Below are 65,465 nucleotides of genomic sequence, written 5' to 3'. Positions count from 1 at the left end.
TTAATTTTCCATATTCCTATCCTATGTTCAGATAACTGTAGGCTAAACTGTTGCCAACAGTAGTAAAGGATGCCTACAACATCCTTTACCAGCAACTGTGAGGCCATTCATCTTGTAAATCCTCATAGCGTGCTCTAATTTCGTTGCCACATTGCTGAGTTCTCTGCAGTTTTTTGCCATTTCCTACATTTTTACACCAAACCTATCTTCTCCTTGACTATAATCTGTTGTGGTACATTGGTAAATGACGCTTGACGTAAACAGTGTAGTGTCTGTGGTGAGACTCCTCTCAGTGCGTGCTTCCTTAACTGAAGGGAAGGAGGATGTGGAAACCCCCATACTGCACCTGCGAACCAACAACTTCCTCTCCTCTGTTCTTTGTCGTGTTCTCTCCATCTCAGACTTCCTGCTGAAGTGAGACTGCCACGTGGTACACAGGGTACTGTACATCCTCTCCGCGTTTCACCAAACTCGGCTTTTAAAGGTTCTGGTACACCTAATGACCTATGACCTACAGTTGTCTGAAACTTCTGTCTTATCCGGAGTGAAACCAAACAGGACTTTAATCTCAGAACAACAAAGTGACACAGTAAGTAGTGTTACTTATGATATTAACAGTTTATAGTTGTATTTCTCTTTAATGATCGCCCAAAAGGAAAATGTCTTTAAGATTAAGATGAGTGCATGACAGTAATTTGAAAAATCACTGTACGTCTGTGCGCTTAATCTGAAGCTAAAGCTGACAGCTCATTAGCTTAGTTTTACATAAATTGAACATAGCTGCCCGTAAAACCACAGTTACTTATTTGTCAGATTCAGTTTTTGTGCGGATTATACAAATGAGAAACAAAGCGTTAATCTGTGAACTTGAGAGGTGTGCATTTGTAAATTATGTCAGCTTTGGGGAGATTCAGGTTGCCTGTTTCCCCCTGAGTCCAATTTTTATGCAAAGCTAAGCTAACCAGCTGCAGGCCCCTGTTTCACATTTAGTGTGCAGACATGAGAGTGGAATTGATTTGCTTGAACTCGTGCAATATTTCCAAAAATGTCAAACTACTGTCAAACTCAAGGTGTGTATATGGATAATTTTTTGCCTTTGGAGAGACATTTCAACAACTGAAATCTAAAGCAGGATCAGCAAAGTCTGTCAGTATTTTTTCCTGTCTCCGCCCCGCCTACTTGCAGCATTTGCCGCGTGTCCAGAGACAAAAACAACACTTCAAAGATGACACAGCGTACCTTTGTGTTAGCCAGCAGCTGTGCTTTTCACTGCCACAATCGGAGACGTATCCGATTCTTTGATTGACCCTCGCTATGTTGCCACAGTTATCTAACAGATAGCTCAGTTTTTCTGCTGTAACATTCATCCTTGATAATTAGCATTTCACACAACTCTGCTGTAACGAATGCGGGAGAACGCCTTCAAAACATTACATCAACAGGGACTTTCTATTTCTCTTCTGTGACAGCAATTACAATAAACGGCCTTTCAGTAACTATCTTCATGCTTATCTAGTCACATCGCAGCTGACTAAAAATACTTACATTCAACTTACAGCCTGAAGCACGTTTCTGTGACTGCAGCAACATGCTGCACAAGGAATTTAAAAGAAGATTAGAAAAATTACAGTTGTCAGATGGCCATAAAACCAATGATTGGGTTATCATTACAAATCAAGACTTGATAGTTAAACAATGGCATCTATTGAATCGTGACCTTAGCATCAAAAGTCAAACTGAGGATACAGGTATGTTCAGCCTCCTTAAGACTTCTCAATTGTGTCCTTTGTGTGTTTTATGGCCCAGTGAATCAGTAACATTTCGAAAAGAAGATGGATTGATTTTTCTCTAGCACAAGACCAGCCGTAATAGTTCCCCATCACACCGTCTTCTGACCCAAGTCACATTGTGCTGTGTGACTGTTGTTTTACAAGCATGGTAACGTATTCAAAGGGCGCTGACCGTGGAGGGAAGACAATGGGCTTAATGACTGCATAGACAACTGTAACATACAGGACAGGATTATGTGTGGGAGGGGGGGGGGGGGGGCACACCAAAACACACACAATGCAAAAGTGTAGACAACAAGAAGAGGATTAGGAGTTTAATGCAGAACAATAAGCTGACTGTAAATACAGGTCAGAGAGCTGACAAACAGTGAGGGATCATGCTGCTGAGGCCTCATTGTCTGCGGGTGACCCCTTAAATATGACAGTATATGAAGCCCACTGACACACAGATTAGTAGGGCATTAGAGAACTGGGCCACAGCCCTAATTGACTATTATGTATCATAATGGGAGAGACCTAAAATAACTCAGCATGTAAATAAACAATTAGAGTTTGTGCTGAAAGTATGATGTCAGTGGAGGAGCAGATCGGCCAACAACTATCGTCTCTTTTTAATTTAGGGACTGTAAATTCAATAAAAGATGTGTAAAAAATTTTAGGGACTGTAGGGAAATTATTAGGAGTAACAAAAGTAGTAGTAACAAAACTATACTTTGAGTGCTTTAGACTGGGGTCAGCCCAACAACTGTACACCGGATAAAGGATTTATCTAAGAAGTTCTGAAAGTTTGTTGGGTTCAATACATTAAATTTGACACCATGAGATACTTTTATTCACAAGGACACCTCTTTTTTGAAGACTAGTGCTCAAATTAGAAAGACCTTCACATTTATTGTCCAGATGAAGCCAGATAAACCAGGAATTTGTGCTAAAAAGTGTCAGTCCTTCTAACATGACACCCCCCACCCCACCTCTCCTGTCCCAAATTACACTTTTTCTCATCTGGTCGGCCTACTTTTGAGAAACCAAAGATGTTACTCTAAATATATAGATTGAACATTATCTTCTCAAAGAGTGCACAATTTTGCCAATGGTTACTTTTCAGTTAAAACACTTGTTTTGTTTTTGCCAGTTACCAATTCTGCCCCTGATGTGCGACTTGGGCCGTACTAAAATCATTATTCCAGTAATGAGACTGTTTTACAAGAAAAACAACACCATCAGTCATTTCAGAAAATGCTGCGGTAACAGTGACGGAGGCAAAGGAAGGTGATTTTATTAACAAAACATCTGACTTAAGCATGAGAGACCGCTGTTTGTTTCCTGTTTCCTACCAACAGTCAATGTTCAGTCAATGCAGTCATGCCCTGACCTTAACCAAGTGTTTATTACTTTCCCAACCTTAGAGAAAAAAATAACTTTAACCCAAACCATGATGTTTCCCCAAACCTAACAAAGTCATTTTTGACTAAATCTAACCAAAATGTAAAGGACCAGTTTGCAGTATTTACTGGCATCTCGTGGTGAAGTTGCAGATCATAACCAACAGAATACTCACACTCACCCTCCATGTCCCAGCGCGTGGCAGCTAAACTCGCATCAAGAGCTGGTTGGTTGTCCGTTCTCGGCAGCTGTAGGAACACGGCGGAGCAACATGGTGGCCTCTGTGGAACAGGACCTGCACCATCTGTAGATAGATTATGAATATTATATTCAATTCCAGTCATATTTTGCCAATAAATCCATGCAAATCTTACAGACTGGACTTTTAACCACAGTTTTGTCACGTCATACAACAAATTCACTTTCCAGTCAGTGGTTATAAAGTACAGGCAAACGGTGCTGTCCTCAGATCAGTTCTGTGCTGCTCTGGAGGGCAAATGATGCATTTAAAAATATAAGTTGAAATATTGATAACATTGTTGATGGACTTCCTTGTGAAAAAGTCAAAACACAACATTCAACCCCCCTCCATATCCCAACAATTTACAAACAGTCCCTTACCATTCAGAAACTCAGTAAATAAAGTCCAAGGTCGATATTTCTGGATCTGTGTGAGCGTCATAAACACACTTGGATGCATTTGGGAAACTGTTTACTTCAAGTCTCGTGCTGAACTGCCTTGAACTTTTGCAAAGCTCCCCCATGTGAAAATAGCTTTTTTTCAAACCAAGAAACATTCCACAGTGGTGACATAATTACTTCCAAGCCGTCGCTGTCACACACACACAGTTCCCACAAACAATGACCGCACCACTGCTACCTGCTTGGCCATTATTAAAGCAGAGCATCTCATCAACTGCTTGTAGAAAATGTTGCCTGAATTTCCAGTGTCTGAGCGGGGAAAACGTGACCCGCATGAGGCAGTTCAGAACACACACTCACTGATGTGTAAAAATAGCAAGTGTGTGTGTGTGTGTGTAAAACCTGGAATAACCCCTGGTTGAGAGGCGTTGGTCGGCTCACAGGCCTCTCAAATGACTTCCACAGTGTGTCACTGACAAGCTATGCAACAATAAGGCTGCTGTAACACACTTGTAACAGAGACCCTGTGTAATAATGACAAGGAGGAGGATATATTTGTCAATAACAAGAGGAAAGAAGAGCCTACAGTGAAACTTCACAATGGCTTAAGAAAGAAATGTGTCATAAAAGGTGAAGGAAGGGTTATGGGATGCAAACATGATGTAATAAGGAAGAGTTACTGAGCAGTCATTCAGGAATCGGAAACAAAGATATCACAAAACAATGTGAACTGAGAAATAAACTATTTGTTTAAACTTAAAAGAAGTATCCAACCTCCCTTAAAATTTTAAGTTGACTGAATTTGAGAATGCAAGTTGAGGTAAATTTTACAATAATTCAAAACTAATTAACTTTTATCATCAAATAAACTTAATGTCGATATTAATTCAGATGAGAACACGTGTTCAATAAACTTAACATAATAAGTTGAACCAATAACTCTTCAGCCACACTGACCAACATGACAAACTAATTTTATTTCCTTTTATATTTTCTCAGTTCAAAAAGTCAGAAAAACAGAAACACTCGGCAAGTTTTCATCATGTTATCTTCAAACTATAATAAAAGAACAGTCTCAGGAGAGTTTTAACTCTCAAACGATGCATGCTGGGAGGTCTGCTAATATGCTGCACGTTTCCTTAGAAACTATATTTGATGAGTTGATTGAACTCTGTACAGTACATTCATTCAGCTCATCATTTCAAGTCAAAAGACTAAGTTAGAAGAACGCATGTTTAGAATTTATGAAAATAATTACTAGAAATTTTAAGATTAATTAACTTGAACAAATAAAACGTGTGTATTTATTTTAAGTTAATGAGAAAATATTTGTTGATTCCACTACATTCCTGTATGATTTATTGACAGTGAGGGAGGAATAAAGTGAAAAATTGTAATGAATGAACAATGAATGATCAATAATTGCTTTTCACACATGGGGAAAAATAAATATCTCCTTTTTACTTTAAATGTTAAAGCTGAATAAATTGATTAATCAATCTGCTAATTACTCTTAATCATGGACAAATCAGTAGAAAATGGCAATCACCAGTTCAGAGAACCCAAATTAACATTTTCACATGCTTTGTTTTGCCTGATAGAGTCCCAAACCCAAAGATTTTCAGTTTATTGTTAGAAAAGACAGATAAAACCAGCAAATATTCACATTTAAGAGGCTGAAATGTTAGTTTTGGCATTTTTGCTTAAAAACTTATCTTAGTTTTGTCAATTCATTATTTGTTTCAGCCCTACTAATTTTAGTTAAACATTAGACCAGCTCTCTTATTTGTGGACATTTAAAAAGAAAACAAAAAAGTCTTAAATGTGTGCTTGTTGATTGTTTCATTCAAAGGCTGTTCCAGTAATTAAGAGAAATTCTCATGTGCCTTTGATCAAGTTAAGTCTTTTCATTTGAGCAGTTGAAGCTAATTTAATTTTTCACATAACTTCATTTTATTTTGATTTATCTTTACAAGACACGAGTCAATCAAAAGGTCAAGAAGTCAAACTTCAGTTCTAAAGAGAGACAGTGTTTCCTCTTCACTTCTTCTCTCAGTCAGTACCTTAGGCACATGATCGTGACATTCACACGCGTTTCAGGGCTTTTCCCTAATTCGTGGACCTATATGTTCATATAAATACAAATAGGGATGTGGTAAATCAGCGGCAGAAGTCAAAAATGGAGCGGCCTGCTCCAGTCGGAGTCACGTTGCACTTCAACGTGACTGGAGGCAGCGGGCTCGGGGCCAAAATAAAACGTGATGCAAGCACTACACGAGAATGTGTGTCACATTTGCTGCAGGAGGGGAAATGGCCGCCATTGCCAAGATATTTGACCTACTTCTCGCGGCTCTGAAGGAGAAGTGAGGCACAAGGGCGCAGCAGAGTGCAGCAGCAGCAGCAGCAGCAACAGGTTTAGAGCAGCGGCGCACAGACAGAATCTGAGGATTTTTAGCATCCTGAAAACAGGGTAAGAAACCGTTTTATCACCGCTTTTGACACATTTATAAATATGCAATAAAACAGCATTAAATTGATTAGAAAAATCTTTTCCCCTTTCATGCTTTTTGGATGTTTTTCTAAGCACTTGTGCAGCAGTGCAACTGCAGCTTGCTTTATGATGCGTTTAACTGTCGTAAGAATTTATTATACTGATGTTTACCTCCTGGCTGCGCTCCAACAATGACTGTTTTGATGAAACCACGTGACTGCTCTAATAGGACGTCCCCTCCTCCTCCTCCTCCTCCTGTCTCCTATGAATTCTTTACAAACAAGTCGCAGATAAGGGGATAAGAAGGACCCTCCCGTGGGCAGTGTCCAAAACTTTTCAACGTGACACTGTTTGTGTGTACGGGGCTGTCAGGGACAAACCTTTCAGTCCTCTTGTCTGGGTGAATTGTGCGCAGTTTGCGGACGAAAACTCTTAACTTTTGAAAACTTTTGACACATTGACGCTGATGGTAAGAGTGATTTTTTTTTTAATTTTATTGTCGTTCTTGCTTTTCTGACGTTTGTTTTTACGAGTTCTTGTTAAGTCGCTTGATTGGGTTTATTTTAGCTTTGCTCTGAATAAATTGAAGCAGTTTTAGATAATTTTCACCGCTTTGTCAGTCATTCAAACGCAGGTAAAATAATTAATGCATGTGTGAAATGTTAAATAATTCTCCTTTGATGCTGTAGATAATATTCAAATGAGTATGAAGTGGCTGTTGTATGTGTAATTTAGCCTAAATGTTGAATGAGCTACAGCGGATGCGGTTTTAGCCGGTTTTCACTGTTTTTCCAAGTCATTAAAACGCATTTAAAAGACTAAGTATCAGTGAAATGTCATTGAAAGCGTTAATATGTGTCTAAATGTTAATTTTTTATTACATTTTGTTGCTGTTCGTAATTTTCAAATGAGTTTTAAGTGGCTGTTCTGTGTTTAATACGGGCTGAAGTTGGTGCAGTTTTAGATGGTTTTCACCGCATTGCCAGTGGTTAAAACGCATTTAAAATAGTTAATATAATTTTAAAATGTCAACTAATACTGTTTTGCTGTTGTTGGTGATATTCAAATGAGTGTAAAGTGGGTGTTTGAATGTGTAATGTGAGTGCGAAGTGCCTGTGACAAGCTGCGGGCTGTTTCTGTGTCGCATCTCATTAACCCACATCCGCACTGTGAATCTGACTGCGTCACCAGGTTTTTCCCCAGAGTTTGGTCGTTTTTCAAAGCCTATAAATTGGATTTTTGGGTGTGTTTTTTTAATTCAGCGTTGCACGGCGGTTTGTTGCGGTTGCAGATGCACTTGTTGCATTTATAATTGTGGTCATTTTTTTTAAGGAAAGTTGAGTGTAAGATACGGAGGGGCTTCTCGGTGTTTTTCTGCAGGAGGAGACTGCGAGCAGAATGGAAATCTGATCTGCATAACACCGCGCCCACTTCATTCTCGACACAAACAACTTTCACTCGCAGCCTTGTTGGTGAAATAGAGCAATTATGGCTTTGGCTGTGTTGTTGTTCTATCATCAAGTGTTTTGATATTTATCCAACTCTGGATAACCACTGAGCCGACCATTGGCCGTCATTAGAGGAAATACGCACTTAAGAAAATGTTTAAATCTGTCGCCTTTGTGGTTACAAACACATGGGTTTTAACTGTTTATACGAGTTGACAGACATCGCAAAATTAGAGGCTATTCGACTGGAGAAAGTGCTCTTACTAGCTATTTATTCTGTAAGTGTCAAACAGTTGCGCAACGCTCTGCTCCCCCTCCTCAGGCCCCTCTGGGGTGTTCCATTTTTTTTTTTTCAAGCCGGCCTCTTATTTCTTAAGTGTTCAGACTGATCTGATGGCATGTAGGTGTTTAAGAAAGCTCCTCTGTAAATTGATAGTTGCAGTGTTTTAATCATGACAGGTGACTCAACTTTTTGCAGTTCAGTTATGTAAATGTAATGAATGCTTTAAAGCCTTAAAAACACCAATAAAACTCGTGCTAAAAGATCTTATTTTTCTCAGGAAGATGCGTATTTTAATGTCAAGGTATTTGCAAATTAAAAGTTGACTTTAAAAAAGGATAAAGTCTGAAATACTTGGAAGTTGGAACAAGTTTAATAAAGGTGCTCTTTGATGGGGGTAAAAAAAAAAAAAAAGAAAAAGAAAGGCTGATTTGACTTTATTTTGATTCATTAAGCCTTAACTGAAACCGGAATGGGACAATATTTTGGGTTTCGCTATTGACATTTTTGTCCAATTGCTTTCTAAAGTAGAGGGTTGGGGCAGGGCCGGATTAACCCACTATGGGGCCCCTATTCAGCTCCCCACGCCCCTTGTTCCAAAGGTATTTTGTGATCATTGGATTGCATGCAGATGTATAGGTATATGCTACAGCTGCAGCGATAAGTTGATTAATCAATTGAAAGAAAATTGATTGCCAATTATTTTGATAATTGATTAATCATTTGAGTTATTTTTCAAGCAAAAATGTGAAACATCTGCTGGTTCCAGCTTCTTAAATACAAGAATTTGCTGCTTTTCCTCCTCATTTATGACAATAAATGAAGATTCTTGGGTTTATGAGTGTTGGTTGGACAAGAGAAGCAATTCAAAGTCACTTTGGGCTCTGACATGATAAGCATTTTTTACTTTTTTTTTTTTTTTTTTTTACATTTTATCGTGAAACTTATCTTCAGATTACTCAATAATGAAACTAATCATTAGTAGCAGCCATAGGTGTAACTACTGATTTTGTCCAACTGTTTTCTAAAGTAGTGTGTTGGGGCAGGGCTGGATTAGCCCACTATGGGGCCCCTTTTCAGTTTGCAACGCCCCTTGTCCCAGAGTTACTTTGTTGTTATTTGGTCACATGCCAGTGTGTTTAGGTATAGATATATTAAGTATAAGCAGGGTCTGTTTGTACAAAACAGGTCATCAAGAACAAAAGAAGTGTTTTTAGTTCATAAAGTTGTGCCTGTCTGCAGCATTTAAGAGCAGGACAGTACAACATGTTAGACCTTATACAGTGTAGTATTACTGCCAGTAGCAGGACCATATATCTCTCAGCTCTATAGTAGTTGCTGCCCATCCCAGAAAACACATATCATCATCTTTTACTGCAGACACTCAGCTGATAAAGCACTGAGTAGTCAGTGTAGTGGAAGTCAAACAGAGGTTTACAGAGTCAGACAGGGATGTGGTCATTATTAACCACTAATGTGTAAAATGTTACCCCCCTCTCTGTAGAGATAGCGCAGATGAAGCTGGGAATGCAAGGTAGAATATCAGTGTCAGAATTCAGCAGTGCTGCTCTAATGAAATGTGTCAGGAGGCAGCTGGGGTATGTGGGAAACATTCCTCACAAGGATCCTTCGCAGTCCTTTTCTCTACATGACCTACTGACCTCTACGGTCGACCTTTGACTGGCAGACACCAGAGCAGGTGGAGAATCAGGTTCACATTGACACGGCAGGGCAGTGAATTTAGTTGGAGATTTATTTGGTGTTGGTTCTGTTACCTGTTGCTGCAGTAATTACTCAGCGGGTTAGGCCACACGTGTGTTTGATCACATAAAACACAAAGGCACCCAAGAGGGCAGATACTGCTGGTGTGTGGTGGTGAGGGTTGAACATTTAATGGCACGTATGTTTGTATGTAATCCATGTCAGTAAAAAACCCATATCACACCTCATTGAAGCTCTGCAGGCCTAACAGAGCCAGCACTCCACCTCTGGACTTTCTCTAACATGCTGTGTGCCCGCATGTGTTTGTTCTCTGACAGGGAAATGGAGATGGCCTCTCCATCAACATCAACAGCAGGACCAATGATGGCATCTGACTCGGAGCTCTCACGCCTGGGGGGCATCGAGGCCTTGAAACTGAAGGTGGGGCCGGTGCGGAGGAACCTCTTTGGGCCCGTGGACCACAAGCAGCTGCAGCAGGACTTTGAGCGGCTGCTCTGCATGAGTGTGGAGGTGGCCAACAAGCGCTGGAACTTCGATTTCCACAGCGGAATCCCGGGAAAGGGCTCCAACATTGAGTGGGAGGAGCTCAGGTGCCAGGATGTGCCGGTGTTTTATCGCAGCTGCACGGTTAGGCCAGTGGCGCCACCACAGGTCAAGAGGCGGAAGTCATTTTCGTCAGGCGAGGGTTCCCCGGGGTCCAGCAGCTCGTCTGGGTCTGGGGATGAATATCTGGAGGTGACCACAAGGGGGTGCTACCGGCTCAAATGGCAAGGAAAACGCAAACAGTCTGCCATCACAGGTCAGTGCACCAAATATCATTAGTAAAGCAATAATGCAACATTAAGTTCATTTACTTTCTTGCCGAAAATTAGTTGATCTTGTCTGTGTGGTAAACATAATGCTACTGCTAACAGATGATTAGCTTAGCTTAGCATTACACAAACCAAAGAGCAATTATTTCCCAAATGTCAAACTTCTGCTTTAACACTGCTTCTATTTCTTGACCAAAATCGTGATTCCAGTTTATTTTAGTTATCAGAAAGTCTGGAAGTATTTTTCCTGATTTTTCATTGTTTTCTTTCTCTCTCCAGATTTCTTCAAGGTGAAAAAGAGGAAGCTTCTGGAGTACAAAGCCTCCTCTCGGCAGTAGAAAAACACCCAAATGGAGGATCACTTAGTGCTCCCCCTACACATCACCTCACATTCACATATATGTGTCATATCATATGTATATACTGTATGTAGCAACTTGTAACTGACTGTCAACAAGCTCAAACAGCATGGGCTTAAAAACTCCTCTGACACCACATAACTTTCATCTTCAGCACAAGGAAGCTACCATTTTCCTACTTCATCAAGCTCAAAAATAGAAACAGTTTTTGTTGTAAATTACAAATTCTCTATATACTGTTTTCCTCACCTTTTAACTATACTGTGAAATAATTTTGTATGCACTCATTTATAACAGAAAACAGGCTCTAGTTTGAAGAGGTTAAATTTCTTCTGAAAGGGCCTTGGATAGTATTTGACCTCAGTCCTCGACCTTTTTTTCCTCCCTCTTGCTAAAAGTCATAAGAGGTTTTGATTAGATCAGTGACTATTCCTGGCCTTGTGTCACACTTAGACTTTAGTCTCCCCCCACAGCTCCCAAAGCACAAGTGAAGCCAGAGGTCAAAACCTCACCCAGGGCTCAAAATTTGGCAGCGCGACTGTGATTAGCTCCAGGTTAAAGGTCAACGGTGGAGGTTCAGCGATGAGGTAATGTGTACCTGTACGATAGTGACTTCAATTCTGAACAGTAGTAATAATATTTCAAATGTGACTATTTATTTATTATTCACGATGCTAGATCATCAAAATAAAATAAAAATAAAAAAATAGACAAGAAATGCATTAAACGAGGTAAGATAAGATAAAAACCTGTGCCATTGCCCCCTAATTATGCGTTAGACTATAAGTCATTATGGCTCATATACACTCCACCGTTGCCACATAAAAATATTGGCCATAAGTATTTTTCACCATCACAACATAGCAAAAAATATACAAACTACAGTATATTCCCTTTTTGCTTTGTACTACTTGCATAATGGGGTTGTAAAAATCTATATATCTCTTTGGCAACAGACTAGAACATACCCTGTGTAGTTGTATGTTTTTGTAGCTTTATGCTTGTAACAATGTAGCATTTTCACTCTTTGTCTTCATGCGATTTCCACCTAGTAGGTTTTAAATTTGCCTCTTTTCTCCATGAAGGAAATGTAGCGTTTTATCACTGTGTTGCAGCTCAGTGAGATCACACTTTGGATCCACTTTTGATAATTTTTCTTTTCTTTTCTTTTTTTTTTTTTAATACGAAGAGTTGAGCTGCTTCACATTTTCTGTCGCTGTGCTGTTGTTTATAAGTGCATTATGTAAATATGCGTGTAAGTGTTTGTGTATGGATGTGTTGGTTTGGTGTTTATCTCGAGTTCTTTCGAGTTGTTAAAGTTGTGGCAGCTGAGGCAGTTGAACCAAAGAGGAATGCCATTAAATTAGAAACACATCATTGATACAAGTGGCTCACTGTTTAAGTGACTTAGGGGTCACATAAGTATGGAAGCATGTTGCTACCATGTTAGAAAAATAAAATGCATCAGTATCACATTATAATGTGAAATTTTATTGTCATAACAAAAGGTTTTTCAGATTATAACTATTTTCATGATTTGATGTTTTCATGTTATTATAACATGCAAGTTATAACAAGAAACATTTTTGTTAAAACAAACTATTTATCTTGTTATTACATGAAATGTTTATGTATGACAAGATAAACTGTAAAATATGAAAAAAGCTTTGTGTTATGTTATAATAACATGAAAATGTCTTATGGTAACACAGCATCTGTTTATAAGATGAAAATCTCTTGTTAAAGCATTAAAAACACCTTGTTATAGTGTGAAAATCAAACTTCGCATGTTATAATGTGATCCTGATCTGTTTTTCTTTTTTTAAGCGGGCAACAATAAGCTGCCGTACAGAAGTTCTCAACCATGTCGAGATCTTCAGATATATTGTGTAAACACACCGTAACTGCCTAACTTAACAGTCTTGGCGACTCAAATAGGACCTGCCTTCTTCTTTTTCCCTACTTACAGTGATTCTAATTTGTGTGGATAAAAAGCCATAATCTCTTACTACCTCATCAAGTGATTCATTAAGCAAAAACAAGTTAAATACAGAAACTAAAATATAAAAAACAAAACAAAACCAGTGTAGCTGAGTTTGTTTGCGTCTACAGACAAAAGAGAGAGAGACAGACTGGGGGGGGGGATCTTGTTATTCTGTTGTGGTAAAAGCTGTCGAGGTTCAGCGCTCCGTGTAGAGTTTCACATCAGGTAAAAGAGTCAGTGTGTCAGAGCGGGGCCCAGCTCCTTGCAGAGGAAACTCCGCTCCCTCGAAGGGGGGAGGAGGGGTAACGCGGCTTTTGTTGTCTCTCTCTGCCTCGCTCTGCTTTGACAGCTCTCCCAGAGACAGACAGAGCGGAGGAATGGTAGCGGGGGGAAGGAGGACGAGGAAAAAGGGACTAACTTTAATAGGAAACGAGAAAACGTCTCTCAGACCCCGTCTGGATCAAAGGATTTCTGTGGCCAGACAAGTGGCCCTCGATTCAGACACGCTTTTGTCTGCCCTCCCTTTAAAAGTCTCTCAGTCTCTCTTTTATGAACCAGCCGCCTCAGCCTCTGCGAATAATCAGCATGAAAGCAGTTGTTCATAATCATGTTATTCTTTCATGGCTCAACAAGGCGATATTTCACACGTCTAAAAATAGCAAATACGGCTATTTAAAATTGTTTTGAATCTGTCAGGATTACTTGTTTTGTTTGTCAACTTATCTATGTGTGTTTCTCTGTGTGTGTGTGTGTGCCTACTCTCTTCTCAGTGCATTTAAGTGGAAACTTTCAAAGTCTATTAACTTATTTTGAGTTTGTATCATTTGTTAAGTGGGGAAATAATTCCAAATTCCCTTTTTTTTGCCCTAACTAACTACTTGTGTTATTTTCTGAAACTATATCTTTGCACTACCTTAAACAATGTTGACAAGAGAACTATTTTTTTATGGTAATCTTTAAAAAACCCAAACAAATACTCATGGAGAAAGTGAGGCACAGATTAGAACTTTCTTGACATTTCTTATAATTATTATATAATTAAATATATTTTTTCCTCCAATCAGGCTTGTCATTTGTTCATTCCTTCAGATTTCTTTGATAGTCTTCCTCAAGTCTGTTGGGAGGAAATAAAAGATTAAAAAAAATAAAATAAAGGAAAACTAAAACTATAAATGTCAAGATTTAACTGTTAGTGTCTCACTGTCTGTGCCCAAGCAAACTTCGCTTTCCTAATTCACCTGTCGCAGCTATATTAAAGTGTAGCGTTTTTTTTATTTTAAATTTTGTATATGCATGAATGTATGATAATCTTTGTACACCATTTGTAATAATTTTATTGTAATTTAATACTGGTTTAAGTATCCTTGCAACATGTAAGAAGTGTATTTGTATGGGAACAGAAAAAATCATATCCGTTTTTGTTAAGATTTGTACAGAAAATATTATATTGTTGGGTTGTTGGTGCACTGTTGCCTCTCATATTGTTGATTTCATAGTGTGTTCAAAATAATAAAATGTTGTTGAGATTGATATAAACCACAAAATGCTCGTCTGAAGTTTTTCTTTCTCGTGTTGCGAATATGGAGGAGAAAAAGATTGACACATCTTGATGTAAGAGCACCCCCTGGTGGTATTTATATAACATCGCGCACACAGGCTGTGGTCCAAGTAGACTGTTCTCATATTTGGCAATAATCTGACTTAATACAACTCAAAAGCTGTAATACAAATCCCAATTCCAAACAAATTAGGGTGTTGTGTGAAACAGATAAAAGCAGAATGATCTGCAAATCATTGTTCACCTCAGTGTATATTTACAAAACACAATTTTAAACAGTTTGAACATTAAATATCTCGTCTTCGTAGTGTGCTCAACTAGATATAGGTCGAAAAGGATTTGTAAATAATCACATTCTGTTTTTTATTTGCTTTTAAACACTGTCCCAACTTTTTTGGCATTGGGATTTGTAAAATAAAGATCAGAAAGGACACACTAATTCCAAGACCATACTAGTTATACAGTTTTCCACCTATACCATTACTCTCAGCTGAAATATTCTGTATGCATGTACAAAATACCTCACAATTTGCAAAATGCAATCTGCATTTATTTAAAATGAAAATGTGCATTTACATCAGTTAAAAGTTGAAAAGAACACATAAATAATAGTATAACAAAAAAATACAACACAGATAGTGTTACACAGTCCGCATACATTTCAATTTACATTCTATTACATTTTACTGCAGAGACACCACAGATGCAAGTCTCATTTTAAGCTCCACTGCTCTGTGTGTTGCATGAGGAACCCAAAAGCACTTTACGTGGTGATTCATGTATCTGCATGCAACAGAGCAAAGCACCCGCTGTGTCTATTGGCCAAACTGGCTGAAAAATCACGAATTCTCGTCCCTTTTTTACTGATTTTTAATCAGAGCGATCCAAACTGATGGCTGGTTACTGACGAAAATGTCTAGTAAAGTAGACAACCTGTACAAATATTACCTAGCATAGGGCTGGTGTATGATCATTTTCCGACCTCAATCATGAGCGATTTCAGTTTAAATAAAAGTTTGAATTCAGTTTACTTCACCTTTACTGGCCTTAAAACAAAATAACAAACAACGTTCAGACAGATTCACAGTCTCAAACAAACAAATGTGCAGATTCTGTTGCAAACAGGCAAAACATTTCTCTTCTTCAATGTCAGGATAATGTTTAATGTGTACGTGCATGCTGCACTGTAAACTAAATGTGTGAAAAGACAGTGGAAGATTTTTCTAATTGTGTTACAGTCAGTGTGTGTGTGGTCAAGGCGTAAACATTCAGATGAACAGGAGGTGGAAAAGCAAAAATATGAAGTCAGTGACACACAGACAGGATTGAGAGGGCCAGTCCCCGTAATGAAAAGACTTTACAGTAAAGGTTCTTCCCCTGATTACTAAAAACTGGAGAAATCAAGTGGCTGTGAGGGGAACATTTCCCAAAACTCAGCTAAGATCTCAGTGGTTTTACTAAAATTACTGTAAGAATACTACAGTGCAATATTTCTTCTCTTAACCAAAAACAACAAAAATATCAGAAATATTTACAAAAACTGGTGATAAATTTTACATGACAATTATCATTTACATTCTTTAGGCAATAACAACCCCCACGTTGTCTCAGAGGGCCTGAACTCCTGATTAAAAGGCCAAAATTCATTCAACTTGAGCCAAGAGCATGTACATTTTAAAAGGTTTTTACAACTATTTAAATCCTAAAATATATACATGAATACATTCTGTGACAGCCCTGCAAGGCCTAAATCACAGACTGGTTGTGCCTGACAGCCAGTTCCCTTTAAAAGCTTTCACTTTCAGCCCAACCTTTAAATCCTCGCATTCACACGTAACATTACAGGCTTTTAGTGAGTGGATAAGACTTCAGTGTTGTGCTCAAAGACCCTCTGCCTGCTCGTGAACCAGTGGTTTAACCATCATGGCTGTGAGAAACAGCCTCCACCAAATGTTTCCACCACCAGAAACTCACCTAATCGGAGCTGCTTCTGAGCACCTCCGCCATGTTATCACTGTTAAGAGCAGAATCGTTACAGCTGACAGATGTTGATGCTTTCACAGCTGGCGGCGCAGCGCTCGTCTGTCTCTCCACATGGCTCGCACCTCTTTGAAGAGCAAAGGGGTGATGAACACAATGCTGCCCCCTGTCTGTAACATAAACGTACGAGAAACAGAGTCACACAAGAGTTCGGTTCTTTTAATGTTCTACAATGTTCTACACCAGTGAACACACAAGTAGGGCTGCACCACATTATCACCCTACAAAAATTATCAGAACAAAATCCACAATTTGAGTAGAGTGATTCATTGGATTAAAACAGTTTGACTTTTTAAACCTTAAATTAACCTTCTTAGACCATTCAATCTTTTTTCAATGAATTGTGACTTTTGGACGGCGCTTTGAAGTTTTGGAAATATTTGGATCACACAAATTGGAGACAATCAAACGCAGACACCAGTGGAATCTAATTTTCACAAACAGCATAATACTAATAATATTAGTGCAGCCTAAACTTTATATGCAACTGTGTTCAGAAATACCAGGTTTAAAGCTGTGCAGCATTTGAATGTTGATTTAGAATTTGACTGTCAAATGTCACTGGCTCTGCAGTACAGCCCTACAAACAAGTGATGATAAGAAAGGAAGATTATATGAAGTTATTAGTGTGTTAAATTTTCTTTAAACACACATAAACACTGATTTGAATTTAAAAAGTCATACTTGTGGCAAAGTGTTAACAAACATCTGTGAGACACTGTAGGATCTCGTGTCATAGTAGGGAAAGCACAGAGTTATTAATAACATTAACAACGGCTCTGTTCTCTTCTACTGTTCCTGTGAGTCACGACAGAGTGACAGCGAACATGTCAAACTGTCGCCTGTTACAAAGGCCTATTGAGATTCCAGGAAGTCATCTTACCATGACGACGAAGAAGTAGAAGACACACATCCAGCCCAGCCTGCTCTCAATCAGGGACACCAAGTACTAGAGGATGATGGAGATATAAATCAAGTCAAACAACTGTCTGCAGGTGTGACTGCAGGTGTGACCACAGCTGTGCAATATGAAAGTGCTAATGCAAGGCTTTGTAGTGCTGCAGTGCTGTTACAGTCGATGTTAATTCAGACAATGGCACTATTTCACCATGCAATTTATATTATTATTATTATATTTAATGCCTTTTGTTGTATAGCAAACTGAGTTTCCCTTGAGAGTGGTTTTTATTCACCTGTCCCCCAGCAGCTCCTATACTTCCAGTTCCATCCACGATGCCGGTGACTGTAGCCAGAGCCTCCTGACTCCCCCTCAGAGCCTCCTGTCTGCCCAGGTCAGCTGATATAGCCGAGCTGATCATATTGGACGGGCCGCCAATGAAGAAGCCGGTGGTGGCCAACAGCACGGCGTTTATCACCTGGTCATTAGGTGATCCTGAAAAGTACAGAGACAGTGAAGTTAGAACTGAATAGATGAATAGAATGGTTTTGTTAAGGATGATGTTGGAGGTAAACTGTTTCCTGTTTCCAGTGTTGAGATTTGTTTTAGCTGTCAAAGTAAAGCAACTGGTCACATTTCTGGGAAGCAGCAATTGAAGAAAAGTGTGAGAAAACACATTTTTTTTTACCCAAATCTGACTTTGTGAAGCCAAATGGACAGAAAAACTTCCAGAAAAACTTTTTTTCCCCCCAACAGCTGTATTAACCACCCACATTGTTGTAACTGTATTTAGATAAGGCTGCAACTAATGACTGTTTCCATTATCTACTTGATTGATTGGTTCATCTTTTGCTGTATAAAATGTCATAAAATAGAACAAAATGACCACCCCAATATCCACGATCTTAAATTGATGTTTCACATTGCTTTTTTGTCCTCAAAACAGTCCAAAACTCAAAGTTTCTTATCACAGAGGAAAAAGAAAAGCAACAAATCTTCACATTTGTGTGGGTCTGTACTCACGGCTGTATCCCACCAGCGCTCCCATTGCCAGCGCCAGACTGGTGGCCAACACAGGTGCTCTCTTTCCCATGAAGTCAGATATCAAACCCTGAACTGTCCCTCCTGACACACAGAAACAAAACAGGGACATAATGGAAAAAAGAAAGTTAACATTCAAACTATTAGGTTAATTTATAGATATTTGCATGTAAAGAAGTGAGACGGGGATAGATGTCTTACTTTGCACTAAAAATTTAGTTAACCTATAAAATTATGACTAAGGCTAGCAAATATTGTAATATACCAACGATTGTGGTTTCTGGACCATCTTGTTATAATATTACACCACCATTTTAGGTGAGATTAAATGCATTTAATTACTTAAATACACGTGCATGCTCGGATCTCATATTCAAAGAAATGCAAAGAAATGAAATGATTTCTGTGTTTAAAACAAGAATGAGACCCAACCGTCTTTCTCCAGGATGGGTTATTGCACCTTTAAACAAAGGATGGAATAAAATGCATAAAGTTGTCTGACACTCACCGATGATTCCTCCGACATCATACCACACAGACAGGCGGTCGGCCTCAGCCTCCTTCCAGTTGTAGTTGTTGCTCAGGTAGAAAGGAAGCCAGAAGAAGAAGGAGTAGTTGACCAGTTTCAGACAGGCATAAGCAAGGGAATACTGCAGTACAAACAGAGACAAGAGAGTAAAGATGGTGTTCGTATCATTTAATCTCTGTTTGTAGTGAAGTGAAATAAATTTGTCTCTGCTTGTTGGGAGTTGTGGACTCACAGGTAGCACTCCAGGCAGACAGAAAGCCTGGCAGAAGCCAATGGCTTGAGGAGATTCAGCCAGAGGTTCATCCGGCAGCTGTACTGACTGGTATCGTTTGCCGTACACCTCCACCTCCACCTCCACCTCGTCTTCCTCGTCACTCATCAAAGGCCGGTGGCTGTCTGTGTCCGTCTCCACCGGGCTGAGTCCGGTCTCTGACTCCAAGCTCAAACCTGATACACACACACAAACACAAACACGTATTTAGGCTCAAGATTGAATTGTCTAAATTCAATAAAGGATGTAGGAAATCAGATGCGCGGGGTTTCCCACTCTAAGTGTGACAGAAGTTCAACATGGCTTCCATGGGAATAAGGTCAGTATAAAGTAAACGCAGAGCTGGGTGGGTCTGTTGAAAGAGCAGCAATGTGACTTATGCAAGTGCACACAAATGTGAAAGATTTAATCTCACACAGCTTTGTGGAATATCAGCACCCAAGCAGCATCTTGGACAATGTTGGGATTGACCTAAATACATTTAGACTGGGTTGCACGAACAAAGATTAATTTAATATTGCATTACTTCTAATAAGTAAATCCAGATTTAAAATGAGCTCTGTTGCACAACTCAAAACTAATCTCAGTGTAGTTTAGTGACGTACTAGTATCTGATGAACTAGTAAGTATGCACAAAGGTCATAAATCCTTAACTTTTGGCTGCTCTGTATTCCTTAGAAAGCATTAAGTTGTCTGTTCGGTAGCTAAACAAATGTTAGATTGTTGACTAGCTAAAAAATTAACCAAAAGTTACAATGTGTGTTAGACAGTTTCTCTCCTTCTATAAGAAAAACATGATAGCCAAATTAATGGAGCAATTTGAGCAAGTAATAGAAGATTAAAAACAGTGAGAGTTGAAAGTTAACACATGATTTAATCAGGTTTAAAAATGAATCCTCGTTGGTGGACTTCAGCCTTAAACTGCATAAATAACACGTTATTTCTAATGTGTTCCTTTCCATCCTTACCAACTTCTTTTGGTGAGGTCAGCAGGCCGAAGAACACGACCACCCCACCAGCAAACTGCACCACTGAGGTCACCAGGAAGGCATACTGCACACAGCAACATACAATACATCATGTTAGCATTCAGAGTATTGTAAAATGTGTTAATAAAGTCTATGTGTGTTTGTGTGTGTGTGTGTGTTTTACCTCATATCCATACTTGAGTACACTAGAAGCCAGGAAAGCTCCCAGGATGTTTCCTACAGAGGCACAAGCACTCCACAGGCCGAACACGAAGCCACGTCTGGAAAACAACATGAAGTTTAATTATAGAAATTTTTTTTGAATGATTTGTTTCATTTTCAGATAATGTGTCTCTTAAAAAAACATTTCAATTACTTAACTTAATGTAACAAAACTTAACACAGCTCAGTGATTTGCTATTTCTATATTCAGCAAATTATATTTACAAGTGCTGCCAGTGAGGAAAACTCAGTGTAAATGGCGTCTATGTTTCTGCAGCAGCACCAATGAATGGCCGTCATTGTGCGAGTGTGAGTGTTTCAGTGTGTGGGTGTGTATCATAAAGCTCGACTTGACAGACACAAACTTGACTGAATATTTCTGGGCTGGATAGACGTTGCAGTTGTGATCCAAACATTAAGTTAAAATCAGACAAATGCTGCTTTTGTAAGCGAAGGAAAAGTCACAATCACCCCGTCTTGCCGAACCAGTTGCCCATGACGGCCACGACGCAGGGCCAGACGGCCGACTGCAGCAGGCCGTTCAGCACCCAGAGGCCGCAGTACAGATAGACGTTGTAGATGTGGAGCCATTCGGTGAGGGTGCCAAACACAAACTCCTGAAAACACACAGACCGCTACAGTCGTTACCCAAAATATCATATGAATACAGGGAACAGATGTTACCTGATCTTTATTGTTGCTTGGTGTTGAAATAAAATGTTTTACTGCCATCCTTCATTTTTTTTCACCTTCAATTTTATTTCCAATTCTTTCAAAATTAATCATTATAAATATATAATAATACATAATTAATATATGATATAATAATAAATACAGTAATAATATTTTCTGTCATTGAATGTGTTGTGAAACTATTGAAATGTGAAAAATAACAAAGGCTTTTGTCATTTAAGAAATTAAATAAATTAATGTTTAAACTGTTTATCCAGTTTTCAGACTGGATGTGCATGTTTTTGTTAACTTTGCGCTACCTGAAATTACTCATGAGCAGGTTTTGCTTTGGAGGACAGAGATCTGATCTCAATGAGGATAACGTGAATACATTAAAAATGCCAGATGTAATAGATCAGATTGTTTATTACATGATAACATGATCATATACGGATTGCATTTTAATACCAGGTGTAAATTGGGTGTGTGCACTGTAGTCAAAACCTTGGTCTGTTAACGTTAGGCTAGCCACATGTTAAGTTGTATAGAGTGATTCCAATACTTGCTTTCATCCAACCATGTGAAGATACAAGTAGGACTGATGATGGGCAGCTGGCAGATTGGACACAATTTATTTTAAGAGTTCAATAATGATGGTCACAACTAAAATCACAACAAAATGTACAACTCGATGCCAACAAAAGCACACTAACATGGAGAGTGTACTCACCACTGCAGCAGAGCCACACAGGCCGAAGCAGAGCACGTAGCGCAGGTTCACTCTGTCCCCAATCACACCGCTGAGATACAGACCCTGTGTGGAAAACACCAAGACGCTTCTTCATGAACTGTCTATTAAATGACTTTACATGTTTCTCTTGTGAAATTTAGACCACTTGTTCCATATTCTTGATTTTACTGCTCCTAGTGGCTGTGATTCCTGAATGAGTGTAAGCAACAGAAGTCAGGTTTTCTCTCTGAATACATGCCACCGTTGGCCACCGCCAGTTGCCAAATTCTGCGTCAGACGTCGCTTCACTCTGAAGCTCGTTAAACACAGAAAATCACGTTCGTCACTCACCACTGCATATGAGAAAAGGAAGATGGAGTCCAGAGCTCCCAGGAACAGAGTGGCCTGCTGTTCATCTTCAAACAGATGATTGTCCTCCCATGTCTGCAACAGTCGGAGGAAACACAGTTAATCATACCAGGGGTTTAAATGTCATGGATGCATTATATTTCCCAACAGCCTTCTTACATTATTTTCTCAGGGACTTTATATAAAAAAGGTCTGGTTAGGAAATATTATTATGGGAAGCATGTATTGTATTAGATTGCATGTTGCTCAGTACCTTGCCAGGGGAGAGACTGACATTCTGGATGGTTGGTGTCCACTGGGCTGAAATGCTCACTTTCACATTGCTGAATGTCTTCCTCGACGCATGTAGCAACACATAACTGCGAGACAGAAAACAGGTTTGCTCGACAAGCAAAGGCAACAGGAATTTGGTAGAGATTTGTTTAAACCATCTATGTATACACCACATTTCCAAAAACGTGGCCACACCACATTTCCAAAAACGTCAGGAAATGTTGTGTAAAATGTAAATAAAAACAGAAAGCAATAATTTCCAAATCCTTTTTGACCTATATTCAACTGAATACAGTACAAGGAAAACATATTTACTGTTCAAACTGATAATCATCTTTTTTTTTTTGTAAATATACACTCATCCTGAACTTAATGCCTACAAACACTTTTAGACAGAGGGACATTTACCACTGTGTTACATCATCTTTTCTTTTAACAAATCCTTATGCTATATTATATTTTTCAATGGGAGACAGATCTGGACTGCAGGCAGGTCAGTCTAGTACCCGGACTCTTTAACTATGAAGTCACACAGAATGTGTCTTGGTGTTGTCTTACTGAAATAAACAGGGACGGCAGCATATGTTGTTCCAAAACCTGTATGTACCTTCCAGCATCAATCACAGATGTGCAAGTTGCCCATGCAACCATACCATTGGCACTAACTCACCCCCATACCTTTAAGATATTAATAGTGCTTTCCTATTAGTTGTCTTGGGCTCCATAAAGCCCAGAGAAGGTTAAATTCCAAAGTAGTAGCAAATCATTCTGCTAAAAGAATTTACTGGAAACACTGGAATGCAACATCTTTATCTAGAAAAACCAAATAGGAAACACCAGCCCAGAGTTTCTGCTGAGAAGCAATATTCACTTTGTGCTAGTGCTTGCAACAGGCTTTTATTTGCTTTTAGCCTGATAGGGAGAGTCGTGACACGGCCGCAGATGTGTGATACCACATCTACTGTAATTAAAGATTAACAGCACTGGCTGACATAAACATATGGCACCAGGTGGCCATAAATAACTTTTTTTATAGTTAATCTGCGCAGAAAAAAAAAATACAAAATGCACAGGCATGCACAACATGTTTCATTTTCTTTTTAACTTTATATAATTTTTTCACAACAAGAAAATATTATAATTCATTCTCACTACTTTTTCAATCAGTGTGGTAACCCTATTGGAAATCAGTACTTATTGTCAATTTTACCTCGTCTGACTAGGATTAACCTTGCCCCATAAACCTTTAACCTACATTAACAACTTTCATCCATTCATGTGTGTTTCTACACTACTTGCATTTCACTTTTATGTAACTCCACTATTTTTTGTGTATCATTTTTATGGCTCATTGGGAATGGCAAGTCAAGACAAAAGTCATATGACACCGGTTGCTTGTATCAGTCTAGCCCTCAACAAGTTTCCAGGTACCCTAACGAAATGTCTGGGATTACAGATGCATCTAGAAACTAACACAGGAATACATTTACAATGCTGCAGAGGTCTGAGGAGAACCATTAAAGGGATGATTTGCATTATTTTAAATGAGTTGCATGAGGTACTTATCCATAGTCAGTCTGTTCTCTAAAGTAGATGGTGGTTGACATGTCCCCGTTTGTAAATGCAGCAGGAGCACCAGCATGGAGACTAAACAACGTACTGCTATAGACAGGGTCAGCAACAAAGCAGCCACTTTAAAAAAAAAGTTTATAAATAAATCAGTTGAAGTGCACACTGTTTTGAATATTTTCACCGCTTTACCAGAAAAACAACGTTATACAAGCTAAATATCACTCTCTCCAAACAACCAGATCTGGTAAAATCTGTAACTAGTTCTTGGTCTACCACTGCCTCGATAAATTAGTTTGTTTGTGTTACAGTGTGATTTCTGTGTTTTAAAAGGTTAGTTCACATTCACTGAAGTCACACAATAACACAAACAAATGACTGAGGCAGCAGTAGACTTACGACTCCTGTGTTTGTGTTCAAGGGTTGAGCAAGAGAAAGCAATAGTTGGCTTATATAACAGCGGTTTCCCATCAGAAAAGGCTGAAAGCACGTATTCTAAAAATAGCATACATTAAACTGATACTGATGTTTTTAGATGTGCTTACTTATAAGTGGCTAAACTATATTATGCTACTGACCCTATGCACAGCATTACATTGCTTAGCTTCTGTACTATACTCTCTCTCACACTGGGGGCACGTCAACCACTGTTTACTGTAGATAATACACCAACAACCTCATACACCCCACTTCGAATAATTCGAACTATCCCTTTATACCTGCATGGGTCTGGATTACCTAAAGAAGGTGAGGAGGAAGGCAACCAGATGATGATGGGTGTACTGTGACAACCAGCCACAGCACGAGGGAGGCATCACAGGGGCGGCTGGAGGGAGGAAGAGGAGGAGGAGGATGAGGAAGGAGGTGGTGGTGGTGGAGGCCTTCAGGGGGGACAGCAACAGGACAGGGAGGGGTGTGGCTATAGTCTCCTACTATGCCAGATGGGACAAGCACATCACTATGGGAACAACAAAGTCGCCTGAAAAGAAGGAATTGGAAACCAATGTTAAAATGCTGAACTGTACTGTTTATTGTTGATTTGTAGGAGAACAGCTAAATACAAAACAGCCCACTAGCAGCAGAAATATACTGAGACAAAAAACGATTGTTTATATACCAGAGCATCCATGCAGTGACTACAAAAACAGACTACTACAACCAACCTCACCTCCCAAGCTGACCAACCAGTGTTCTTGCACTGTCTAAAAGTTTAAGGGTGGTTGTTCCTTTCATAGTATGCCGTGTCTGTCTTCACCCAAGATTGTGGTGACCAGGTGAGGAATACCTTTTTACCTGATTTTACCAGTCCTGGATGATTCCTGTATTGCAACAGGCAATACTGCCTTGTTGAAAGCATCCATCTCCTTTGGGGTAAAAGACGAGTATGAATAGGTGCATCTGGTCTGAATGCTGGGGTGTGCTCTGGCACCTACAGGTATCAATGGGCCCAGTGTATATTGACTGCTTCTGAAACCATTACACCTCCCCCACCAGCCTGTTCAGCTGTAACTAGGCATCGCGTCATGTTTGCACAGGACTCTACAACCTTAAAACTAGGGATGCACAAGACTACTTTTTCAGTCCTGATACTCAGTACCAACCCGATACCACTGCTGTCTTCTCCCCCTAATGAAATATATGTATATCTCACAGTGTGGAACTCATTAGACCCACTCATGTTTCTGAAAGGAAAACATGAAACCAGAAAGTGCTGTTATACAAAAAACTGGTTGAATGAATGTAACTGATTTAATATGGATCTGTTTTATCTGTCGTATATCTGTCATTCATTTTCTTTAAAGGGACATCTTTTCTTTCATTGAGTTAACTAACAACCCCTGACTAAGTGACGTGTTTTATGGATATTTCTTATGTTAAATGCACAACAATAACAATAGTACCAGACAACTGTTAAACTGTACAATTAATCCAAATAGAATTGTGAATGCAGCAACAACAGAAAGTATTTGTAAAACAAGTGATTCAGATGAATGTTGAGCAAATTATTTCCTGTGAATATTTCAGTAGAGATGATGCAACTTTTTATACAGTTCTCTGTCTATATTATGTTACTACAATTCTACAGTGCTGGCAATTCTCAGTTATGCCCTTTTAGCACTTATTCTCTGTTCTACAATTACTGGGGAAGCGATCGGTCTAGTCCTTCTTCAGGTGCAGCCTGTTCTTTTTTCTAGTCACGGTGGGCAGAAGGATAATGATTTTATTGATCATTGCTTGGTTAGTTAAGCGATCTGCAATTTGTGTCTCTGGAATCACATGCAGTTTTTAACCACCATTTTTTTTTTTTTTGTTTTTGGCCAAAAATGTCTCTTTTGATAGTCAAGGTTGTTGACCTGTGGGCTAGTTTAATTGTTAAGCATTAGATAAGTACTGTGAGAAGTCATGGCTTTATACTGAAAACCATTCACCAAAAAAACAGATATGAAAGTCAGTGGCCTGACTTCCCTTTTCTTAATAGAGACTATATCATTTCATAAGCACGACTGAATTTTATAATCAACTTGCCAAGCCTGCCAAGTAGCATTTACCATGTCTGGTTGTTTACACTGTCTGCTCATGAAATCAAAAGCAATAAAAAAAAAAAAAAAAAAAAAAATCACACCTAAGGCAAATAAGGAAAGTAAGCATGTGACTATGCTGCCTTTTCTACAAGGACAAAAGGGGCAAGTCTGAAACATATTCATGCAATTTTTTTTTCTGATGTTGTATGCAAGATCTAATGTAAGCACACAATCAATAACACAACTACTTGTGACAGAACTTTTGTTATTGCAAAATATGTTTTTAAAATTCTAAATTTACAAAAACAAAGCATCTGTGGAGTTTTATACTACAAAACATGTAGTCACAGACTGTAAACCTCAATATCTCTCTCAACCACCTGTCAGTTAAAAAATGCTGTTGAACTCAAGCCATGTTACCTTCAAAAGTGCTTGTTAGACAAACTCCCTCAAGGCAAATAAGATGTACCAGCATTTGTTTGGTGTGAAGTGGAAATTTTCAACCCCCTACAGAAACTAACAGGTTTGCCTACTGTATTGTAGGCTGTATAGAGCACATCACACTGACAGAAAAAATATAACGCTAGGTATGCAGGCTGTCCTGCTTAGATGACACTATCAGTTCTGTACTAGAAAATACGAGGTCTCGTTAGTCTCGAGTAACTTTTATTTTTTTATGACATGTTGGCCTTAAAAAGACATTTATCCTCTTTCATTTACTATTAACAGCTGGCCCACGAATATTTAGCAACTTTAATACATTTTCGCCAGCATTTTGTTTGTATTTGCCACCTCTTCTCCAGTTTCTGTCCACCTCTGCTTCACTGAGTGACAACGCACATAACGTCAACTGTTACTTGGTGACAGAGCCTAAACCTACACAGCCAGTTCCGGGTCCGTCACACGGTAAAAACCCCGAGCAAATGTCTACGAATAAACAGCTAACAGTTCCAATATTAAACTGTTAAAAACAAGAAACCAACCAAAGCGTTTTCTTACCCTTTTCAGCTCAGGTAACGGTTAGCTAGTCGGCTCTCGGTGTGGCGACAATTTGTGTTTACTGTGGATTCCTGTGTGACCGACGTCACTGCCCGCAGAGCGCAGCGGCACTCTGCTGCCACCAGCAGGACAGGAGGCGAACTACAGGCGCAAAGGTAAAAGGGTGTAGTGGCAAGTAGAGGAGGCAGCTGTTCAGCTTCCAGCTGTCTGTGACACTTGTGCGACAGAGGCAACTTACCATTGGCTGCACGCAGATTTCTACATAGTTCAAAATATGCACCGCCAAAAGTACTTGTATTAAACACACTGACTCTGCAACTGCAGCAGGGAGCACTGGTCAGCACTTGAATTCTGGTAAGCATTCAACAATCATTTAAATTTAGTTTGTTTATATGTGCTTAAACCGTTTTGAGGGGTGTTGGATCTGTAATACTTTAAATTTACTATAGGCCGAGAGGTTATCATATAAAATCAGCAACATTTCCAATAGGCTACCATTGAGCCTATATATTAAAGAATTCAAGGAATTTTGTTGAAATATTTATATTGAGTGCACTATAAATTACCTTTTTATGTGGAAAAATAAGGATTAGTAAAACATAAGGAAATATAAGGATTAAAATTCAAGACAAAAAAAATATAAATATATGTAAACACAAGCAAAAAGGAAATCAGAAGTAAAAACAACTGATTATAAAATAGTACTTTTGACATTTTAAAATATTACCTCTTACCTCTTGGCCATGTCAGTTCATTTGTATCATGAGAGTTAAAAAAAACACATATTTTTTATTTGAATTAGGGATCGACTGATATGTTTTTTTTTCTTAGGGCTAATATGAATTAGGAGATCAGTAACTGAACTGGAACCAGGATATAGTAAAAATGGAAATCTTTGTGTCATTTTTTGCTATTGTACTTTCCCTCCACTACATTTTGGAGGCATTGAGGGGGGCATTCCCGAGTCCACCAGTTCATACCATGGGGCAAGGACAGGGTGGGCTGACGCACTACAGCTGCATGAGTAACTGGAGCTCAGAAGCAGTTGTGATGTGAATTCCAACGGACTTTTGATTTCGAGGGAAATAATGTAATATAATGACATCAGTTCCATGTGTCAGTAATTTTCCTACACAGAGAAGGGAAGATTATTGTCTCTTTAAGTAGTTTTAGTCATTCAATCTTCATAGCAAGCAGATACACAAAGAGAGAGAGAGTGACAGACACACAGAGAGCAAGGGAGGAGGAGTAGGAAGTCATATCCAGGGTGTGTGTGGGCAGAGAAAGAGTGAATGAAAGTTGGAGATTGGAGAAGAGACAGAGAGAGGAAGTGTACAGTATAGTCTGAGGTGAGACCTTTATGTCTCCATTCTCACTCAATTAAACATCTAATGACTCACATCGAGGCTTAAATCAAGTCAGGAAACTTACTGAAGACCGTTTGACCTGGACACACATCACACCACACCTCTGTGGTTTGGAGGTTATACCAATGGATACTTTTATAGCAGCATCGATTGCACTATGCGCCCCTTTCACTTATGAACACATGGAAAATGTACAACAGAAGGAGGTAAGAAAAACTTTTAATGTTGTAGATTTCATATACAAGATGTGATGTGTACAGGCTGTGTTGTCTCATAAATTCATTGTTGTGTCAGTATTGGAGAATAATATGATGTCATTATGAATAATATTTGCATCTTAATAACCTTAAAAATAAATGTGGGAGGGGAAAATAAGATGTAAACTTCTAACTTTAAGTCTTTAAACTTGACACAATATCAACTTATTAAAATACGTTTCTAAAAAAACATGATCAGCATATTAACAGAGTTCCCAGCATACATTGTTTGAGGGTCAAAACTCTCCTGAGATCCTTCTTTTCATAGTTTGAAAGAAAAACATATGGGATTAAAACTTGCTGCCCCCTTACATGTAAAATGTAATTATTTACAATAAATGATCAAATGTTATAAATGTTCATCAGTGTGACTGAAGAGCTTTTGGTTCAACTTAATATTTGAAGCTTATCGAACATGTTTTCTCAAGTACAACTGAGTTAATATAGTTCATTTGACTAGAAAAGTTGTTTTTTATGATTACAGAATATCCTCAACTTGTCTTTTCAAATACAGTCAACCTAAAACTTAAATGCAGCCTAAACACATTTTTTTTTAAAGTTAGAATAAACAGTTTATTTTTACAGTGTACCGTTTTGATTGATTGTGCAGCTCTGGGTGCTTTGCTATCTTTATCACGCAGTAACTATGCATCTGAATGCCTTGCTTTCCCAGCTAATCAGCTAAAGTCTATGCGGTCCTTCTGCTCATGCACACTGTCGTTTGGTCTACATCAACTAAACAAATGATGACACCAGCCTCAGAGCTGGGAAAATTACCAAGCGCTATCTTAGAGGCCGCTGAACTTTGAAACATTGGCCTTAGAGATGTGAAAGTATGAGAGTCAAGAAGAGGAGAGCAGAGCGTTTTAGCAGGTCAAAGGTTGGCCTCCTGTGAGGGGAAAGCCGCAGAAAAAGGATGCATGCAACAATACACTGATGGAAAGGAAAGGCAGAGAAGAGTGATTCAATCACCAAGAGTTCCCTAATGACTGTTGAAATGTTGGTTTGTGTGATGAACTGCTTGAGGGAGTTGCACCAAGTCCCTTCTGTCATGTTTTTCCTTGAGTCTGCCCAGCTGGGCCCCAAATACTGTAAATTTCCAGCTGTGAATGAATGGTCACACTGAATAAAATGTTAGTCTTACCAAGGATCTTGGTGTTAAAATGGTCATATCCAAACACAGAGCTAAAAAATGCTTAAAGAAATTAATCAGTTGGCTAAATATGACTTACTCTCTCTCTCTGTTTCAGGTGTCATGGCGGCCGCTAAGAGAATGACAAACAGGCCGGACTGCATCTACTCCACTGTCAACAGGTTTGTATCAGAAGAAGTTTATCTGTGGATGTTTTCCCTGTAAGTAATGGACATTTTCCTCACCAACTCCCCCTGGGCCTGAGAAATAAGTAACACGGTTTAGGTTGCCCTTTACTCATCACATCCATTAACGAAAAGTCAGAAAAGGTCTTTCGACTTAAGCCTTCCCATTTCCTCTCGTTTATTTATTAAAACATAACGGTTTGATGAAATGGGCCCCAGTCCAAGTATGTGTTTATTTAACGAGACTGATGAGAAGAAGATGCTCGGTCATAGGGTTGTCCTCTGGCATTTACTCACAGGCTGAATTTTCCCACTGTCGCCAGAAAAAGACCAAGTGTCCCCTAACCGGCAGTCACAGTGACTGTACTGGGACATTCAGGAAACTCCAGTTGCAGTCAGAGCCTTTTGTTGACATATTGTTGCAGATTTCAGACTGAATTCAGGTAATTAGTTATAGAGTTAACATTTAGAAAGATGTGTTTTACTGACAAATTCATTAAAACTGTGTTTCCAAACTTTTTTTGTATTGTACCACAGTAGCTCTATGAGATGAGTTCAAGAACCCAGTTTGTTTGGTACAGTTTATAACTACTTTTAGCATTTACAGTGGCAGAAGCTAGATATTTCATCCACTGATACATATATTATTTTATCTATATCAATGGTATTACTTTTAAATTTTCCGCAGATTAACAGTTTTTCCATTACTGTCAGCTAATTGTTTTAACTCTTTAATCCAGTGCTTTTAGTTTAGTTTAACATAATTTCAGGCATTCATTCATCAGCTAAACTGTTTATCCATTAACCTACTTTAGTTAGTTAATGAATTCTAGATTTTTAAACCATTCTATATTTAGCTAACTATTTCAAACATTATTATTACTTTTAGATGATTATTTGAACTGTTAATCCAGTACTTTTAACAAGCTAATGATTTCTTTCTGAGAAATATTTGATATTTCTCATTTCTTGTTATTTTATCACTTTGTAAAAGTTACAATCTAAAACTTTTTTGTGTGTTTAGGCTGAAGAAGGGCTGTCTTGGTGGGGTAACTGGTTTCCATATTGCGTCAGTGGAAGACAAGGGTGCTGGGCAAAGAAGAGAGGGGTCACCAAAACTCCCCTTTGCCCCACTGCACAACCTGAGCATCCAGAGGGAAGACTCACCCATGATGGCTCACAGGAGGACGACCTTTGACCCTCACAGCAAAGAGAACACTGTCTTGGTTGGCAACAAGCTCTCCAGATCGAATGGAGGCAACATCAAGGACAAAATTTCTCTGTGGGAGGGGAAGGAGCCCACTCATTCACCAGTTACCTCAGGTTCTTTGGGCCAGTGCACAAGCATAAAAAGGACAGACTCCCTGACAAAAAGCAATAGTAAAACTACTGATGAGCAGAGTGCAGAGAGTTGTAGGAGAGTAGCCCATAAGGAAAAGGAAAATCTTGGCAAAGAGAACGGGGATTCAAGGCCTTGTTCACCTGCTGAAACTGGGAAACAGCAAAAAGGGACGCTCAAGAGCAGTAAACCCAGTGAGAACCATAAAGGAGAGTGTGGTAGAGTTCTCCACAAGGAAAAGCAAGATCAAGTAAAAGAAACTGTAGGAAAGCTTGGGGATTCAAGGCCTTGTTCACCTGTTGAAACAGGAAAACAGCAAAGATTGACTCTTAAGAGCAGCAAGCCCAGTGAGAACCAACATGGAGAGGATTGTGGAAGATTTGTTCACAAGGAAAAGCAAGATCATGAGAAGGAGAATGTGGAAAAGCTTGAGGATTCAAGGCCTTGTTCGCCTACGGTGGCAGTGCAGCAGCAGGTGGGGACGCTGAGGAAAAGCAATGACTGGAGAACAACTGAACAAAACAGCCAGGAGAAAAGAGCTGTATTCACTCTTTTTAAAAAGCTGGAGGCTATGGGGGAGAACCACGGGAAAACGCCTACAGAGCTCGGAAACTACTTCAGCCCGCTGAGCAAGGACAAACAGACAGAGGTGAAGAAGAAAGAGTCTGAAGTTGCTGTCCAAACTAGTGCAGTGAAATCCTCTGGGGTCAAAGAAGGCAAGCAGCAACAGGAGAATGTGTACATGGAGCCGGGGGCGCCCCCCATCAACCCAGTCCCCAAACCCCAACGTACCTTCCAGCATCCAGCTACTGCCTCCATCGGGAAGAGTCAGAGACAGGGGCGAGGGCAGAGGAACCTCCCCCCACTACCCTCCATGTCTACAAAAACTTCCTCAAAACCTCCCTCTGGTGTCTATGGGAGACCCAGGGGTGAGAGAGTCAGAGACAACAACAACAGGTATAGAGAGAGCAAAAAATTTAAAGCTATAATCCCGTAATCTTCTTGGTTCTTTCCATGTGTGTTTTCACTTTACAGGGACCGCCTCAGTGACAACACGTATAGCAACTTTTCCATATGGAAAATGTGACTGTGACTATGAGTGTAATTCACACGTTAGAAGGACATTTTTCCTAATTTGCCTTTTGCTGTTTACCATGACAGGAAATCCTTTGAGTTTGATGACCTTGCAGGGTCAACTAGCCCACACTTCTCTCGCTCACTGTCACAAGAACATCACTATGAAGACATCCTTGGTCAGTCACCTTTACTAGCTATTATTTTTATAAATTCTAAAAATTTAGACGTGAACATTGATACCTAATATTTCGATCATATAGTGCTACAGCAAGCAGTCAGTCAGCTTAGGCTGGAAGCAGAAGGAAATAGCTGACTGCCTGTCCTATAAAACACCTCTAAAGCTCACCATTAACACAAAGTATCTTGTTTGTTTGATCAGTGTAAGAATGACAGTTTGTGGCAGGAAACTATTTACTGGACAGATAGGAGAGTTGTATTGATTGTCTCATTTAAAAAGGGAAAAGTGTATTTCCAAAATTGTGTTGCCTTCAGTTCCAACTAAAATGTGGACTATAAAAACTGGACTAATATTTTCTTGACCTTTCCTAAATCCTGTCCCTTCTGGAACCTCAGTCAACTTTATGCCGTGTGCTAAGCTTGTCGATGTTGAGAAGAAAAACACATTTCGAAGATGTTTCAAAAATTTTGTGGAAAACCCATATAGTATGTAGACACATCTTAGCAAAACACAAGCTAACTAGCTAGCTAATCTACATCAATTGTTAGTGAGCTAGTTAGCCAGTGCTTTACTCTTTAGTACTAGCTAATTGTCAGCTAGCTAGTCACATGCGATAGCTATTGTTGACGCAAGTTAACTAGCTAGCTAATCTACACCAACCGTCAAGCTAGTTAGCTAGCTTCACTTCTATTAGCTAACTCAAGACGTGACTATATTTATTGCTTCTACAGGTCCCCCAGCAAAGACTTTTACCCAACCTCAAAAAGCCTAGCATATAGCATATTAGAGCACAGGAATGGTGAAAGTTGACTGACTATCTATCAGGTGACAAGCTTGTACAACTGTAAATAATGTTTTTTCCACTTCTTCGTGAACAACATTCTGAAAAAAATAATCAATATGTTGTACTACACTGATTAGGTGAAATTTACAAATACTGAGTATTACTATTAGAAGTTTCGACCTAAAGTGATTAGAATGGCCTGAGACTTTTCAATATTGATTATCAAATGCCTAAAATGTGTTTTGAGCATTGCCATCTTTGGTCTCCCTGCAGACACATCCAAAGAGAACCCATATGAGGACATAGAGTTGGAGAGTCAGTGCTCCCAGCAGTCTTTGCCCTCCTCTCCTGGCGCTGATAGTACCAAGGTTCCTGCAGTACAAGCCAAGCATAATACTTTGCAGTGAAAACACGTCTTCAGTTAAATTGTTATGAAACTGTATTCAATTATTTTTCTGTTTGGACAGATTTCGAGGCCTGGCTTCTTCAGGCAGAATTCAGCCAGAAGCTTCAAGCTGCTGGACCTGCGGCGAACCAACCAGTCGCCCCACAGCACCAGCAGCGGGGGTGTTTCATCTCCACCCCAGCTCAGTCCTCCCTCCACTCCCACTGGGCCCGAACATGGCTCCTGGTTGCCTGGGGACCCCTACAGAGGCACCTGCCGCAGGATACCAACGGTGTGTGTTTCAGTGGATATTTTAGAATCTCCGTGCTAGAAAATAATTTTTTTGTTTTCATCCTTGAGGAAAGATATGAGTCAGAGCTTTTTTTCCATCAGGTTGTTCTACGAATCAACAGTATCTTTGAGGCTCGGATTGGGAAGAAACATCTACGGAGGATCTATCATTATGCTGAGACAAGCTCGGGGAGAGGTGATGATGTTCAAATTATCATCCAGGGGGGAAAAAATGTATTTTCTAATGCCCATACAGTAAATGTGGAGTTTTGGTTTATGAGACATGACTTTTTCTTGCAGTAACAGATGACAACAGTGACTCTGAGAGTGAAGCTGAAGAAAGAGCAAAAGGTAGGTTAGCGCACAACATCTCTTTTTATTCTTAAGACTAAGACAATTTATAACCACGTTGTGTCTTATCAGCTCATCGTCAGCGCCTTGTGTCAGTCCAGTCCATACTGAGCCAGCCAAACCAGGCTCAAGTCCACTACAACGGTAACAGCAGCTCTCGGGAACAGGAGCATCACCAGCGTCAGCTTTTTGAATATTTCCTAGTTGTGTCGCTGCAGAAGTCGAAGGCTGGTGCCCACTATCTGCCAGAGGTCACCCAGCAGTTCCCCATGAAGGTCAGGAGCAGAGGAGTGCTTTCATTTTTGCAGTAGATGGTGGTCGGCATGCCCCCAGTTTGGAGAAGCAGCAGGAATACTGGTGTAGGAAGCTAATCAAGCAGACAGAATCAGCAGCAAAACATGTTTTAGCCACCTAAAAATCAATATCAGTTTGAGTTTACACTATATTTAGAGCATTTTCACTACTTGATCTTGTGTCACATAAGCCAGATATCGTTCTCTCCAAAGCAACCAGACGCCATTTTCAATTCAGCAATTTTAAGTCGCAGAGCATGGGGGTTTGCTGGTCTACCACTGCCTTGATTGGTTAGGTTTTGTGTGTTATTGTGTGACTCTGATATGGATTGACTGTAGGTAATACACCTATGAATAAGGAAGAAAGGAAAAAGGAAAAAACCCATAAACAGTCCCAACCTGGGTTTGATGCTTTACGCTTTCAGAGAGCTGGGCATGTAAGATTTGTGTGGGGATGTAGTTGGCAAGAAGCTACCTAGCTGCATTATGGGAAATGTAGGCTCGAGTCTTTTATTTTTAGGCACACACAGGGGACTAAAATGTCAGAATATTTTGGCCTCTGGTACGTCGGCTTCGACCATTCATCTTCTTAATCTGTCTCTTGTGAATCCAAATAAATTTATGGAAATACAGCATTAAATCCCTGAAGTACCCCTTTTAAACTTTTGGGGCCAAGTGTCTCAAAATAGAAATCTACATCTATTACCCCAGCCAGACAAAAGTCAACATTTAAAACAATTCAAAATATGTGACAGGTCCCAAGTTTATCCGACAGGATTTTCCAATTTAAGCTAATATTTGTTAATAAGAACATGCAAAATTTGCAAGAAAAATAAGTGGAACTTGAGTGAATGAAAATGCATGAAAGCAGTTGCAAAAAATGACTCTGAGTATGTTACTACTTTTGCAGCTGGAGCGGAGCTTCAAGTTCATGCGGGAGACGGAGGATCAGCTCAGGATCATTCCTCAGTTCTGTTTCCCTGATGTAAAAGACTGGGAGCCAGTGGAGAGCTACCCAAGGTGAGGGCGTGAAAATTAATTAATCCACAAAAATTAAAGTTAATTTAATAGACACTGAAAATTCAACCCTCATTATCACTGGATAACTTGCTGTGTGTTGCAGTTTGTATGTATATTTATGTGTATTTTTCATATGTACAATCAAAATATGCTTATCACATGTTTGTTTGTGTGTTTGTTGTGTTTGTTGTGGGTCTTCCCTCACAGCGAGATGTTCGCTTTTGTTTTGACTGGAGAGGACGGGAGCAGGAGGTTTGGATACTGCCGGCGATTACTGGTAAATAGAAAAGAGTTGAATAAATAAGTGTGCTGCTACTGAACAGGAAGTGGCTAAATACCACGGTGACGGCTGAGTAAATAAGTGTGCCAAAATAGTCAGCGTGCCTGTGGGAAAACAGTCCATCTCAGAGTCTGGCCGGAAGTGTGTGAGACTGGGAAAGTGTGTGTGTGCCTTTGCATTTTTCAATGCATCTCTATGGTATGTGTGTGTTTCAGTACTGCTGATGTGTATACTTATGCTTTTTCATTTTTCAAACTTTTATATGGCCAGAAATATACATGTGAGTGAATTATTATATGTCATCTGTCATGTTAAAATGGGATAGCTTTTAAAATACTTTAGAAACACAGCTGTTAATCCAAAAAATACACACGGCACAAACTTAATTTTTCAAGTTCTGAAAGATTTTCACTCAGCAGTCGCTGCAAGTAAACTTTCACTTTTTCTTTTAAGCCCAGTGGAAAAGGCAAACGTCTACCAGAGGTCTACTGTATTGTTAGTCACCTTGGCTGTTTCAACCTGTTCTCCAAGGTAAACCACTCCACCACATAATATTGTTGACATAAGAGTCATTAAGCAAATTTATAAGGTGCTTACGTGTGCACGTTTGTGTGTACTGTAGGTGCTGGATGAGGTGGAGAGGCGGAGGGCTTTGTCTCCAGCCCTTGTGCAGCCTTTCATGAGAGCCATCATGGAGGCTCAGTTTCCAGCTCCAGGCAGAACCATCACCATTAAAACTTTCCTTCCCGGCTCAGGCACTGAGGTCAGTGACACTGGAGCAACAACTGAAACTGCATTCTCCAGCAAAAACTGAAACTGAGACCACTGAGTTTGATAAAGTAAAGAATTTGTTTTTTTTTGTTTCAATATTGTATTGATGCATGTAACATGTAAAGGTGACACATGGTCATACCGGATGTTAGGCAGTCTAAGTCTTGGAAGTCCTAGCTGGTGGAGTTACAGAAAAGTTCTGAAGATATGTCAAAAACAGCTGCCACCTCTTAAAGAATGAGTTTGTAGGCACTTTGAGGTTGAACTTGTTGAAGAAAGAATGTGGTGCCATTGAGCCACGTGGAGTGTCGAGACAGAGTGGGACATTTCCAGGATGAGACTGTCCGTCTTCTGGCCTGGAGCAACAGCAAAGCAACACAGCACCGCTACAGGAGAGTGAGACTCGTGTCACACTGTAAACTGCTTGCAAAGGGCAGCCATCAATTCTAATATTTAACCCCTCTGAAACAGTTTTGAAAGTAGTGGACCTACTGAGCTTTGAGCAAGAACAAAACACATACAAAGGTCGCGGGTCAATGGAGCAGCAAGAACACACAGAATCATTAGCCATGGACATAATTTTACTATAGATGTTGAGAGGAGTGCAATAGTTCAAGAATATGCTCTCAAACTTTTCAGGGGGATATTGTGGAAAAGAAAAATATCAAAGTAGCGGAAAAAGTTGGAGCAGGGTAGGTTATATTTAGCACTTAGCTGAGAGAAACTACTGAGTACTCCATCCTCAAAAAGGCCGTTAAAGGTGTTTATTCCCAGCCTGCCCTCGTTACTAAGAGTTTAGTCTGGTAGGGAGGGAGCAAACATGGTTGTTGTCCGTGCATCATAAGAGTTATGGAGGCTGAGCCAAGATTCAGACAGCGCTAAAAGTAGAGGCAGATCTTTAGAGTGGATTGCATGAGGACTTTAGAGGAATATTTCAAAGAGGATAGAGGTAGGGAAGAGTAAACAAGAGCGGAGAGTGATGAGGAGCAGCAGGAATACAGAGTACAACACCAGTGTGGCAAAATTTCTCAACTCAGTAAAAGGGAGCTCTAGTAAGGAACTAGAGTTGGCACCAAATATCATTTTTTAAAATGGACTTCAGCTAAGCAGCGCTAAAAGTTTTCTAGTGTGTAAAACTAGTCAATGTATGGTGCTCTATTAATTTGATTATTTATCTTTTATCAATCTTATTCCCAGGTGATGGAGCTCTGCCGACCCTCCGACTCTCGTCTGGAGCACGTGGACTTTGAGTGTCTGTTCTCCTGTCTGAGTCTGCGGCTGCTCCTGCGGGTGTTCGGCTCTCTGCTGCTGGAGCGCAGGGTCATCTTCACCGCTGACAAACTCAGGTCGGTCCCTTCGCTGTGGAGCAATTTATCCCACAGGGTTACACAACATACTGAAATCTGTAGCTCATCTGGTGGCTCTCAAAATAAGAGGTTGCACTGAACATCCGTCCTCCACTGTTTATGTAATTATGCAGATATTAGGTGCAAGCATCAGGGATGTTTTTGTTATGAAGTTATAAGAAATGCGGGTGGTCCAGACCCACATTTAAAAATTTTTTTTTAAGGCAGCCCCAGTATTATTCAGGGAACATGCCAGAGAGATATTTTGAGGCCAGCTTGGTCAGTTGTTTTGTGTCGAGGCCAGTTTGTTTGTTCTGCAGGAGAAAGCCAGTGGGAGTCAGAAAGAGCGGTCACTCCAGAAGATGACTGGAATGCTAAGTTGAGTGACGTAAATGAAAGAAGTATGTAGCTTTGCCTTTCTCTCTGGGAAATGTTCTGAGTTCAGGGAATATTTGCAGTGATTAGATGGTATTTTAGCGTCCTCGTGTGGTGACAATGAGTAAGTTACTCACTTTCTGCTTTATTTCTCTCCCATTCTTTAACTCACATCCAGAGAAAAGCTGAAGTCAATCATGTCATGTCATTAAAAAGATTCCCTTATATACTCATCCTCATTTAATAAAATTGTGTAATAATTTCTCCACTCATTGTCCCTGTGTCTCTAACTGCAGTACTCTATCCCAGTGCTGCCATGCTGTTGTGGCGCTGCTTTACCCCTTTGTATGGCAGCACACGTACATCCCTGTGCTGCCCTCGGCTATGCTCGACATCGTCTGCACTCCCACCCCGTTCATCGTTGGCCTGCTGTCCAGTTCCCTGCCCCAGCTCACTGAGCTGCCCCTGGAGGAGGTCAGAGAGGAAATCATTCTTAACAATTGACCCTTCCTAAGTCCCGCTCCTTTTTTCTCTGTGTGCTAATATAATAGTAGAGCAAGTTTGGTGCCCAGAAGAACCTCCAACAACTTTCTCTTTTCCTGTTTCCTGTACTTAGATATTCTATGTGCTAGGCTCGTCTATGAAGAGAACCAAATTTTCAAGATGGTTAAAAGATGTTGTTAGGTGACTAATTAAAGTGACATATATCTAGTCACATCTTAGGCTAATGTTTGCAAAATAGTAGCCAAGTATCTAAATACCAATTGATGTAAAGTAGCTAGCATGTTAAGTAGTGTTTTGCTGACATTAGCTATCAGATGTTACTATTTAGCTAACAATTAGACTTATGTACATCTTAGAACTGTTGTTAGAGCACTGAGCAAAAAGGGGGCGTGGCTTAGGAAGGGTCAATTATGGTGTGCAACTTTGCTTATATGCAGCTGTGCACAGATTTATCACATATTTGCAGAAATGTTGCACATTACAGTAACTTAGGCTTCCTTTGCACAGGTTTTGGTTGTGGATCTTGGAAAAAGTCGATTTCTCAGACAGGTAAGCATTATGTTGAATCATGTTTGTGGGGTTTTTAAGGCTTTGCGTGATCTTTGTGGTTGTCGAACAAATTATTTCATCCTTAAAGATGCAGTAAGAGATTCTGGAAAAAGATAAGATCCCTGAGAGCTTCTTGGGCCCAAATCAGTGAATGCAACCTAAAATCTAAAAATTTTATCAAATGAAGTTGACAAGAAACTACTCTAAAGCCATGTTTGCCCTCATATTCATTCAGTTCAACCCCTTTGGAGTAGAAATGTGGTTCTGAGAGCCTCTGAGAAGAAATTAGTGATTGAGGCCTACATCTTGACCTAAAACAAGAGACTAAATACATGTTTATTTTCATATTTGGGACCCAAAGCATCTGTATTTGATAACCAGGGACACACATAATGCTTGGCCAAAGTTTCCCATTACAGGATAGATTTTCTAAAGCCTGAAACAGAGCCAAGAGGAGGTCCAAAAGTTTAGTTTCCTCTCAGACCGCTTAAATTACAATATGCTGACAGGTTTATTTTAGCCCAGTGATGCCAAAAATAAATTGCCTACCACACTTTAACATACATATAAATTGATTTTTATTTTGTTTTGTCACATTAAGTTGGACGATGAGGACTCCATTTTGCCTTCTAAGCTTCAGCTGGCCCTGGAGACTGTTCTGGAGAGGAGACGAGAGCTCGCTAATGAGAGAGGAGGAGACGCATCCAGTGGTGAGACATTACAAGGACTGAAGCATAAAGCTATTTAATTTTAAGTGAGCACATTCAGCACCGCGTGGTTGCATTTTAGCATGTATGTTTCAATGTTAATCCTCTTCTCTTCAGATTCAGGCCATCTTAGCACCGTTGTGTCTGAGGCCTTTGTCCGTTTCTTTGTGGAGCTGGTGGGCCACTATCCACTCTTCATCACCGGAGAACGGGAAGACGGCTACTCCTCCTCTTCTTCCTCCCCAGTCCCCTGCGCTTTCCAGCGTGAGGGTTTTCGAAAAGCCATCCCGTCTAAGACCGTGCGCCGCTTCCTGGAGGTCTTCATGGAGACGCAGATGTTTGGCTGGTTCATCCAGGAGAGAGAGCTGCACAGGCAGGCCCTCAGAGGTAAAGAGCTGCGGTACAAAAACAAAAGGCTCAACTGTTGGGAGGTGATCCAGTGATTCATGAGTCTTTCTCTTTCTTCAGGACTGTTTGAAGTGAGAGTGCAGGAGTATCTGGACTCAATCCATGAGAACGAGCACCGAAGGGTTAACAGATTTCTCAAAGGCTTGGGTAAGGTTGTCTCTTATGGAGGAACAAAACTGCCAAAATCAAAATGTCAAAATGTACTTACAGCTTCAAACACAGAGATATCCATTTTTGTTATTATTTTGATGTGTGAGAGAGCCTTACTTACATATTGTGCATTTAAATGCACCAAAAATAACATTAAAAGTACATGTTGACATATATTTATTTGTAAAATTATTATTTATAAAATTTGCTTCTATATTTAATTATATTAATTCCACTATTTATTTACTTTCCCTTTTAATTTTCTATTTTAATTATTTTTTTTTTTTCATTTTTAAGCTCATATTTTATTTCTGTATTATTTTCTCCTTTGAATTTTGCCCCCTATTTAGTCCAACAAACATATTTAATTCTGTATCTTGTTTTCACATTTCTTTATGGATTTCTGCTGCCTAAGGCCAAAACTTTTAAGTACATATCTGCATAGTGCACCATGGCCGTCTTGTGTATCCTACATCGATTTGGAGCAACGGTTGTGTACATCCTGAGAAATTAATTATATGCATACAAAACACAAATGTGTGGTTAAACAGCAGATATATTTCCAGCCTAATATGCAAATGAGCAGGCTGTCATTCAAAGTGGGTCAACCTTTCACCTATTGGTTTAGCGACATCAGAGTGCAGAGACCAACTACATGCAATACAGAAGCAAAATTAAAACAGGAATAGCAATTTAGTTCACATTTTATAAAACTGAGTGAAACAAGCTCTGTACAAACAAGCTACTCTAGTCTTATTTTTTACCTAAAACCACTCTTGTTTCTTTTCCTTTGCTTTAGGAAACAAAATGAAGTTTCTGTCTAAGAAATAACAGCACTATAATGAACAAAAAGAGACAAAAACTAAAGAGAAGAAGCATGGAAAGAGGGACAGACTTCAAGGACTGCAGAAAGAGTGCTTTTTCAGAGACACTCGTTCATGCCATCCTCATCTGTGTCAGCGTTTGAGACTGAGGGTTTTGCTGAAGCACTCCTGATTGGACGGCTGTGGTGAATCACAAATTCTTCTCGCCAAAGGAAAATCCTGCTGTATTTCACATAAATGAAGAGACGTGGGACTGCAGACTCACAGAAACATTTAAGAGATTACCGGTTAGTTTGTTTTTAATTCTATTCTTCAAGCAACAACATTCATGAGCACAAATAACACAATGTATAATGTATAAAAGTAAAAGTAGTCTTCTTATAATGTTGCAAGCTACATGTGGCTGACAAATTAAAGAGAAAACCTGAATAAATTGTACAGTTTGGTGGTCACTCTTTGTTCGCACTTTAAGTTGACTTGAAAGTTCACAGTCATGGTATTTTCTGAGTCCACTAGGGGGCAGTAGTATATTTTGTCTGGTAACATGATCTTCACACTGATAGTGACTGACCAGAAATGACACAGACCTGTTTCCCGCTCTTTAGTGCCTCAGTTTTCCCTCAGTCATAACAGTGACAACATCACATGTGCTTGTCTCTTTGACAAGTAAATAAACAGTCTCTGTTTGCTGTTTTGAAGGGCTGGGTTATTGTCTTGATGTCGTCATGTGTTTTTTTTTCCACAGAAATGAATGCCTGGGTCACATAAATCATTACATTACACGTTTACAGTATGGATGTCATTCTTGTAAACTTTGCAGGCATTAATCTCTCTCCCCACCGTTCTCCAGTTTGCAGATTATGAATGATGAGATTACTTTACAACAAAACACAATGTATCCAATGACACTGTGCACATTTTACAATATGAGTTTTGTTAAACACGGGAAAATCCTGAGATGAGAATCAAAGCCAAGTGAATTGTGTTCACTCAGCATTTGTGTGCCAGTTTTACACAGTGAGTAATCCGCATACCACCCATTCGCTAACCATTCACTGCTGTGTTTGTGTGTTCGAAGTTTTGGCTTTTTTACTACAAAGAGCCTTGGTTCAGAGTTGGTGGCAGCTTTACTATTTTAGTCTCTGAGTCATGGAAACAAAGCAGATCTTTAGCCCACGAAGAGGAAAGCACATCTTTGTCAGCATGAAAACATAACACAGGTGCAGAGCTGAGCATAGTAGTGTATTGTCTGAGGACTAGTGTGCTCGGTTTGTGCATGCTGAGCAAGCCTGAGGGCCCCCGGGGCATCGCACAGCACATAACCTGTCACCTTGTTAGTGGCAAGTTCACACACCTGCTGACACAGATGTTGATGCATATACACAGATGCACAGTAGGACGACAGAGTACAGAACGGATACAGGCTCCCACGCACACACACACACACACACACACACACACACACACTGCAAAACAGTGATTCCCAACCAATACTTGTACCCCAAGGGGCACCTCTGCAGTTACCAGGGCATACATGGAAAAAATGTGTAGCTGTTGGTTAAAAAAACCAAAAAAAATCTAAGCTTGTCAAGTGTAACACCTGCACACTAAGCCACATGTCACTGAGAGTGCTGAAAAACACAGTAAAACAGGGTATTTTAAAGCTAAAAGTAATAAATGAGCTCAAATAAGTAATCTTTATCAAGTATAAGATATTACAGTATTGAATAAATTGATTTTTAGCTAAAAATAGATGACCATAACTAAGAAATAAGCAGTTGAAATAGTTAGCTAGAAGTACTGGCTAAACAAAATAGCAAAATAGATGGCTAGAAGTAAGGGAGATGTTGAAATATATAGCGACTTGTCCAGGGTGTACCCTGCCTCTCGCCCAATGTCAGCCGGGATAGGCTCCAGCCCCCCGTGACACTTAGGGAATAAGCAGTTACAGAAAATGAATGAATTAATGTTGTACGACATAAAATATGTCAGTAAATACCTCATTTGTGAATTTTAAAGCCATCAAATGTCTTACAAGGGTCAGTTGCTAACAAGCAGTGACTAAAGTGGAGACTACAGCGGCTGTCGCAGACATTAAATGTCATCACACCAAACATTAGTCACTTATTGGTGGTGACATTAAGTCATGCGACATCGGTTTAGTTTGTTTATAGCTTTTTGCTCTTCTAAAAAATCATAAAAGTGGAATTCATTTATTAAAATGATCTTCCAAAACAAAAAGTTTGTTGTAAGTGTCAGAAACTTTTGTCTGCAATAGAGCTTATTTTCTGCACCAATCCAAAATCCAATGGAAAAATCTCATCAGCTTTGTGTGGCTGGAACCACAACGATGCTTCTGAGGTGGTCTACAAAAATCCATCCCTACAGCACCCTATGGTTAAAATAAATAGCTATAACCAATGGACAAACGGTTATAGTTAGCTAAAGGTATCAACTAAATAGTTACAGATTACTAAATGTAATAGATGTTATATGTTAGAGAGCTACAGGGTGAAATATGTGTTAGCAAAAACTATTTGATAAAAGATAGTTAAAATTGATTAATGAAATAATTAGCTTGGATAAACAGTAAAATATTATGTCAGTTAACTACAAGTATTGGATAGCAGCTAAAAGTAATCGATAAACAGAATTAGCTAAAAATAAATGCATACAGATGTTCACCTTCAGCTGCTGTATGTGTTAGTAGTGTGCAAATTTGGCTGAAGCTAAACACTGACTGTTAAGATGTATGAAAAAAAATATTGGAACATGATCCACTGTTATATAATCAGGCATCCAGTTGAAAATCTATTCAAATTAAGACATTTTGGAGCATGATGAAGGGGTAGTTGAGCTCATCTGTGTTGTGGGGGTGCGTTGGACAAAAAAGTTTGGGAACCACTGCTCTAAAATGCAAAGGTTCAGTGAAGCTGGCCCAGAGAAACAAATGTGAAAATCATACCACAGCTTCCTATCTGGCTCCCAAGGTGGGGAGGCTGCGGTGCTGTGGGACGGGAGGCGTCTCAGGAAGATGAATGGATGTGGTGAGAGAAGAGCATTGACGGCTGCCGACATGTTTGCTCACTCACTCGGGTTTTTGGAGCGTGCTCGTGTTTGTGTGCAGACGGGCGAACACCAAACCCACATTGTCACACACTGTTTCCAGCTAAACACCTGGCCGCGGCTCAAGACAACTGGCTCGTTAGTGCGGAGGTAATTATGGTTTCGATTAATTCCAGTCAGCAGGGGTTGACCCCCAAAGCCTAACATCCTGCGCTGGTGTATTTCCAACAGCAAACCTCCCTGTGGAATATCTCTCACCATTGCAAATACAAATGTCATGTGTTTGCAGTCAGGGGGAGAGAGCACCCTTATCTGCTACTTCAACACAACAATAGCTTGTTGAAACTCTAATCTTCCCTGCAAAAGTGCCTTTCAGACGCTCTGGATTCCACCTTTAAGAGATGCTACACAGTGATACCACATTATGCAGGTAATCAAAAACATCTACCTGCTGCAAGACCCAGCGGAGCAATATGCCTATTATTCTCAACAGAAATAAAATCATACAAACATAACGGTCCATTAAAACCTACCACAGATTCAATTATAAAGTCTCCTCAGAGATTTATTGACCTCATTTCAAGGCTTGCAAACTTGCATTTGAAACTCTCTGAGGGTTGCCTCTGCTAATTACATGATTTATGGTGTAACTTATGGAGGCAGGGCGGTGCGGCAACTAAGCAGCTCTCGCCATCAATCAAAATGAAAAGTCTAATGTCATTTTCTTTCATTCTGTTTCATATTTTTTATACCTCTTCTCCCACAACCCTCAGTCAAAGAGGTTGTTTTGGCAATTTGCTAAAAAGCTCGGGGTCATTGCGGTTGTAACTCCCAGGTGCCGTATGCAATTTTGTACAAATTATACCAGCGTGCCTCGGGTATTTTTGTCATCACAACACAAACATGGCACCTACAGATTCCCATGCACTTGTGGAAATAAGGGTTCCAAAAGGGTTCTTTCTGAAGGGCTGAGATTCTACCCAGAACCATTTGCTTTTAAGAACCCCTTTTTGGAGAAAGTCTCGTCAAGGGTTCTTTGCAAGACTAAGGGTTCCATTAAGAACCATTTTCATCCAAAGAACTCTTTTTGGAAAAAAGACTTCTTAAAGAATTGCTGAAACCATTAATGTTAAAAGATGGTTTCTATGTGTAAACAAAATGATGGGATGGGATCCATCTGTAGAACACAATACGGTTCTTTATAAACCCACCTATACAAGACAAGTTACAGGTGAAACCATCATAAAATATATTGTTAGATCAGCCTGGTGGCCTCTACATGAAACCCCTGGAATATAAAAGGGTTCTTTGTAGAACCTCTTGGGTGGGTTCTAGATTAAAACCATTAGAATATGAGAGGATTCTTGGTAGAACCGCCTGTATCTGTTCAAGATAAAACCATTGGCATGTAAAAGGGCTCTCAGTAGAACTCCCTGGGTGGCATGTATATGGAATCATTGGAATATAACCCTCTGGGTGGGGTCTAGATGGAACCATTGGGTTTTTGTTAGCACCCTTAAAAGGTGAAAAGGTTCTGGATAAAACCCTCAGGGTGGGTTTTGGGTGGAACCATTACACCATAGAAGGGTTCTCTGTGAAACCTCTCAATGGGGGTCCTAGGTGAAACCACAGATGGTTCTAGGCATAATCCTTTTTGTTTGGTTCTTAAAAGAACAAAGAAAGAGTTACAAGTGGAACTTTTAAAAAAGGTTCTCACAGGAACCAAAAAAGGTTCTCCTATGGGGACAAGCCTATGGTTCCAATCCTATATGGTTCTAGTTAGCACCTTTATTTCTAAGAGTGTAAAGACTTTCATGCCTGGTTGCAGAACTGTGGGAATAACAACAGAGTAAAAAAGCAGGAAAGTAAAAAAGGCGGGAAACTGAGAGGAAGGGTGCAGGAGTTTGAGAGAAATACTTGCGCGCGCACACACACACACACACACACACTAAAATGCTTGCACAGTACACACACACACACACACACACACACACATATACACATGCATTGCAAAGTTCCCGAACATGCACTCGTCAGCTTGTTTTTCGGAGCTGCAGGTGCAGTGTCCAGCTGCAGCTCTGCCATGCATGCCAGGGGCCTGAATCATTTCCCCCTCTCAGAGGAGGAGCCATCAAAGCATATGGAGAACATAACAGCAGGCGGAGGTAGGAGAGGTGGAGAACGGTGGAAAAGAGGAAAGGAGAGGTGAATTTGACAGGGGAAGAAGAAGTGAAGTGGTACAGAGAAAAAAAAAAAGGATTAGTAGTGGAGGATTTCCATTTCCCTGCTGCTGCTAAGCCATGTTACAGCAAAGCCTTAAAACTGTGGACACAGACCAGGAGCTAGGAAAACAAAAGAGGTGGGAGGGAGAGCAGTGGAGGGTGCTGGACATGCAAAGTTTGAGGAGAGCAAAACCATTGTGGGTTGTGAGTTTGACCCTTTTTTGTGGCTTGTTTCTCACTCTTTAATCTCAAATTTTGAAAGAAAAAAAGGGGGTGTCGAAGATCAGAAATGGGTATAAAAGAGGGGGAGCGGGGTGTCGGGGGGGGCTCAGGCCACACACATAGATTTTCTGGCTTGAGGGTGCATCAGTCAGGCCTGTCTGCATGTGGTCTGCTATATGTGTCCAAGTTTATCCACACCACTATTACATTGCCATTAGTCATGGCATCTGATGACAAGGGTTAAAATCCTTCTCCTTTTCGCTCTGGCTTTGTCTTGCGCTCACTCACTCAGCGCAAAGGACCTTTTAAAGGGTCACACCCCTCAATTTTTTACTTTTTCCTATCTCACCTTACATCGTCTGACTGTGTGTCTGTGTTTAGCATGGAGAGGAGTCTGTCTGGAGCCTGAGTAGTGGACACACACACAGTCAGACACACACAGAGTCATGCATACGTAGACGGGTCGGGAGGGGAGTCTTTTGTCAGAATAGTTACAGGGTGGTCTGGCCTGCAAGTGTCAGTATGCAGACTCATCTCTCTTCATGTGGTTTGTATGTGTGGACTTTGTGTGTGTCCTGGAACTGTAATATGTCATCCTGTTGTGCAAAATGCAGCAAGCAAGCCAGTTCAAAAAGTTAATTTAAAGATTAAACCAGAAAATTTGCAGCTGGAGATAATGGTCGCATCATGAAACAAGACAAAGGCTGAGCCCAAAATTACTCATTATGTCATGCACTATATTTACACTGCTGTAGTGTATGCAGCACTGAGAGAGAAACTTGTGCACTGTACAGTTTTGTGGCTTCAAAAATCCCCACAATGGAACAAACAATGTAGTGTTAGTCAGATAACATCTCTGTGAAGCTGTATGTAAAGGACCGGCGTCTAGGATTTAGTGGCGTTTAGCAGAAAGGTTTTAGACCGCATCTGAAAACTGCTCGCCTGTAGGAGAAACTACAGGGGCTGAAAGGTGCTACTTAGAGTCAGTGTTTGTCTGATCTGGGCTACAGTAGATATATGGCAGTGCCACATGGCGGATTCAGGAGAGGAGGACCTACGCCCATAAACGGCTCATTCTAAGGTAACAAAAACACAACGAATCTTATTTTAAGGTGATTTTACACTAATGAAAATATTATTATGATTATTTTCCATTTCTGCCATATTCAGCCAATAAACCCCCATAAGTCTTGGACCTTTAAGAGCAGCACTAGTTTAAGCTAAGGTTAATGTTGATTATGTTCACCATTTTAATTTAGCTCATTAGCATGGTAGCATTTGCTAACATTGGCCCTAAACACACAACACAAAGCTCGCAGGAAACGCAGCGTTATCTTGAATCAGTTATGGATTTATTAGTATTTGAACATTGCTGGAAACATTTGGGATAATGTAAGTAACGTTGCAGCATGGCTATGCTACTGCGCATAGGCTTATGCTATGTGTATATGTTTTTTTTGTACAGACAAATCTTTTTTTTGTGCACTCTCCTTCTTCACCTTTCATCTTCCCTCTTAATTAGCTTGGCAGCATTTACAGCATGACTGGCAGTCCACAACAATCATAATATCTTTTCCTGTAAAGTCTACCATCTGCGAAAGAGATATTCTAGATGCAACCTGATCCACTCATACCTGCGATGGTGCTTACTCCGGCACACTTGTAGTTTTTTAACAGTGGCCAGCATGACATAAAACAGCTTGACTGACAATTACTGCTCATATAAAGAGGGAGAATATACAGTAACGTGTGGTTTTCACATTAACATCGGGCTTATGTTTCATGTGTTTTATGCATAACAAATCAGAGATCATTTTGCCACTTGTGGTAATACGGTGACTATAATTTCATTTTTCTGGGCTGATGTCAACTGCAGTAATTGAGGGTGTTTTAAAAAACAGGACTAATGTGCAGGCATGCAGCGCATACCGAGTGTGTTGAGAGAGCGGTGCTATTTGCAGAGAGAGAAAATTGCCTGACAACTGTACGCGCTGCCTGTGAGTAATGTTGCCATGAGGAAGTACGCCCATACAAATAGGCTCTGTCTTTAAGCTGTCAGTCAGCCATTCATCACCCTGTGCATTTATTCCCTGGGATTAGAAATGCTTATCTCTTGGTGGCCGTGTTTATTTTGCTCTAGAGCTGTCACAGGGCGCTTTTAGCCGCCGTCTCTGTGTGTGTCCAGGATGATCTACATCTCCACTCAGGTGTAGGATTTTCATTGTCTCGCTTTTCTGTATGCTTTAAATCTCTGATTTTGGATGATAATGTCCTGGAAAAAGGCCACAATTCAACAGTATTTGACTTGTATTTTGGGCAGAGCAAAAGTAGACACATTCTGTACTCAAGTTGAAGTACAGATACTTGTGTAAAAAAAAAGTAAAAGTAGAAGTACTGATTCAAGTACAGGCTCTGAAGTGTACTCAAAATATAAAAGTAAAAAGTAGATCTCTGAAGAACATGTGTACTGTCTGTTTCATCCTGTTACATATTTTTGTCTTGTTTCGTCTTTTTTGTTTCGTCATGTATTTTTCATCATTTTACTCTTTTTTTGTTAACATCGGTTTATGTCTTATTACATCTTTTGCATTGATTTCATCCTGTCTTTTTTGTCTTTTTATGTCTTTCACTTAGTTTTTGGCTTTGTTAAGTCTTTTTTGTCTTATTAGTTTGTTGTCCTGTTACATCTTATATGTTGTTTTTCATTTTGTTACATCTTTTTTGTCTTGTTAAAATATTTTTCCTCTTATGTCTTTCATGTCATTTATCGTCGTTACATCCTTTTCGTCTTATTACATCTGTTTGACTTGATGTGCACTGATGATACCCTAAGAAATCCTGTTTTTTATGTGTTATTGTCCCATTGATTTAGGTTAAAATCAGTCATGATGTTGAGAAGGCAGCATGCAATGACTCAAAATAAAAATAATCAATAATTCCACTCAAATGTATTAAAACTGAAGTAACGTACAAAGTATACAGACGTTTGTGTTCAATGTAGAAAGTAAAAGTTAAAAGTTAAAAATAAATACACAAGTACAGACAACTGCAAAATCCAACTAACCGAGTTTTTGTACATCCCATCTCTAATTTCGGGCAAGTAAATAGATCCTTCTCTTTTTCATTCAAGCAACCTTGAAACTTTCCACAGGTTTCTCGTAGATCCTGCCAAGATACCATCAACTCTCTGAAGATATGCAGTATATTGCTTTACTCTAAATGTTGTATCTTTACTGTAATACTTTGGCTCCCGCTGCTCTCCACTTAAGATGACAGTAATAGAAAACATGCTGTGAAGGTTTTGCTTTATTTTGGTCCTCTTCATTTTCCACTTCAGCCAGTCTTCACAGTGATTTGTGCTCCCATACGTTTTTTAAACCAGCGTATGTCTGGAAAGTTCTGGAAAAGGTTACAGGGAACTTTTCCACCGGTGCAGATTGTGGATGGTGTTGAATCTGTTATTGTAGGTCAAAGACAGGGTTTTTACTGCCCCACCGTGATGTGATTCAGACTGAAGCTTTAAATATTGAAAATCCATTAGTGTAAAAATGAAGGGCTGAAATATATGCGACATGTATTCACTTAAGATGATTTGACAAGTTCAGAAAAGAGAGAGCGAGGAACAGTAAAAGTTTGGCAAGGAACTCCACAAGCACATGGCAAATACATTGGTGTGTACAGTAATAACGAGAAGGCGTGTGTGTGTGTGTGTGTGTGTGTGTGTGTGTGTCTGTGTCTCTGTGTTTAAGTGAGTCAGTGTGTATTTGTGCCTCTTCTGTGTGCAGTCTTGATAAAATTCCAGGTCTCATTTACTGCTGAGCTGCTAAAACAAATAATTCTTGCCTCAGTGATTTGGATATTTGCACACAGAAATGTAATACTAATCACACTAACACGCTCATTGGACACAAATACATGCATGTGTGTAATTCTGCACCAACATGAATTAGATAATTTATATGAAAGGATTGTCATTTCAATAATTTTGTATAGTTTTCAAGTTTTCTTTTTACGTCTGTTTGTTAGGTTACAGATGTTAAAACCTGTTCTGCTCTTTTCTAGTTGGGGTCACTTTAAAAAAAGGTTTTTAAATGAAAAATTTAGGGTGTACAATTTGCCTCTGTAATGGGCAATTGGTGTATAAAGAGTACTGATATATTTTCCACACATTAGTGCCTTTAACAACATTTTTCTGCAACAACTTTAATCTCTCCTCTTGGCATCACTGGAACCACATAGGTTCAAACCAAATGTGTCTAACAGGTAGTACCTCAGCACCCCAAACAAACAGGGCCTTGGTCTACTATTCTTCTCAGACATGAGAGGTAGGATCCACACTAGACCTTTTTGAAAGTGGAAAGATGTTTGCAAGTTCTCACAAAACTCACATGTACTGTGAAATTTTGCACATTTGCTGGCGAATACTTTACACATGCCTGCACAAAATCTGTGCAGCTCTTTCACTTACGTACCAAATTGTACATATGTTCATAATATTTCTTCAGATTTTATTGTGTTTTTTTAATGTTTTCTATTTATTAGCTCTACCTTTTTTATCTTCATTAATATTTTTCTACTTACTGTGGAAACCTACGATAAATCTGATTCTGATGTAGGAATAATGTAGAAATAACACAATAACATTAACAACTCCAGGCTACAGGCGGACACTGTGGACAACTAATTTAAGTTTAATTTCTGCTGTAAAATATCTTTGGAATGCAATATTATGCTCTGAAAATGCTGACTATTCATTTCTTCCCTGAATATGAACCAGACCTCAAGAGACAATTGAAAACAGACAACGTGTGTTGCACTTCACAATAAAAGGTTCACTTCCAATCAATTCTGAAAATTTATCATTCAGTATTCTTAAATTACATTAAAGTAATTTTCTTGTAAACACATGTAGCGCTTTGTCAAGTTGGTTATGTAAAGCATTGCCTCAAATCACCCTAAGCATCATGGGAAAAAAAATCTGAATTTATTCCTGTGCTCTGACTCTATAGCCTAGTGGTTGCAACATGTATTCAGATACAGATAACACCATTTTTGGCTGATGACGGACATCATGGCTGACTTACTGCGCTGTACGGTATGTACGGTTCACATGAGGTAGCTGGCCCTTGTTTTGATAAATGTGGGAAAAGGGGAAGTGGCTGGGCTGTGTGTTATCTTATCTGTGTACCGTCCAAGCCACTGACTGTACCGTGTCCTGGGAGTGACAAGCACAGTTGTGTGTGCGGTAGCTGGCAGCCGCCTCGGGCCTGTCTCTCTATACAACAGAGAGAGCCCGAGAGACGGCGCAGAGGTTTGAGCTCATTCTCCCCGGGATGTTCCACTGCATATGTACAAAACTGTCCGAAGAGAGAAAAAAAATGTTGTAAAGGAAAGCACAGTGTAATTGCACTCAGCTCATAAGCTCGCATTTGGCGAAAGAGCAAACCGTAGACATTTAATGACCTACAGGCCAGAGACATTTAATGAAATCCTCCAAATGACATATGGGTCAATTTGGCTGCAATAATCTTTAAACGTTTTGTTCCAAAACGAGATATCCATTATTGGAAAAAGGTGAAACCTCGTCTTGCCAAAAGGCACACAATGAAATAGTGAAAAAACTCCCATTGACAAAACTTTTACATGTTGGATTCTCTTTATTTTAGTGATAAATGACCTTCCCCAAACATCTTTTCCCCCTCTAAACTAAATGTATTGCAACTTGGAAGTGGGCTCTCCATTTTCTGCTGCTGCAAAGGCAACATTCCCACTCAGGCTTTTCAACATTGTACTTTAGACTGAACATGCTGATTGATTGACTTATGGACTCTGGCCAGCGTGTCCTCATTTGAACTGTCTGAATCAGGAAGGCCTCTGCCGTGGTGGGAGATAAAACTCAGCCCTCTCCAAAACCGCAGCAGGTGGCCTGTGTTTGGGTTGTACACTAGCTTAGTTTCAAGTTACCTCCTTATACACATGTTATCAATTAGTATAGATCCTCAGTGTGATCCTCAAAGTTTTCTGTCTTCTCTCTTCCAACACTAAAGATATGAAGACAGAGTAGCTGTAGTAAACAAAAGAACCTGGCGAGACCTGCAAAAATGCAGTTTACATTTCAGCAGCTTTTATAATCAATTAGATGTTGAAATTTTAAATAAACCTGGGAGCGGGTGGTCTAAGTTGTTGAAGCTTCATTGGTTGCATCAAAAAAGTCATAGCAGCTATGACTGGCGCCATCATAGATGATCATTACTGATTAATTGAGTGTACATGAGTGTTTACATACATAACATCCAGGCGAGACAAATTAGCTTTTGTCGGAAATAGAGCATGGACACAGGTGTAGCACGGTAGTACCGGCAGATGAATTCCTGAGAAGTGAGGCAGGCGTCTGAAGACCCTGGAATCTGACTGGATCGGTCAGAGAGGAAAAAAGTTGTGATTCCGAAAGTCGTCCGTCACTTAGTCCTATTCAGAAATATGTCTGGGACTGGTCCTATGTGAAACACTTGTACAAACACACATTCTGTCCTTTTATATGTCTTGGCTGTCGGTGGCTCACAGAGCTGCCTTTGGGGAAGGGTCTCCTTCCAGTTAGTTTCCACTCACGAGGAACCAAATACATCCTGACCTTGCTATGGAGTCTATGACATTTCAGGCGGTGTGTATGGAAGAGAGACAGATGCACACACAACAGATTTGTATGCATTAAGGTATTATATGTGTTTATGTGTAACTGTTGCATGGGTAACTGGAATTAACTCCAGTCAAGTTCCAGTTTACATCCGTCTTGAGCTTCAAGTGTTTTTGTAGAACATTATGATGTGACTGAACCTGTGTAGAGCTCTGACATGTCATAACGTCATTGTTTTATCCTATTGGACATTTGTGTGAAATGTTGTCATTATTAGCATACAAATTCTTGAGTTATAGCAGAAGACATGTTTTGTGAGGTCACATTGACCTGCACCGTTGATCATCTTTTTAATCAGTTCATTCCAGAATCCAAGTGGACCTTTGTGCCAAATGTAATGAATTTCTCCCGAGATGTTCCTGAGATATCGACTTCACGAGAAGGCAATGGATTTGAGGTCACAGTGACTTTGAAGTTTGACCTTTGACCACCAGATTCTACTCAATTCATCCTCTGGCCAACTAGAGAACATAACTCTAGTTTCGGCTGTTGTCGGTGCGGAGGTATAAAAATGATTTGCTCTGAACTGACTCCAGCTTGGTACTTCGTCATGATTTCTATGAGAGCAGAAAGGGCTTCATTGCAAAAGTAGGGGGCTGCAAAGGGGATCAGTACCTTGGCTAGGTTTGCAATGATATGAGATTTTCACAGTACAATAACTGTCAGAAAATATCACAGTATATGGTATTATACAATTATTATTATAACATTATTACATTGACCTTCGAAGGAAAAGAAACAGAAAAGTTTGTTGGCTGAACAAACATTTTATTATAATTTCATGAGCTATTATTTCCTTACTGCCACACAATGTAAACCAATTTTTAAATGGAACTACGTAAGTATGGAAATAGATAAGTAAATGTACATAGTATTACAACTTGCAATTTTTATATCATGGTATACCATGAAACCGGTATACTGCTGCAACCCTAGCCTTGGCTCTTAATAAAAGGGCAGGATATTCATTGTGGCTTTGAACCTAGACATTAAATACAGTATATTGTTTTAGCTCTCAGACCGAAGTCTTATCTGATGGCAAATCCAACAACTTGTACATCAACCATGTAGCCTTGGGTTCGTTTGAATTCCTGTGTGTGGTACGACACACAAAGAATTGCTGTTTGACTTTGATGTGACAACAACTGAAAAATACTCTTCTGGGCAAACTGTTGTAGCTCTTCCAGTTCTCCTGCTCTTCCATTTGCTGTTTTTCACGTTAAACAAGTGTTCCAGATCTTCCAGTCACTGTTCTTTCAGGAACAAGAGGTGCACAATAACCAGACTTTCAAATGAACCATTATTTGTTGTGTGTGCAGATGATTCTTAAGGTTCGGTAAGCAGATTTGCCTTTGCTTCCAGGAGATCATGACCTTCTCAGATATGCCAAAAGTAGTCCAAGGATGACCCTATGGTCCTATGTTAAAATAACCAAGAGAAGATATTCATCTGCCTGGCTAATTTTGCCAGATATAATGAATCATCAAACTAAGCTCCTGATTGCCATCTGATTCCTGTGTGTAGGAAAAAATTGGACTTGTCTGCTCCCAAGTCATTGAGATGTGAATTTACTGGTCAAGTCTCAACAAAATGATGAACTTGAGCAGCAGAGTTCAACACAGCTTTGGTCTTTTCTTCAATGCTAAAGAAAGATGCCACAGTGGGTCGACATCAAATATGAGGCATTAAGCTCTTTAATCCACATCCTGTGATTTGTCAGCTTGTCATTGTTTTGGCACCATCTATACGAATTCTGACGCAGTTTTTCATTCTCACTCCCCAACTCGCTTTTAGGCCCAAACTCATACATGATCAAGACAAGCCAATTGGCCAAGTTGGCAATTGTAGTCTCATCCAACTGTAGTGGAAAGCAGCTGCTCATTTTAATGCATGAATTTTCAGTTTGTTCTTTGTCCACTGACAAACAGTTTTTCACGACTGGCGATGAAGCAATCTGCAGTCAAGTGCACTAACATGTTGCACCAACTTTGCTTTGGAAACTGCAGTAGCGTACTGTAAAATCTTAGGATAAACTTGTGCTGCCTAAGATTGTTGAGTCTACTATGAGTTCAAAAATTATCTTGCTTCGACGCTAACATTGCTAGCAACAATGCTTCCACTATGGAGACCTGTTGACTGTGAATAAGTGGTTGTCAGTTCTGTTGGTGTCTGCTTCTTTCTTTTAACCATGACAAAAACCCTTATTTCTTAGCACTGTGCACTCATGTGATGCAGCAGATGTATGCAATCAATGCATTTATGTGTATTACAGTTGGAAAACTGCTGTAGAAGACAAATGAAGCAAATGAACACTTTAGCTCTTAATTTTTTGGAAACAGTCTGCTGATAAATATGAGGTGAACTGGCCAAACCTAATACAGGCGTAAATAACAGTCACACGAATTGTGTTTTATTGCCATTAAATCCAGATGTTCAGTTATGGGAGCATTCGGGGTAACAGGTACTGTAGGGCCTGTAGCCTTGTCAGGAACTCTCTAAATCCCTTAGCTCTCGGCCCTGGTCCTGATACAGCTCATTAAACTGTGATTATACTGCTCCCAAGGGTTTGGGCCCAGGACCAGCTCATTATGAAGGCAACAGAAAACAGAGCTTGCAGAATGAATTGTAATAATGCAGTGTGCCTTCAATCACTATCATCTGCTATGCTAGTTTGTCTCAATACAAAGAACTTCAGGTTGAATTTTGGAAAACCAAAGCTAAGAAAAGGAACCTGCAGTCTACGAGAATGTGCCATAGAGTGCTACAGGCTATTACCATCAGAATTAGCAGTTGGCTGACCCCACATGCCCTCCCAACCACTCTGCTTCCCAGCTAATGGCGAGCTCCACCTCTCACCTATCGCAGGCAGTTATGGGGGATCTGGTAGGACAAGCAGCACATGTGAGGAGGGGTCTGGTCAAATTAACCTGAACTGATCAGGAACAGATTTAAAACACAGGTGTTTGAGAGGAAATACCAGGGAGGTCCAGTCCTTACATGAGACTTAATCATGATGCTTGGCAAAAATTACATTCCAAGGTGCTCAACTGTGGTTATTTCATTCACAGGAGAGGTATTTATTATAGGCTACAGGTCAATGTTGTTTCATTTTGTCATCTTTGTTGTTGTTCTTATCCATTGGCTTCAGAAAACATGAAGAAATTAATGCAGAATACACACAGAAGGTGCTGTCTGTATGCATATCTAATGTTTAGCATAGATGAGCCTTAAGTCAAGTCTCAAGTCAGGACTGACAAGTCCCAAATCCTATGTACAGCTTTTGTATGCATATAAAATTAGCAGCATTAGTTCTCGGCTGCACATGCTTTTTCATCTTTGGGCTTGGGTGAAATTATCAAGTATATTCAAGTTAAAATGCTCCAGTGCAAATCAAGTCATGAGTCACTGGTGTTTAAGTCCAAGTTAAGTTCCAAGTCTTTGCCAAGTTGGGTCTAAAGTAAATAAATTTGTGACTTGAGTCTGACTCAAATCCAAGTCATGTGACTCGAGTCCACACCTTTTTAAAGAAATATATGAAATGTCGAGTTAGTGTATACAGAAGTCACTCCATGGTTAGTCAGGTTCCATTCCAGTACTCCACAAGTTGCACTGAAACCACTTCAGTGCCATTAATCATCATCATTTCAACAATCTCTCTCTGTCTGTACCTCTGTTCACCTACTTCTGCTTGGTATTTCAAGCAGGCAAAGATTAGAAGTGGTGTCAAGTATCCTGCTCTACGTCTGGCACTGTAACCTTCCTCCTGTGTTTTGACAGTCATTAATGAGTGCAGATAATGCAGTGACTGAGAGTGTTAAAGCCTCTAATGGAGAGCACATCCAAATGTATGCCAGAACAAGCATTCTTTGTGAAGAGAGGACAGGATGTTACTGTAATACCTTTGACTGGTGCCAGACTGTGGGGATTGGCCCTGATGATAGCTGAGTGCAGTGGATGCCAGGCTGAATACCAAGACAGTGAATTTACAGACGCTCGGTCTGAGGAAACAATGGTTTTAACAGATACAAATAAACCCTTGAAAAGCCCTCCTGTCAAAGGAGATGCTGCACTAAATTATATATGTAATTAATCCTTCTGTATCTGGAGGCCAGTCATTTTTGTCTTTGCCAAAATACGCTAACATGAGGTATATTTTTGTAAACTTGTACATATGAAAAATAGCAAACTGTGCTGAATCAACAAGCGTTTCCTTTTACTGTATGTCTAGTACCACTAGCTGTGTGAGTCTACAGGCAGGTCAGTGAGTCAGTAAGTCCACCCTTTTGGCCCAGACTCAATAACCATTGGATGGATTGCTTTGAAATAAAGTATGCCAATTTGTGGTCCCCAGAGGATGAATCCTGTTGACTTGGTTGACTTTTCCTCTTATGCCACCACGATTGACATTTGTGGTTTTACATGAAGTGTCACAACAAATGCCATGAAATTTGATACAAACAGTTATGTTCCCCTCAGGATGACTTATAATCGCTTTGGTGATCCTTTAACTTTTCTTTCCCATTAGTCTTATTGTTACCTTATACTTATTAGCAAATGTGAGCAAGCTAACAAATTCTAATATTTACAGAGATGCAAGAGAAAGCACTGTGGTGAAGAAAAACTTTCCTTTGTAAGGCAGAAAACTGTATGGTGGGCATTGATCCACCACTAACAGTTTGATTAACCAGCAAAACTATGGTTGTGAACATGGTCAACATTGTATTTGGCGAACATAGCTTTTAAGCATTGTCACTGTGACTATGTTTTGCCTCAACACTGCACAGTACAACATGGCTTGACTTCGACATGTCTCACTTGAACTCGGTACTTTTTTTGGTTTTCCATTTGCACAAATCGTAGGAAGTACCTGGTACATGGTACTTTTTTGGATCAACTCAGTCCAGTTTCCAAGTGAGCTGAGCTAATACTAAAAGGTGGAGTGAAAACACTGCAGATCACTGATTGGTCAGAGAGAATTGTCACTTGCACGACACAGACCAGCCAGAGTCATCTCATTGTCTTCGCCACCTACCAAGAATCAAGAACACCATCCCTTTGATATCCTTCATTGGTCCTGTTTTTGTGGAAGATGATGTCAGAGCAGTTTCATGTGGTGGCACTATTTGTAGTGGAAAATGAAATCAAGAAAAGGGTTAGTACCAAAAGTGAGCCAAGTCGAGCCAAGCCCTGCTGTGCAGTGAACTGACATTGACACAATCTCACATATTTGCTTGCATGGCTGTAGGCTCTTGTCTGGTCTTGTTCAGGCTAAGGAAACCATGACCAAAAAAACTAGACACCAAATGTAAACGCCAGGTTATCAGACAAATAACAAACTAATGTGATTGAATTGTTAATTGTAGATTTCATATGATATTGGACAAACTGGTATGAAAATTTGCATGTGCATTATGTTGTAAATCCTTCAGTTTAGACCAATGAAGTTTGACTTGTTTTAATCATGCAAGGATTTTACTACATACATACAAAGACTTCTCACAGGCATATTCTGATTCAAGTGTTTCATCCCACTCAGACAGTAGATCTCCAGTATTTCCTCCCCTTTGTTTTTTCTCTAGTTTTTGTTTAATTTATAGTCAGGTATGGCAATCTTTTTCCAAAGAGGATTTTCTATTAATGTGCTTCTGCAGTAAACCAAGACAGGAACGGGAGAAAATGCAGGGGCACGACAGGGGCCAGATTTAAATGCACAGCACTGCGGTCACATACCGTACATGCCAGCCTGCTTGAGTAACCAGAACACCACGGCCTTAAAAATGAAAAGTTCTTTAACTGAGACAGTGTGAAATATGAGGGATACTGTAGAGCCGAGATGCAGGACAGAAGCCCAGAGCAGCACTCCACCTCATTCCGGAGAGAGCTCATGTGTCATGTTCTCCGGGCTCTGGCTCAAGTGTTATACAGCGCTGGATGTACACCATGAAAGGGTGGTAACCGTCGTCCTGTTAACAAAACCGAGTCTGTGCACCGGATGTGTTTATTTTAAAATCTCCAGTAATTACTTAACTATGCCTTAAAGATATGCTCGACAGAAGAAGAATGCTGTGTGTATATTTAGAGTAAATGCTGGGATAGTTACAGTCAAAACACTATATAGCAGCGCTAATACACCCCTGACATTAAAATGAACGGCTTCCTGGCACTAATGTGCTGGAAAGTCATTCAAGGGAGACCTCGGCACTCATTTTCTATTAACGCAACACAGAACATTTTCAAATCTGCGCTGTTGAGAGCTGCGGTTGGTGTGCCATCGGGAGAGCTTTCAAACAATGGACAGAAGGGGTTTCCGTTGCTTTATGATGGAGAACCTGAGCCATGGCTGCCTGCCATCCACAGTGTACGGGGCACAGTTAAGAGGAAGGAGCTGGCACTAAACGCAGAAATGTGAGGGCAGGGCACACGCTCAGATGCGAAGGCACACACGTCACTTTGATCTTCAAAGCAGTTTGATGTTCTTGCTGAAATGACAGAAAAATCTGATCCTTTGGTGTGTTTTATCCATTAGAGGCAAAGGCCAGGGAGCTGACTTCAACAGTAATGATGACTACAAAAGCAAAAACCATGGATCTTCACTTGAAATAATCCCTTAAAATTATAATATGTACCATTTCCACATTAAAATGTCTAAAAACCCTTGACATATGTTACATATTTTCTTAAGCTTGTGTACTCCTATTATACCAAATGTTTCCAACAATCTCCAAACGTAGAGAAATCTTAACTTATTCAAGGTAATGGTGCATTTCTTGCTGGCTATTGCTAGCTAGCCGCTAGTTGCTATAACTGGTGGGAAAACACGATATGTCAGATACAGCAAAGATTGAAGAAGGAAGTCAATGAACGTGAACAAAAAGTGAATAAAAATTTAATTTTACCTCGTCTATGAACATAATTTCCCCCCCGAGTCATATCAGATAGATTTTTATCTGCTGTGGTGGTTGTTTAACGGTGAAGACAACTCCTATGACCCCACACTGCTTCATAACATCATCAGCCCACATCTTTTGCTCTTGTTTTAATGTTAGAGAGACCCCTAGAAACAGAATTGATGTATTGTGTGTTTATTTCATTGAGGTATATTAAGGGTTTATTTCGACCAAACTAAAGTTGGTGATTGTTGGAACAATGGAAAGACAAGCCAAGAAGTTAGTGGTGAGTTTTAGTTTGTTTCTGTGGGGTTTGAGTTTGCCAGCTAAGTCACTAAGGTTTATCTAAGACACTGAGGTGATTATCAAGATGCTCGAAAACAAAAATGAATGAAAAAAAACATTATCAGCATGTACTAAGCTAACTGTGAGAAGTGAAGTGACTTAAGGTCAAACAATTGCTACGTTTTTAAGAAAAAGTAACATCACTATAGCACTGACAGGAAGTAAACAAATATGCAGCTTGTAAAATGGATATACTGTACGTTACACTACATAGAGTGTTGCAGGAATGAGTCAGCATATTAACACTTCCAGTTCCCTCAAAGTCAATGGCCTTTTGATATTTGCCTGAAATAAGATCTGTGGTTAACACAAGCTGAAGGGATCTTCATGCTTTGTTCTACAAAATAAACTGTCAGTAAACACCCCTCTCATGTATTTTGAAGGTTTTATGTGTCTTGCAGAAAGTGTTGCTAACAAGTAGCCGTGAGACTACATCAGTTGTAACACTAATCACAACACTAGTGGTGGTGATGCTGAGTCATGTGACCATGGTGGAAGCTACTTCTGACTATTGCATTTATGCTTCAAAAATCACAAAAGTGGTGAAGAAAACGTTTAAGTATCAGAATCTTTTGTTTCCCACAGGGCTTATTTTTCGCAGTAATCCAAAATCCAATGGAAAAAACCCATTGGCTTCTTGTGGAGGGAGCCAGAGCAGTGGCGGACTGCTGTCTGATGTCAGGGGTGAAAAAAATAAAAAAAAGGGCACCGGCTATGTGTGGAGGGGCATCAGTGCTCAGAAAGTCATGATGTATTTTTATGATGAAACAGTTAAAATGCCTGGTTTAAAATAAAATTTAAATTGATGTTACACAGAGAACAGTATTAACCATTTAGATGCACATAGAGGCCATATAATTTTCTAGCATACGATGTGGCACAGCACTGTATTTTGTCCACTGGAAGGGCATCCTAAAGGCACAATACCATATTTTATCTACTATAGAGAGGGCACTTTTGTTGTGTTTTCTTGGAACATGAGGGTGATTGCCCCCTGCCTCGAGTCCCCCAGTAAACCACAGTGCAGTTGACATCCCTGCAGCACTCTATTCTGTGAATAGAAAGTAACTTATCAGCTAAAATTTCTATTGAAATTTGTGGTGAGACTCTTGAAATGACGTGTTTGCCTGTCAAGTGGTTTTAGTGCAGCTTGAAAAACAGCGAACTGTGTGTGTCTCCTTTGCTCTCTCTCTCTCTCTCTCACACACACACACACACTCAGTTTTTTTTTTTTTCCTGCAGTATTGTGACTGACTTATCACGGGAGGTCCAGACTTCTGCCATATGCCAAGCCTGCAGGTGCAGGAAACTGACAGCTCTAAACACTGGGCACATATGGGTCTATCACACAGCGCCTTTTGATACTCGACCCAAAAATTTTGACTTAAAAGGCTTGTTGCATGCGTTTGTTAAGTTTTTTAAGCATCCATGCAATTGAACAAGAGCCAATTTCTTCCCACCTGCCAAACGTCTGTGTCACCATACAGCAGCACGGGTCAGGGGGTTTAGTTTGTGGCATTTTGGATTCTTCTTTGCACCTTGTTGTACAAAAGCAAGTGCAAAAATGTCTAATTAATTATGATAAATGAAAATAACTGTTCTATTGTTTCTAGATTTACTGTAACTTGCAAGGTGGACTAAATCTGGAGTTGCATTGAAACTTTTTCCATCCAGCTGGCATGTTAAAAAAAAAGAAGTAAGAATTTACAACTGGGTGAGATGTTAATTTTTTCAGTGTGGTCCATAATTGTTCTCAAATCCAGATTGCTTACATCTTCCCTCCCCACTGGGCTGACACGCGAAGTGGAAGCTCTTCAAGTCAGTGTCTCAAAGAATACTGACAGAAATTATTCGAACCATATGACGCGAATGAAAAATTAATACATGTTTTTTTTCACTCTCCGTGCAGCTGTGCACGCTGATTAAAAACACTAACCGTGCTCTTTGAACGTTTTTAGAGCGATTAAAAACATGAAAGGGCTTTTCACTGGAATCTTAAGGTTGAATCTGAAACCCCATCTCTGAAGAAAAAAAAGTGGAGGCTGCAGAATGTAATAAACAGTAAAGGTTTGAAACAAGGCTACTCTGACAAATATTGTCTTTGGATGGCAGCCAGATTCTTGTGCCGATGACTCTGTGCCAGAGGCAAAAACTCATCCAAAAGCCCAGAGTACTCTCAAGTGGGCCTGAGTGTTGTTTTGGAGTTTGAGGCAAAAGAGAATAGGCCAATGGCTCCCTGTGAGATAAGCTATTATAATCCACTCTACACACAAACAGAAATCTGCGTTTCTTCAAAATGTGCGCTGAACAGACACAAGACAGATCAGGCTTTTGTTAAGTTTTGACTGGCTGTATGTGAGTAGTTACTTGTGCTGCGGCGCACATGCAGGTAATCCTAGTTTAGCTCAAACTCATCAAGCTCGGCTTAGTCATTCATGTACTGTGTGCTGCCCCATTGTTGCACTATATCCTGGCCTTTGTGTACACTTCAACTTTCACCAGAGGGGACTTTTTGAGGACTTTACATCTGTGTGTGTGCCAGTGTGTCACTTTCATACCATGAATAGTTGTCTTTAGAAAGTTAGGGAAGTACCAGATGTTTATTAATGCATGCATATGATTTTTTTCTCTTTCTGCATACTTTGAAGGTGAAAGTGTCATATTTGCATGTACTATAGGAAGTTGGGGGGGGTACCTGTCTTTATCAGTGTGTGCATATTTTTAATGAAAAAAACCCTGATATTTGCATATACTATAGGCAGTTCAGGGAGTTTCAGAATTTTATCAGTGTATGCATATTTTTTACATTCTTTAAATGCAAAGAAAAAAGCTGCCTAAAAATGTTGTATCCTGCTGATAATTGAACATCAGTGACCTCTAAGATGACCATTTAGATTCTACAGTTCATTAATTAAATAATAATATAATAATTAGCAATTATATTATAATGATAATTAAAAATATCATTAAAGAAATCTGAAAGTGATCAGGATACATTTATGTAATTTCATTTTTAAATTAATTAAAACTTAACAGCAGATGATACTGTATGCAATGATCTATCTCTTACATTAGATTACATGCATGTTAATTGTATTTAGTCTCCCCTTGTGTTTCTGTCTACAACTTTGGGTTTTTGTTGATTAAAGATTCTTAATCTCAGTGGGACTCACATGGGTAGAATGAATGAGTGTTATTGACCGCTTCGTCTAACTCTCAGCAAGAAATCTCCCAAAATGTCTGACTGCCAGTCCTTTAAGTTTTGTGTTAAGCTCACTGCTGTAGTAGTTTCCAGTGTTACACTGTATTTGGGCATATACAATTTCATTACTTGCCCACTTCCCGCACCATTTATAAAGGTGTTGATCTGTCAAAACTAAGCCTAATTTGGCTCAGTTAAGCTAGTTTTGACAAGGAGCTCATGCTGCCTTCAAATGGGGTCGTGTTTAGCATGCTCATGAGAAGATTCCATGTGAACACCCCCCTCTTCTGGTATTCACAACCTTCCAGGCATTCACAAGTCCTGTACACAGCGTCCTAATCATGAGGTCATGAGATCCATTTGATGCCAGCTTGACATTACAGCAGGCGTGTACTTTACGTTAACACTGCTTTACGACTTGTCTGTGAACTTCGGTTACAGTTGTCATGGTTAGTAAGGGGAAGATCTAAAGATCTAGCGACCAAAGTAAGTGCTCTAACGTTACAGATGTTGAGTGTCATCACACACGATTAACCAGCATGAAAACAACCCGAGGATGCGTGGTGTTTGCTTGTGGCAATGATGATGTAAATACTGTAGTAAATATGGTATTAATGCAACTTACAAAACCCCTCATAGCTTTTGTGTGTGTGTGTGTGTGTGAATGTGTGTGTTTGTGTGT

At 39.7% G+C, this 65,465-nt stretch overlaps 3 protein-coding genes across 4 annotated transcripts; 2 read left to right on the top strand and 1 right to left on the bottom strand.

The window, feature by feature from the left end:
* Nucleotides 1-6,109: 6,109 nt before the first annotated feature.
* Nucleotides 6,110-12,575, top strand: cdkn1d (cyclin-dependent kinase inhibitor 1D). 2 transcript variants are annotated; one of them, XM_084711238.1, is made up of 3 exons: nucleotides 6,110-6,285; nucleotides 10,074-10,555; nucleotides 10,848-12,575. In XM_084711238.1, the coding sequence occupies exons 2-3, from the start codon at nucleotides 10,078-10,080 to the stop codon at nucleotides 10,904-10,906; spliced, it is 537 nt and encodes a 178-aa protein (XP_084567364.1). In that variant the 5' UTR covers nucleotides 6,110-6,285; nucleotides 10,074-10,077; the 3' UTR covers nucleotides 10,907-12,575. The 2 variants fall into 2 exon arrangements, with proteins under 2 accessions (XP_084567364.1, XP_084567363.1); XM_084711237.1 differs by lacking the exon at nucleotides 6,110-6,285 and adding an exon at nucleotides 6,568-6,775.
* A 2,762-nt stretch (nucleotides 12,576-15,337) lies between these two features.
* Nucleotides 15,338-25,051, bottom strand: slc37a3 (solute carrier family 37 member 3). The gene is made up of 13 exons (XM_084710960.1): nucleotides 24,790-25,051; nucleotides 22,463-22,568; nucleotides 22,192-22,284; nucleotides 21,841-21,924; nucleotides 20,910-21,055; nucleotides 20,401-20,497; nucleotides 20,217-20,301; nucleotides 19,210-19,424; nucleotides 18,957-19,098; nucleotides 18,431-18,532; nucleotides 17,703-17,902; nucleotides 17,393-17,458; nucleotides 15,338-16,619 (listed from the first exon to the last, which is right to left on the bottom strand). Exons 1-13 carry the CDS (start codon nucleotides 24,864-24,866, stop codon nucleotides 16,527-16,529), a joined length of 1,506 nt encoding a protein of 501 aa, XP_084567086.1. The 5' UTR covers nucleotides 24,867-25,051; the 3' UTR covers nucleotides 15,338-16,526.
* A 3,734-nt stretch (nucleotides 25,052-28,785) lies between these two features.
* LOC146306703 (DENN domain-containing protein 2A-like) lies at nucleotides 28,786-42,585 on the top strand. The gene is made up of 19 exons (XM_084710998.1): nucleotides 28,786-29,145; nucleotides 30,447-30,510; nucleotides 31,538-32,809; nucleotides 33,014-33,105; nucleotides 34,165-34,259; nucleotides 34,359-34,568; nucleotides 34,670-34,763; nucleotides 34,868-34,918; nucleotides 34,991-35,193; nucleotides 36,122-36,231; nucleotides 36,439-36,508; nucleotides 36,965-37,042; nucleotides 37,134-37,274; nucleotides 38,480-38,628; nucleotides 39,300-39,477; nucleotides 40,015-40,056; nucleotides 40,658-40,766; nucleotides 40,881-41,150; nucleotides 41,232-42,585. The coding sequence occupies exons 2-19, from the start codon at nucleotides 30,452-30,454 to the stop codon at nucleotides 41,489-41,491; spliced, it is 3,483 nt and encodes a 1,160-aa protein (XP_084567124.1). The 5' UTR covers nucleotides 28,786-29,145; nucleotides 30,447-30,451; the 3' UTR covers nucleotides 41,492-42,585.
* Nucleotides 42,586-65,465: the final 22,880 nt, after the last annotated feature.

Source organism: Lutjanus erythropterus, chromosome 22 (genome assembly GCF_056507025.1).
Source record: "Lutjanus erythropterus isolate fLutEry1 chromosome 22, fLutEry1.hap2, whole genome shotgun sequence".
NCBI classification, from domain to species: Eukaryota; Metazoa; Chordata; class Actinopteri; order Lutjaniformes; family Lutjanidae; genus Lutjanus; species Lutjanus erythropterus.
The sequence above is the reverse complement of the archived record's forward strand: the minus strand, read 5'-3'. Positions and strand labels throughout refer to the sequence as shown.

Excerpts from the sequence above, each read along its gene's own strand:
- cdkn1d (XM_084711238.1), top strand. The coding sequence starts at position 10,078 with ATGGAGATGGCCTCTCCATCAACATCAACAGCAGGACCAATGATGGCA. Across the intron at positions 10,556-10,847 it reads CAAACAGTCTGCCATCACAG|ATTTCTTCAAGGTGAAAAAG; the intron begins GTCAGTGCACCA and ends TTCTCTCTCCAG.
- slc37a3 (XM_084710960.1), bottom strand. The coding sequence starts at position 24,866 with ATGCCTCCCTCGTGCTGTGGCTGGTTGTCACAGTACACCCATCATCAT. Across the intron at positions 22,569-24,789 it reads TTCCTCCTCACCTTCTTTAG|TTATGTGTTGCTACATGCGT; the intron begins GTAATCCAGACC and ends TCTGTCTCGCAG. Across the intron at positions 21,056-21,840 it reads TGTGTGGCTCTGCTGCAGTG|GAGTTTGTGTTTGGCACCCT; the intron begins GTGAGTACACTC and ends GTGTGTTTTCAG.
- LOC146306703 (XM_084710998.1), top strand. The coding sequence starts at position 30,452 with ATGGCGGCCGCTAAGAGAATGACAAACAGGCCGGACTGCATCTACTCC. Across the intron at positions 34,260-34,358 it reads CTGGCGCTGATAGTACCAAG|ATTTCGAGGCCTGGCTTCTT; the intron begins GTTCCTGCAGTA and ends CTGTTTGGACAG. Across the intron at positions 36,232-36,438 it reads CCAGTGGAGAGCTACCCAAG|CGAGATGTTCGCTTTTGTTT; the intron begins GTGAGGGCGTGA and ends CTTCCCTCACAG.